Source organism: Gossypium raimondii, chromosome 9 (assembly GCF_025698545.1).
Source record: "Gossypium raimondii isolate GPD5lz chromosome 9, ASM2569854v1, whole genome shotgun sequence".
Classification (NCBI taxonomy): Eukaryota; Viridiplantae; Streptophyta; class Magnoliopsida; order Malvales; family Malvaceae; genus Gossypium; species Gossypium raimondii.
In genome coordinates, this window is record NC_068573.1 from 41190630 (window position 1) to 41262718 (window position 72089).

Here is a 72089-nt window from a genome sequence, read left to right on the forward strand (position 1 = left end):
AGTTGCCTCCGCTCCAAACGAGTTCACTTCGACTCCGTAACGGATGAGGGACGTCTTATTTCACCAGTCACTATAGAACCTTCCAGAATATAAAGACTTCGGATTCTTTTACCTTTTAACAAAATGAGAGCTCCACGAGATACTTTAATGTCGCTCGACTCGATGTTGATTCTGCATCCTTTCAAGTCTAAAATACTCAAGGAGATAAAATTCTTTCGTAAATCAAGTACATACTTGACATTTAAGAGTGTCCTAATTGTCCCATCGTGTATCTTAATTTTAACAGTACCAATACCAATTACCTTACTAGATGAATCGTTTCACATGCACACAACTCCACATTCAACCGAACTGTATGTGAAGAACCATTCTTTATTAGGACACATGTGGAAAGAACATCTTGAATCTAGGATCCACTTGGGCGTGAGCTTGGAGTTATCGCTCGTTGACACTAACAAGAAATAATCACAACTTTCATCGGCTAAATTAGCACCAGCTACATCTTCCTCGTTACTCTCAATAACTTTTTTATTTCGCAGTTTATAACAATTTGCTTTAACGTGACCTAACTTTTTACAATAGCAACACATTTTGTCTCGTTCCTTTGATGCTACCAAAATGGAAGCTTACCTATCTGCCTTGCTATCCAAACCAAACTCATTATCAAGTTTGTCTCTACTCAACAAATGACCCTTCACATCTTCGAACGAGAATTTGTCTCTGCCATAAATCAGGGTCTCCCTGAAAGACTTGTATAAAGGGGGCAAAGACCACAATAATAACATAGCCTGATCTTTATCATCAATATGAATCTCAACGTTTTAAATCATTTAAAAGAGTAATGAATTGACTGAGGTGATCTCTAGGAAGCTCACCTTCGTTCATGCGAAACGTACATAGACGTTGTTTCAACACTAAACGGTTAGCCAGAGACTTAGTCGTATAAAGAGTTTCTAACCTTTTCCACAATGCGGATAAGGTCTTTTCTGTCAGTACCTCCTGCAATACCGTATTCATGAGGCACAACTAGATTGTAGACAAGGTCTTTTCATCAAGCTCTTCCCATTCTGTTTTATTTAGATTCTCAGGCTTTTTCCTGGAAACAACTTTTTTCAAGCTAGTTTGAACTAGAATTGCCATTATCCGAACTTGCCACAGATTAAAATTTGTCTCACCATCAAACTTCTCAATTTCAAACCTTGCTGCAGCTATCTCTAAATGGACTAATCTATAAAAATTGAATTAGCTCTGATACTATTTGTTGGGATCGACCCGATTAAGCAACAAGAAAAAAATAGCGAAATAAATTGAGAAATTAAACACAAATTTAACGTAAAAAAACCTCTCCAAAGAGGATAAAAATCACGGGAAAAGATAATTTTACTATAATGGCAAAAGAGCGAAGAGTACAAAAGATGAAGATAAAACTAAACCCTGAAAAACCCGAAAACAAAGAACCCTCAAAATGTAAACATAAAATTCTCTAAATGTGTTATGAGTTCTAATATCTAATAGGCGTATTTTCTAAGGTTGTAAAATAGCCTATTTATGGGCTAAATTCATAGATTAAATAATAATAAAATAATCTAGACTAATTAGAGTTTGATTAAAATAAATAAACAGAGTTTAACTGAAAGATTATTTCTCAAATTTGACTGAAATAGGAGTCATACTCAACATGAACAAATACAACAAACCTATCACTGCCATAGACCGTTATGAATCCAAAAATTCTTCGAGCATAATGGTGGAAGCCCCACACCAAAATCTTCAATTTAGCTGCAAATCAACCGTTTATCACCCACTTGATTAGCAGACCAATTGCCATCCAGTTTTTTCCAGGGTGCTTTGTGAAGACGGCAGTATTTGGATCCAAGCTCTTATTAAAGGATATTGTTGTTGGCTTTGATCTTTACACTAAAGCCCAACATCCAAGAATCCTACCTGATGGGGTCAAATATAAAGAGATGTTCAAGCCATTTATACCAATTCTTAAGTTGTTTATCATACCGTCAGAGAGAATCCAGCAGATTATCCAGAACTTAAAGATGTGACATGCTCATATTCACATTCAATCACAGGGGAATGAACCCTAAACATCAAAATCCTGCAGAACAAGAATGTACAACAAAGGTTAATTGAACCTTCCAATTCTCAATGGGCATGTAAGGCCTTTTATGTCAACGAGAGAGTAGAACAAGCAAGAGGGAAGCTCATATTGGTAATAAACTACCAGTTACTTAATTAATTTCTTCAAGATGACAAGTTCCCTTCACCCAATAGAAACTTAAGGCCAAAGTTTTTTTTTCCGAAGTTGACCTTAAAGTTGGGTTTTGGCAATTGAGAATAGATCCAGTAGAAAGACCCAATATAGGGTTTTGTATACCTAACCAGCACTTTCAGTGAACAGTGATGTATTTTAGCTTGAAGACAACCGCATCATTGTTTCAAAAGGCCATGATCAAGGCTTATTATGGACAATGCACTAGTATATCTAAATGATATTCTCATATATAGCGAACTCATGTTGAAAATATAATTCAAAATTGATTTTGCTTTTTAATTTATTAACTAAATTTAGTTAGTCATGTCCTTGTTTTTCAGCATTGTTTCTCTTTAAATTTTTAAGCCTACTACATATTTAAAAAAATGGCTATTTGAAGTGGGAACTTGATTTTAAAAATATTAGTTAAGATTTTCATGTTCATTTAATTTGTATGCATGCCTACATAAGAGAAGATTTTTGTCTTGAATATCATACAACAGGGAATTATTTCATTCTTTTCTTGAGAATTATTTTTTACTTCCTTTGTTAATTGTTAGTTCTGATTACTGCAACTAACTTGTAACATCATATATCCGACCTAGTCGTCAGATTTGAAATGCGAGATGCCACATTTGTTGTCGAAGCAATTATGATTTCATTTAAATATCTAATTGATGATTCATTCAAACAAATAGATTTCCAAAACTTAATTAAAATACCTTATTTATTCAATTATGGGTTTAAATGAGTTTATGAAAGCTCTTATGAAACACTGAAGTTAATTGAAGGATTAAAACATAAAGTTTTTCAAAATGTAGGGGTAATGTTGCGATATTGAGGGATTCATGTCACAACACTAAGGATAGAAGCATAATGTCGCAACTTCAACCGATGTGAGTCGTGATCTTGAAGACAAAAAGCTAATGTCACAACTTCAACAGGGGTATGTCATCACCTTGAGGACAGGGGAATTCGAAGTCGCAACCTTAATAGGGGAGAATCACAACTGTGGAAACAGAAGCTTGATGTCGCGACACTGATAGAGGAGTGTCACAACCTTGAAAGCAAATTCCCTTATATTTTACATCATTCATCTCCAATTTGTCAAGTACAAGTATCAGATGATCTACGTAACCCAATAACTCAACAACAATGCAACTTAGGCATTAGTTCAAATGCCATTATACCATCCTTGTCAGGCACATAACACATTAATTTACTTGTCAAGCAAGAAACGGATCAATAACAAGTATAACATGGCCTATTGGCAAGTAAACGTTAATCTACTAGATATTCATACATATTTGTCATCCAACACATTTGGTCATCTTCAAAGTGTAACCCTTTGCCATCATTTCTAACTTAAAATTTAAAAATTGTATAAACTTATTGAGTCAAGAGGATTAAATTTGAATGATGCCGATCACTTTATGACTTTAAAATTTATGGTAATTGCACACGAAAATAAACAAACAGTACACTGAATAATAGTGCCTAATGATGCTAAAATGATTTGAATCAATAATTCAAATAGAAATAAGTTATCAAACACAATCAATATGGGACCTAATTATCATTTAGTATCAAGTTTTCATTTCATTTCTCATGTACATAATCTCATACCACATTTCATTTGGCATGTCATATTTGAACATATAATTACATTAATCATCATATAACACTACATATGTGTCATAATATATCATCAAGTACATTTCTTTTCTCATCTCTAACTCGAATCCATTGCTTTGTTTTATATCCATGTTGACCCTCAGGGCTCATTTTAATCAGTTTGCATGATCTTTCACATGGTATCTTTTGTCATTTTAACATTTATACACAAAATACACAATTTTCTATTAGCATTTAATATCGAATGTCATTTAGCAAGACATATGTTTATGATTCCTATTAACTGAACACGGACTCAAGGCAGATACACAGACACCAATATATCTAACACCCGATACCTTATCGGAACATCCGAAATATAATTTGCGTTCTACGCCTCATCGATATAAACCAAAGTAATGTTATATGAATCCTGTGCTTCAGAAATAAAACTTAGACAATGATACGAGTCATGTGAAGAATCTAAAGCAGTTTCTAGTTTTATTATTGTAACTAAAAGGCAATGCCTACTCAGTGGCCAAGAGGAGCTGTAATTTTGGCATAGCATAGCTGTTACAATAATCAAAACCTCTAATTTCTTTTGATTTTTCAACTATAACAATGAATAATTAATGAAATGAATTCTTGGCTATAACAGCAGCGTTTCGGCTTTGTTGCTTCCCAACACCTATTTCTTTGATGCGTAGGCTGAAATAAATAAGCCAATTATTAGAGATACCGCTTCTCCACCATGTTACTACTCACCCACCTTTGCTTCTGACTTGGGCTGCTTTATATTTTAGAGTTAGAAATCATTGGGAAGTTTTGGCATAGCATAGCTGTTACAATAATCAAAACCTCTAATTTCTTTTGATTTTCAACTATAACAATGAATAATTAATGAAATGAATTCTTGGCTATAACAGCAGCGTTTCGGCTTTGTTGCTTCCCAACACCTATTTCTTTGATGCGTAGGCTGAAATAAATAAGCCAATTATTAGAGATACCGCTTCTCCACCATGTTACTACTCACCCACCTTTGCTTCTGACTTGGGCTGCTTTATATTTTAGAGTTAGAAATCATTGGGAAGTTTTGGCATAGCATAGCTGTTACAATAATCAAAACCTCTAATTTCTTTTGATTTTCAACTATAACAATGAATAATTAATGAAATGAATTCTTGGCTATAACAGCAGCGTTTCGGCTTTGTTGCTTCCCAACACCTATTTCTTTGATGCGTAGGCTGAAATAAATAAGCCAATTATTAGAGATACCGCTTCTCCACCATGTTACTACTCACCCACCTTTGCTTCTGACTTGGGCTGCTTTATATTTTAGAGTTAGAAATCATTGGGAAGTTTTGGCATAGCATAGCTGTTACAATAATCAAAACCTCTAATTTCTTTTGATTTTTCAACTATAACAATGAATAATTAATGAAATGAATTCTTGGCTATAACAGCAGCGTTTCGGCTTTGTTGCTTCCCAACACCTATTTCTTTGATGCGTAGGCTGAAATAAATAAGCCAATTATTAGAGATACCGCTTCTCCACCATGTTACTACTCACCCACCTTTGCTTCTGACTTGGGCTGCTTTATATTTTAGAGTTAGAAATCATTGGGAAGTTTTGGCATAGCATAGCTGTTACAATAATCAAAACCTCTAATTTCTTTTGATTTTTCAACTATAACAATGAATAATTAATGAAATGAATTCTTGGCTATAACAGCAGCGTTTCGGCTTTGTTGCTTCCCAACACCTATTTCTTTGATGCGTAGGCTGAAATAAATAAGCCAATTATTAGAGATACCGCTTCTCCACCATGTTACTACTCACCCACCTTTGCTTCTGACTTGGGCTGCTTTATATTTTAGAGTTAGAAATCATTGGGAAGTTTTGGCATAGCATAGCTGTTACAATAATCAAAACCTCTAATTTCTTTTGATTTTTCAACTATAACAATGAATAATTAATGAAATGAATTCTTGGCTATAACAGCAGCGTTTCGGCTTTGTTGCTTCCCAACACCTATTTCTTTGATGCGTAGGCTGAAATAAATAAGCCAATTATTAGAGATACCGCTTCTCCACCATGTTACTACTCACCCACCTTTGCTTCTGACTTGGGCTGCTTTATATTTTAGAGTTAGAAATCATTGGGAAGTTTTGGCATAGCATAGCTGTTACAATAATCAAAACCTCTAATTTCTTTTGATTTTTCAACTATAACAATGAATAATTAATGAAATGAATTCTTGGCTATAACAGCAGCGTTTCGGCTTTGTTGCTTCCCAACACCTATTTCTTTGATGCGTAGGCTGAAATAAATAAGCCAATTATTAGAGATACCGCTTCTCCACCATGTTACTACTCACCCACCTTTGCTTCTGACTTGGGCTGCTTTATATTTTAGAGTTAGAAATCATTGGGAAGTTTTGGCATAGCATAGCTGTTACAATAATCAAAACCTCTAATTTCTTTTGATTTTCAACTATAACAATGAATAATTAATGAAATGAATTCTTGGCTATAACAGCAGCGTTTCGGCTTTGTTGCTTCCCAACACCTATTTCTTTGATGCGTAGGCTGAAATAAATAAGCCAATTATTAGAGATACCGCTTCTCCACCATGTTACTACTCACCCACCTTTGCTTCTGACTTGGGCTGCTTTATATTTTAGAGTTAGAAATCATTGGGAAGTTTTTAAAACACAAAACCAAACCGAAAATAAAAAATAAGAACTAAATTCTATTAGTTTTTAATTATTTTTAAAATTATAGTTCGTTCACTATTTTGAATATAAATTATTTAATTTTATATTATAAGAATTAAAAAGTACTCATTAATTAAATAAAAAAATAAAATTCACTTCGACTTGGTTAATTGCAATTTCTTTTTAGTATTTTTCATCTTCATTTTACCATTTATATTTAAGATTTATAACTACCTCTCCCAATAATGTCATCTCCAAGATTCAAACTTATATCTCCCCTGGAAAATGCAACACTTGGTGGTTAACTGCAGCTTTTTAATTAGTTAATTGAAAACCGAACTAAACCGAGTACTTACCAAACGAAGGATATGCCACTCCATTCCCTCATTGCAAGGCAAAATAATCCAACGTCAATCTTGGTCAACTACCAAGCTTAAAGTGAGTGAACCCACGTCCTCAACAAAGAAGGGAAATTGCATGTCATTAACTAGTAACAAGGCTTAAATCCAACTTCAGTTCGAATCCCAAAATTCAAAATAATTACATTTAACAGATTTTAAATTGAAATACTACTAGAATTCATGGACCAAATTGGCAAGTTCTGAATTTAGCATTTCAAGTTCACAACAAAATAATAGGGAAAAAAGAGATTTTAAAAACTAGTTCATTCTATATAATTCTTTATGCAGCAATACAAATAAAGCTAATTTCTACTACAGTGGGGGAAATAGAATAAAACAAATACATGAGCAAATTACGTTGATGTAAAAGCTGACGACTTGCCAGGAAATAGAAAGATACCCTCCAAAAGCCTCAGGCTTAATGTGGGGTAACATATTATGAGGTGAGGCTCATCTTAGAGGGCACGCTTCTGGCAATTTACTTTACACAATGTACAAATAGACTGTCTCTCGGCAATTGACATGAAACTCAACTATTAATGTTCATGCTTAACTCGAGCTTTCAATATTCCCGGAAGAGGCGGGGATGTAGGAGGCCTACCTGGTGTGCTTGTCCTTGGGGGAGCAAGGATCTGTTGCTTGTACATTGCAGACATGCTAGAACCTTCACCATCTGCAGAAAAATTGTGTGCCATTTCATCGGTCTGTGGTCTCTCGCAGAATTTCATGGCCTTCAAAACATAATTGTCATCGTGGAGCTCAAAGGGAGTGCTGTAAAACAGAAAACCAATAATATGAAAATGAAACAAAAACAAGGTAAGTGAAGAATCAAAAGATAATTTTAGCATTTGGTCACTCGTCACTTGCTTGTCAAGTGACGGCTGCCATCGACTGCAGAATTTACCCCTATACCTAGACTAGCCTCTAATTTCTCTCTTTTAGGCATTCCATGCTTTATCATCAAAACATGAGTCAAACACGTATCCTATTCTAGAAGAAATCACTCAAAATACCCACAAATCCTGCTGAATGTTGCTAAGTTATGATTATAGCGTAAAAACTTTACCTATTAAAGTCAAAATGCACCAGCTGCATATCTTCCGATATTTCTACCTCAACAGTTGCATGAGGGCGTGTCTACAATTTCAAAATGACAAGAGAGTAGAAATTAAGAAACCTCAGGATTTATGCAAAATTCCAAATAACTATAAAAACATACTTTGCATCTATTGAGCACATCATGCTCCATCGATCACCTATTAGCCACACCCCACTGTTACAAATATTATTTTTCATTCCTTAAGAAAATGAGAGGTTTGCGAAGATGATAAACCTGCACCAGGATGAAAGGTAAAGCCACTCCCCCACCGGAAGCATTGCCTGAGCTGTATAGTTGCTCATTTCGTTGTATCAAATTCTGAAGACCTACAAACTGAGAAGCAAAACAAATACATGACCAAATGCCAGCAAACAAAGGGGCCAAGTGAAACTTGGTGTCCTCAAACACCTCTCTGTCTAAATCCAACAACTTGATGAATAGGAAAAATAAGAAAACTCTCAATCAAATTGCTTGCAGAAAGCAATTCTTCAAACATGTTAAAATTGAAATGTGTTTTTCTTACCTGTTCCTCCAATTCATGCAAATAGGCAGCCTTTTTATCAATCCTATTTCTCAGCCCAAGCCGTTCAGTCTGTTTTTACATTTGAAGAGCTCAATATTAGATCCATAATAGTCATGGCAGAGCAAGCCTACTTGACATAAAAAGACAAAATTGGGAGCTGTATTGTCACCTTTAAATCTTCAATATCACTCAGACTAGTACGAGGAAGTCCCTTCCACTGTATTTCTTTTTTATCCTTAGATATAATATCCATTGCCATTAGAACATTCAGAGCATCATAAACCCTTCGGCGGATGTTTTTCTCGTCATACTGTTGCTGATAGTTTAAAAGAAAAAGGGGGATCAACATCGTTAATTTCACTCTTAGGATAAAAAATGAAACTTACACATCAAAGAATATAATATTGACATAAATAAAGTATTGCAAACCTGATCTGGTGATGCTACACTATTGCCAGGATCAGCAAATTCAGCTACAAGTTCATCTGCCACCTGGAGTAACTTTCACTCTCAGATAAAGACATGGGCTTATAAAATAAACCATCAATAGGTAAACGATAGAGCAACCAATGACTGTTGCCAAGCAAGGAGAGAAGCAAAGAAACTCCCAGCTCCCTTAAGCAAACAAAGTAGTAATTCTCCAAACCTTTGAAATGCTAGAAAAGGAAGGTAAAACTTCATACACAAGCAAGCAAGTGCTGGCTAGCATGAGAAGGATTACTTGAATTTATCAATCACATCACTATATGAAATCAATTTCAAAAGAAAATCAGTATCATACTGCTTGAAAGTTTGAAAGGGCACAAGAACTACGTATCCACAGTGGAACTTGGTTGATGCTTAGAATAACAAAACCACTTAATCATGAAATATACTTGCCACTGTAGATTAGTAAGCAATCAGAGTAGAAAAATGGGATGATGAAATGGAAATCACCATGATATCAATTTTTCAGGTCTACTCTGCAATGATATATCAATATTTACATTACATTATAGAGGGTAATTTTGGAGCAATTATAGCAAATATTCTATTCTTGCAATTAAAAGTTAAGGCATGCAAACACTGACCCACAAGAAGAAACAGTCAAACACACAACTAATTTGGATCAAGGTTACCCAACAATCCATATATCTAGTCCCTTAAAGCAGTAAAATATATATATCTTTTCAGCTTTTGCATGCATCATATAACACAGAAAGAATGAATTCAGGGAAAATTCAGATCATTTAGCCAAAATAGATAGATCATATACACACAGCAACAAGCACTAAGCAATGACCATTAATAAATTTAACAGAAACAAGAAACATAAATGAAAGAATAACTTTCTGAAACCACCTGACCTCATTGTATGTGGTTCTTCCCTTGCTTTCCACCTTTTCACAAACTGGATAAAAGCAAAGACAATTCAAACAAGAAATCGGTTAGTAAAGCCACAACTGCTAACTCATCTGCAATATCCATGGTAGTAGAACAAGCACATGTAGTAAATTTTTCATATGAAAAATATCTGACAGAGCTTTTAATGCAATCTGTTATAAACTATAAATCACAAACTTTTGAAGGCGAGGAAAATGGAAAAGAGGAAACAAAACCTTTCATGCTAAATTGGCGGAGCCCTCTGCCACTCTTATCACCTGCAACTGCACGTTGACCTCTCTTCTTCTTTTTACTACTTCAAATGAAATTGGCAATCGGTTAAATTCATATAATACCCTAGCATTACGATAACATGGTACAACCAGGCAACAACTGCATTATTTTGCTAGTAATCAAAGGAAAAGCGCCATAGACAAACTAAATGCCAGCATCTACCTAATAGGCTAATAATCAAAACATTCACCAATTCAAACTATCTTTGCTATTTAGCCCACAAAAAATGTTGAATTGTAGCATAATGCCATAATGTTTACCAAATTCAAGCATGAACAGTTACAAATTTATATCATGAAAGCACAATTCAAGAGATTTCTTCAATGTATGTAAACCCTCACCCTCTTCCTTCGAAAACCCACAAGTGAATCAAGCATTAAACAGGATTATCACAAATTCAAGCTAAAACGGTATTCTAAAAAAAAATACTCACCCAACGGCACCTTGAGATCCAGCATCATCTCCGTGAATATCGAGATGGTTCAATCTTAAGAAAGTATTCTCACTAGCTGGTGTAGCCATAGCTTGCTCGCTCCGGCTCGAGGGAGAGCCAACACTACCACTAGTCGAAACGGATTGACCGGAAACGGTCGTGCCCCACGACCTAGAAGCTCCTCCCAAAGTTGGGTTTTTCTCCCCATTTTCATGGTGGTTATGGTTTTGAATATGGTTACTACCACTTACCATACCTAAAAAACCAAACCCAGAAATTAAAAGCAAGAATTTAGTGAAAATTTGGGGGTATTGAGAGAAACCCAGAAGATAACTGACCTTAATGAAAAATGGGTGCTTGACATCAAGAAATGTTAATGAGGATAATCAGTAATAGTAGCTTCCAACCCAAAATAATATATTATTTCTATCTGTTTGTTTCTATGACTTCAAATAAAAAAAATAAAAAAGAAAATCACTTTGGAAGTGAGGAAAGAGGAGGTTTTTATTGTGGAAAATTGGAGCCAGAGGGGGTTTCAAGGCTTGGAGAGGTTTGAAGGAAGGTTGTGGAAAAGAGGGAAATTTTATTTGTGTAAGGGTTTAGTTTTTGTTGTTAGGCTTTTGAGAAGTGTAATATTGGGTATGGGGGAATGAAGGTGGAATTTTCAATCGACAGGTCCACATACCCATATTTTGAGTTTAGGGATTACATGTTAGGTTTTTTTTTTTTTTTTTTTTAACGAATGTTAGTTTACTTCTTCCAACTAAAACTGTTGTACTACGTCTACCGAAATCAAAGTAGTTATTAATAATTTTTAAATCATTTTTAGATTTTTTAGAAATAATTTTATCTAAATAATTTTTTTTAAAGAATATACAAATTACACCTTTACACATTCTCTTAATTGTTGCAATAACAACAAATTAGAACTCCGCATTACAATTTCTTTGTTATTAATATAAAATATTTTTTATCTTATTAATCTTTAGGGCAGATCTTCATGGGCCCTCCATAGTCAACTTTGGAAAATTAGGAAAGCCTTTTAAATTTTATAAAATTTTAATTAGTTCCTCAATTTTGTAAACTCTCCTTATATTTCTTAAATTTTTTAAAACTTTTAGGTCTTTAAATTTATTTTATAAATTCTTATTAAGTCCCTCAAATTTTTAGAACTTTTATTAGATCCTCAAAAATATTGGAAATTTTTATTAAACCCTCTAAAATTTTGAAAATTTTAGTTCAACCTTTAAATTTTTTAAAATATTTTACTTATACCCCTAACAACAAAATTGGCCACTATCAATCTTAATGGTAAAGTTTAAAATTCTCACTAATAGTAGATTAAATATTTTTATTTATACATAAGTTATATTAAATTGTACGTTAAACTACATTATTGTATGGCATTCTTTATTTGCACCATCTATACCAATTGAAAACTCTTCTTCCTCTTCTCTTTTACCAAATCGACTTAGAACTAAGGTATGTTCTTCTACTTGTCGATGTGTATTGATCCGTTGTATCAACTATTGCTTAGAGCTTGCTAGCCGAACTCTAAAAAAAACTTAACAGTTCAATGACTTCAATAGAAACTTTCAAATAGCTTAGTAACTATTTTATAATTTTATAAAATTAAATGATCAAAACATAAACTTACCAATAGTTTAGTAACCTTAGGTGTAATTTACCTTAAATTTAAATTAACTCAAACCGTGTTAATATTTTAGAATTATGTAGAAGTATCAGAAATGAAATAATAAAAGATTTTGACTACGTTTTTAATCTTGGGATTTCTAAACAACCTTTACCCGTATGAGTAGGGCGAATTTTGGGATGGAAAGTGTGGAGTTATTAAGGTAGATGAATGTTGTATGATTGTTAAGATCATAGCCTGCCCATTACTAGAAATCGATTGAATTTTATTTCATTTTAATCAACAACTTTGTTGGCAATGTGGTTGCATTTAAGGGGTTTTTTTTATAAATAAAAAAAAGAATTTAAGAATTTAAATAATGCTTGTTTATTATTGGAGAGAAATGTTTCAGTAAATTGAAATATCGCATAAAATAACAAAACTACTAGTCAATTTCTAAATCATCATAAAAGTACCAAACTCTTGAATTTTCAATTTGGATTATAAAATAGTATTTTTCAATTGCAAAAGTTAGATTGTTTTATCTATTTAATCGCTCATTTTTATCGTTTATAGAGATTAATCCTTATGAGAGTGTAATATACTTTATTTTTATATTTTTAAATTTAATATTAACATTATAATAAAATGTTTGTTTTGTAACTTATGTTTATGGTTCAAATTGTCTCTTAAAACAATATCATTTTCATTGTTTGAAACCTAATACCAACTTTGGTACAGTAAAACACAGCTTTTAACTAATAAAAAAGGATCTAAATTTTATTCTTCACCAAAAGTTGACCTAACCTTCCATGGAAAAGGAAAAAAAGATGACCTAACCAAAGCTGTTTGTGCATGTGCCCAGAGTGAGTAAAGGGATCCTAAGCCTAACCCTCTTCTTTGATTATTGAAAGGTGTTGAAAACAGACCAACCCGAGAGGCACAAAAACATGATGATTTTTATTACATTAATGAGTCATATTACTTGTTTGGATGTGCCGTCTTTGATTCAAAACAATATCATTTTCAGTATATGAAAATAACAATACGCGCGCAAGTGTTGGGAAATTGCTAATTGTTAGAGCTTTAGAGCTGAAGGACCTAAAGAAAACTAGTTTTGATTGAGGCAAAGTTGGAGTTTATAGGAAACTTCGACTTCACGAAAAGTGAAGGTGCTGAAAAAAGGGTTTGGAATTATTGAAACAGAAAATACTTTAGACTGTGGAGTGAGCATGATTGAAACATTAAAGTGGGGGCACCCAAATTTTCATTCACCATTTTTACAAGAAACCAATACAAGACAAAACAGAACTTACTGAAGCTTCTCCTTTTTCTTTTTTCTACATGAATGTTAGAAGTGACTCGGTGGGTCAGTCTTTTCTTTGTTTACCTTTATTCCCACTATTTTTTTTTCTTAATCTAAATTTTTTACTTATCTTTATGTATCATAGTAAACGATATGAACGCTTCATTGACTTTCAAGTCATATCGGAAAAAAAAACGTTTGACCCGCATCCAACGTTTCGTAGCAAGCAAGATGTCGGTAAGAACGCAAAAGTAACGAATACAATCCACCAAGTCCAACATCACAAACAGATGTCTTCAATTTGATACTGATGATCTTGTTCTTCTCAAAGGAACTATCGAAGCTTCATATATCGTTAAAACCTTCGAATAAAATGTAGACAAAAATGAATCATCTCAAATTCAAGAAAATCGAGTCACATGAACTCAAGAAAAACAGTTTTCATCAACTAAAAGAGTAATTATTATTATTTTGAAAAAGACCCCATGTCGAAAAATGATGGAGAACCGGCTAGAGGGGAAGAGGCGTAGGCACTAATGTTCGCACCAAACGATGGGCCAAAGGGAGGGGAAAGAGGGTCGTGAGGTGTTAGAGAAGAGGGAAGCAAGGAAGCAACGGGAGACGTAGAGGAGTGAATAAAGGAAACTAATTATAATACATGCACATATGGGTAAAATTTATTAAATTTCATTCATTGAAGTTGCCAATTTTCAATTTTGAAAAATCAGTAGACTTGCGACGACTTTTTGGATGGGATCCAAGCATTTCTGGATTGAGATATCTTTCATAGCATTCGAAGATTTTATCTCTTAGCTTCAAAATATACTTTGAATCACTTGATTTCAAGTTCGAGAGCTCAAGTTATAATCATTTTAGTAAATATTACACGAGCAAAATTTTTGAATGAAATTATTACGGCAATTACGGGTTTCGAGCTTTTAATTCGAGTTTAAGCCATATTAGATTCAATTTTTAGGCTTAATTGGTTTTATTATTTTATTAGTTATTTATTTCTAAATTTGGATATTTTTTTAAGTATTTTAAGTTATTTGTAAGTTTCAATATATTTGAGAGTTTTATAGCATTCTAAAATCCAAGCATTTCTAGGTTGAGGTGTTTTCATAGCATCCGAAGATCTATGTCTTAGCTTCGAGACACACTTTGAATTACTTGATTTCAAGTTCGGGAGCTCAAATTATGATCGTTTTATTATATATGAGCCCAATATTAAATTTATTAACTTTTATTATTTTATTAGTTATTTATTCTGCATTTTGAATATTTTAAAGTATTTTAAGTTATTTACAAGTTTTATATTTCTTAGTCAACAAAAAAATTTAATTTAAAACTACTTATAGATTAATCAGAGTTCCAGTATGCTTAAGAGTTTTATTTGGATATACTTTTCAACATTGGGAGTTAGTTTCTTTGTGCAAGATTTCTTTCTTGTGATTTTTAGAAGTAGTTTTCTTCTTAATTTTTTTCAAAGAGTTGTACGAATTCATTCTTTATCCTTCAATTTTCTAAAGAATTATTTCCTAAAGGTTTGATTATAGCCATTAATTGAGCTTGTTGGGGTTTATATCTCAAATGGTTTAATTGGACACATATCTATCGGTTTACTCGGTTCATCTATTCATCATATCCATCTATTTGTTGGAATAGTGAACTGAGATGGCATCGTTGAGCAAATTGTATTTGTTGATTTTTTCTATAGCACACATTCCTTCTTCTTTTTTTTGTTCGAAACTATAATATATATTTCTAGAATGCTAGAAAGCTTAACCTCATTATAGTTTTGGCAAAAAATACGCTGAAAGATTCAAGAAATGAAGAAAATGACGATGATGGTGATGGGTACTATTCTTCACAATCTAGCATGGCGAATGTTGCTTCTTCTATGGCAAATGTGGAAACGAGTGGGATAGGAAAAAAGGAGAGAAAAAAAAGGATTTTGCAGCTAGTATGGGAAACAGAGTAGACTGAAGGAAAGAGAAACGTGTTTGTTTTACGATGCGAGGTATAGGAAATGGAGTATAGTGATTCTTTTTAAGTTGAAGAATTTTGATAGGTTAAAATAATTAAATTCCTAACATACGAGTGTTTAATAGGACACCTTTTCATGTGTAAAAAGTAAAATATAATGGTAAAAATGAAAATTTGTCATGTTCTTATGTCATCCTCCACATAAAGCATAAAATATTAAAAATAAAAAAATTAAATGGATAAAATTCATAGATTAGAGGCTTATTTAACAATAAGATAAGTATCAGAGCTTGCTTAAACATTGTGTGGTAGTTTAAGTGTTTTTCTAGTGTATTATCCATTTAAAAATAGATAAAGTGCAAGAAAATAATTTTTAATCCTCCAAATTTTCTCTCAGAATTATCTATTAGAAATATCTGATACCTATTTTTTAAGAGAACATAAAAAAATTAAGTAAAATTATTGATTTTTTTATTTTTACCTCTTCTGTTTCTTGAGATGATTTTTCTTTATAAAGAAAAAGAAAAAAATCATAATATAATTTTTATTTACAATTTTGGTTTTGAAAAATAATTTAAATTAATTGAGTCTAATTTTTTATGGTATATTTTGTTTTTTGCACTAAAAAATGGCATCAAAGTCGATTTAACAAGTCTATGTAATATCAGTTCTGGATGTTTTTCAAAGGTATCAAACTTAGTTTGAGAAACATTGAGGAAGCATGTAATAATTTAAATTTTCTAGTTTTGTTTTGTTTTTAATTTGTCATTGGATTCTATTGAAAAATAATTTTTTTATTTCCTATACATATCAGTTCTTCAACAACAATATTTTTTACATTTTATTTTTCTAGAATTTTATATAGAAAATTATATTTTTAAATAATTTTGAGTTTTTTATATAATTTTAATATAGAATTAGTGTCAAATTGCACAAAATATAAAAGTTGGGGATTAAAATTGTTATTATACCAACTAAAAAAGTGCCACTTAATAGCCAAATGACAAAAAAAATAATTTCAAAAATTCTAGTGATCAAACTGTAATTTCAGTGACAAAAAAATAATTGTAATTTTAGTTAATCGATCAAAACAAAAAATTCACCTATAATTTAGTGACTAATGGTGTAATTCACCCTTTCTTAATTTGGGTTTGTATAATATTATTGCCTTCATTTGACCCAATATCAAACCCACAATATTGGGCTTTATTTGGGCCAAACTCATCATACGTTTCAATCGTGGCCTTTCGAAATTAGACGGGCTACACTATTCCTTTGCTCCGTCCCATGCAGCGGCCCTTTCTGGATAACAAAATTTTTTATATACAATATTAGGGGTAAGGGATTAGGTTAATACGGCTCAAATCCGTGCCAAACAGGTGTTTAACAAGAGTTTTAACCACTATTCTATTTAAGTCAAGATTTCTGGATAACAATTTTTAGTTAAATGCTTAAATTGGAGTCGCATTAATATTTTATGCTAATCATTTTTTTAAAAATATTTTATATTCACGTAATAATTCTATATAAAAATTAGCCAAATATTTTTTAACTAATAATTGTAAATTAAATTATAATATTTTTAAATGTGTAATAATTGTCACAACTTTTATTCTACTTCAATTTTTTTATTTTAAATATGAATTTAGTAATATGATAGAAAATAAAGGATATTCTCATCCGCTTAAAAGCTTTTTCAAAACGTGTTTTATATATATTATAGATTCAAATAAAAGTTTCTCATACACTTCACTAAAAATCAATTTTGTAGTATAAAATTAAGTGAGGGTTGACGTGTCTAAAATAGAACATATAACTATTGAGTTAGTTATTACTTGAAAAATAAATAAATAAATAAAATTTGAAATTTAGTTTACAATTGAAAAAATATTATGAAAAATTAAGAGTTTTATACTGCACAAGTAGAGGTGAAATGTTGCCATGTGTCTTGAAGGAATATTAAAAAAATTAAAATAGACACGTGTGATATACTAAACACTGCTTGTGGAGTTAAAAAACTTTACTAATAGTGAACAGAATACTAACCCAATCTTTATTTAAACACTTTCGAAAAATGTTAATCCTTTATTTAATCAGGTTTGGTCAAGTTTAAATCTTTATTTAACAATTTTAAAATATTCAAGTAGGATTTTATAGATGTAAACCAAATCAATCTAAATTAGAATTGGATGATAAAAATATGAAATTTGGAGGTGAATTCCATTGGAATTTTGAAATCCTCCTAACAAAATAAGAAGCATTGATTATTGGATGGTTTCAATTCCAAAAAGAAAGAAGTTAGATTTGCAATTAATAAGAGGAGATAATTCAAACTTGTGAAAAGTGTAATATGGTCAAGTGGGTGTTAATAAATGGGAGAAACAAACATTAAATTGAACGTGGGTGTTAGCAGGTTTTGGATTTGATTTTGGGTTTACAAATGGGTGGGTGGGCCGTCGATGCAAATGCAGGCATTTATGAAGGAAGGTGGTAACTCAACATCAAGTAGGAACACTTTTAATCTCCACTTGACATGGTGGAATCCTGAAGGTAAATAGATTTTCCCTTTTCATTTCGTCAACATACACTCAACTCAATGGTACATAACAAGCTTTAAAATGGTCTAGTGTTTTTAATTGAACACCCTAAAATAACAGCGAATGAAAATGTCTTTTTGTATTATGTTAGGGGTACCCTCAGGAAAATAATATAAAGAAAATATTTTAGCTAACAACTTGGGGCTATGCGCAGGTGTCGATTGAGGAAGTACTGCTGCGCCCACGTGATGCTCTTCCAACAGTACCACCACCACATCCACAAGTTAATTTTGGTTTTTTCCAAATAAACAAGTTGAGAATATTTTATACTGTCCATAAACAGTCTGTTCTGTACCAAATATAAATGATTTATTTGCAAGGACTAATGCTTTATATCAGAACTTAACCCACACATTTAATTTACTCTCTCTCTCTCTCTTTTGGTTTATCAAAATCATCGAAACAAATAGTCAAAATAAAAAAGCCTAGGCGACAAGATCTATGTTTAAAAATAATAATTTCATGCATTTAATGTTTTCAAAGAAGAAGAATAATAATAACCCTAATTTTGAAAGTGAAATGTAACCCTCAAAATTAAATAAGGCTGCATGAATATTAAATCTTTTTATTGATAATTAAAGAGTTACTCGCCAAGCATAAACACCAGACCAACTATAATAATTCAAATATTAAGCTTAATTACTGCTTTTTTTTATTCCAGTGTAACGAAGGAAACATGTTACGCAAAATTTGTTTTTTTTTTTCCCTTGTCGTTATTGTTTCGGAATTGCTTGCTGCAAAAGTAGAGAGGAATGTGTGGGATATTTCTAGGGAAGTTTCTTAGTTGGGTTGGCTATTGGTTAGATGACAAAATTCCAGCACCGGGGAAGGCTATGGCGATGGAGGACCCCTTTTTCTCGGCTTGTCTCGTACAACAAATGTCGGGGGCTTGTTGGCTGGCTGGCCCAGCCCCTCACCACCGTGACATACATGATTTTTGAGACGTGAATATCAATGTCAGTCGCGTTCAAAAATTTGGTCTCAAGTAACGTCTCCCATCTGTAATTGGCCTCCCCTCCCCCAGCTGAAGAACACCCTAGGATTCTGGCTTCCTCGATTTCTATCTCATCATTGCTTTTGTGGTTGGTTACATCGCTTATTTTTGTTTTGTACCTAAATCATCAACTCATTTGGCTTCACCCGTCTATAATCACATATCTTCTATCTCCCTATAAATTAAGATTTGTATGCATATACATATATGTGATGCGAAGCTTTGATATGTGTGATCAGATATGCACCAGGTATCCGCACTATGATGTTGATTTTCAGCAACAAAACAATCTGGTGTTACGCAAAAAACATCCACGACGGCTTTCAACCTTTTTAAACTTTCACAACCATTTACGGATATTTGTTAATAAAAGATTTTGAATTCGAGATTAGTATCTAATCTAGATTTTGTTTAATTCATTGGATTGAATTTAAAGTATTTTAACATTATGAAATTGAATGAATAAAATAATTTTGAAAAATTTCATGATTAACGACGACTCCCAGTATTAAACGTAATAGCTACCCTTTGGATTTTCCACCCTGCCCTGCCCTATCAAAGAAAATTCCAATATTAGACCACAAAATCCCTATCAAAGAAAGGGATTTCGCATCCTAAATTCAAACCATATTACTACTTCATTTACAAGAAAATATATACATTAATACACAAATTGCAACCTAATAGCATAAAGTCTTATGGTTATGTAAAAATTTTAAGCACTCTAAAACACAAATTTAATACACAAACAAAACAATATATATATATATATATATTACATGGTGAATGCATTAAAACATTTCACTTTAAAAAATAGTATCAAATGATTTAATTTAAATATCATTAAAATTAATTATTATATGTAATATAAAAATATTAACAGAAACAGTGTTTCTAAAAGCGAGGTCAAACGAATTACCATGCGGGTAGTTAATTAACCTTAAATGAATTAATTAAAAATTACCATGCACTAAAACCTACGCTTGCCGTTTGAATTTTTTTTTCAAATACTAAAACGTTCCCAACGAGACTTCCAAAATCACCCACCCACAGTCACTCCCGTTTCCAAAAGTACCCAACCACAATCAATTACATAAATATTATTTCATAATTTGTCTAAGTTAATATTATTGGTTCCGATTTAGTTAAATAATAAATCTTTTAATATTTTACATCTAAAAATATCTATACACATGAAATAATTTCAACACTACCACAATCTAATATAAACATTATTGGACACGAAGCGGTCGTTTCTCCGCCACCATCAGTCCAATACGGCGGCACAGCAAAAACAATAAATTTTATAAACATCAAAACCTAAACCATTTCCCTTTTTCCTTAACAAACCCAAACCATTTAGCCCACCCTTGCTGACTTCATCACTTATATAACCAAACGCCCATCATAAAAATCACATCATCCTATATTTCCTCCATCAACCATCATACATAACATACACTCATCATACATACATACATACCTTATCAACCGCCTCTCCTGATTATAAATGCGCTTCTTTGCCTTTGTTTCATCTCTTCAAACAGCTCTTCATTATTCTTTCTCAAATCCCTCAATAACCAAAACCTTTAGCAATTTAAAGTAAAATTTCAGTCAAGCAATGGGTGAGGTTAGTTACCAGCTCTTTCCTTCAACATTCTCTCCGATCTTTTCCTTCCGATTCTTCAATTATTTTAGGATTTTTTTTCTTCTCTTTGATCTCGTCTGAGTTATAGTTATGTTTCTTGTTTTCCAGCAAACAGGAGCTAAGCCTGAAGCCGAGAAGAAGCCCGCCGCCGATTCCGGCGCTAAGCAAGACGACGGCAAGGTTACCGCCGTTTACAAGATTGATATGCATTGTGAAGGTTGTGCCAAGAAGATTAAACGGTCGATTAAACATTATGAAGGTAATTATTTTAAGTTTATTGATTAAAATAATAACAATTTTGGAATTTGTCAAACTTGGATAGATACATCGTTTTAGTTAGTCTCCGTGAGTCGTTCGACAAGTTTCCCCGTAATAATCGGGGAACTGGATAAGGATCGGACTTCGTGGGTCGTGCTAATTTTTCAACCTTAACTAGAACTAGATAAATTATCGAATTGAAATTACCTAACACGGACGTTGTTGTTGGTTGAAGGTGTGGAAGATGTGAAAACGGATTGTGGAGCCAACAAGCTAACGGTGATTGGCAAAGTGGACCCGGCCAAAGTCAGAGATAGGTTGGCCGAGAAAACTAAGAAGAAAGTCGACTTGATTTCCCCTCAGCCTAAGAAAGATGCCGCCCCAGCCGCTGCTGCTGCTGGAGGTGGTGATAAGAAACCAGACGCTGAGAAGAAACCGGAGGAGAAGAAAGAAGAGAAGAAGGAAGAGAAAAAGCCACCCAAAGAGGTAAAAAAAAACAAACTTCGTTTTTCAAACATAATTTAACGACGAGTTTAGCCTAATTAATCCTAATTAAATTGTGTTTGATTTACAGAGTACGGTGGTTTTGAAGATTAGAACACATTGCGACGGTTGCATTCAAAAAATGCGAAAAATAATCAAGAAAACCGATGGTAAGTTTATTAATTATGATTTATTTGAAATAATACTATTTTGCCGTTGGGAGATGTCATCTTGTGTTAATTAATCTATTGGAGTAGGGGATAAGTAAAGGCGCATTTCATCAGACTAGAAATCTAAAAATACGGACAGTAACATAAAAGTTCTTTTAAATAAATAATGAAAATTGAAAATCATATCTTTAGAATATTTATGCCTAATAAATTAATTTAAGTAATTAAATGTGTATAAATAAATTAAAGTGTGGTTTTACTTGAATTATCATTACAGGCGTTCAATCAGTTGACATTGATGGAACTAAAGATTTAGTAACCGTCAAAGGCACAATGGACTTGAAAGACCTCGTTCCTTATCTCAAGGAGAAGTTGAAACGAAGTGTCGACGTGGTTCCGCCTAAGAAAGATGACGGCGGTGAGAAGAAAGACGGCGGTGAGAAGAAAGTCACCGACGCTGATAAGAATGGGAAAGAAAAAGAAGCTGCTGCCGCCGGAGGCGAGAAAAAAGAAGGCGGTGGTGAAACGAAGATGGAAGTGAGCAAGATGGAGTATCATGGATACGCGTATCCTGCACAGCCAATGTATTGGTCAGATAGACACGTGTATGGTGGTCCGAGTAACGCGGTGGAAGGGTATCAGAATCAGCAGCATCACGAGTACGGATACATGAACCAGGGGTACATGAATCAAGGCTATATGTCTCATCCTGGGTATGCGAATCAAGGGTATATGTCTCACCCTGGGTATGTGAATCAAGGGTACATGGTGGACCCGCGGCATCCCCTTCACGCGCCTCAGATGTTCAGCGATGAGAATCCAAACGCCTGTTCGATCATGTAAGAAAGGAAATCAACGGTGGTTAATAAGGAATTAATCATGATTAATATAGAGAGAAGAAAGAAAAGGACCAAATGTAAATAGCAGAACTTTCTAGGGAGAGAGAAGTAAATAACAGAACTTCGAAAAAAGAAAGGGACCGACGATGTAATAGGAAATAGTAGAATTTTGGAATTATCGCGATGGTTAGAACTTAGAACCTTTTTGTTTTTGTTTTTAATATATGGAACAACCGGCCAAAGCCGGCTTGGCTTGATCGGGTTAGTGTTGGGACGGTCGTGGGTTATTTTTTTTTTTTAATTTTTGTTCGTTGTATTTTTATAAATTTTATTCTTATGAAATATAAATTGTTATTTCATTTTAAACTTGATAAATTAATTTGTGATGGAGCCGCGAGCAGCGAGTGGCAATAGGGGATGCCACGTGGTACCGTCGTTGATGAATTTAATGTTCCATAAATTTTGAGATTACAGTGGTGACTGATGATTAGATTAGCATTTTATTCTATTTTTATCTTATTTTATTAAAAGGTTAATATTTACTATATCATAATGTTATCAATTTTATCTTTAATTTTATATAAAATCATTTTAATTTAACTAATTTTTATTATTATATGGGAATTCTTTACTAATTCTTTTGGTTTTGACGATAGTGATAGCGTGGTACAAAACTGTTGTCTGTAATACACAGTATTTGATTTCTTTTTTACTCCTTCCTGGGACAGTACGAAAAGTGTTGAATTAATTAAAATAAGTTTATAAAGGAAGGAAATCCATATAATGACAAAAGTAAAAGAGAGAATGCTTCCAGAAAGAGTTTTAATTACTTAATTTGAGTCATTGGTCAAATTGATTTGGTCATTGTGGTTTAACTACAATCATAACCTTTATAAACTACAAACAGCTACTCTATCATAATTCAGAAATCAACTTCCAGAAAACCCAAAATAAAAGCACGTTTAATTGCAGCGAAAAGGCCATGAAACAAAATCCATACACCTATGTACCTTTTCATGGCATTTAACAGGCTATTTAACCTGAAATTTGTAGCCTTTTACCCACTCACTCACTGTCGTTAAGGGTCACACGTTTATCATAATTTACGTGAAGGCTTGATGTTAATTGTGTGAAAAGCGAATAACTTCATTTGAAAGAATTACATAATTCCTAGTGGAGAGAGAAAGGGGGAAAAAAAAGAGAGTCCGAAAATATAAAAATTATTTATTTATCACGTTTGATTTCATATTTCCCTACATCATCTTCACAGTGAAAGCTAATCATAATGCATTAAAGCTTAATTGGAATAAAAAGTACGACTATCCTTATCTCCTTTGCCTTTTTTTTCTTTGGTGGTCCTTTAATGAAATAATGGATGATATATAGTTTTAGAATTATTAGTATTTTCAATAAAACAATTGATTGTTTGTGAAGATCGGACTCTTTTTTCTAATTTTTTAAAACAGGTGTTTGAACATAAGAAAACTAATCAAGGATTCTTTTCTTTTGGCAGATTAAAATCAAGAGTGTTTAACAAAGGGAAGCAACTGATTCTTTTCATAATTATCATTATAACTAGAAACTCATCCATACAACAATTCTAAAACTCTAGCAACAATATGCATACTTGGATGGTTACAAGCATACATAATAGTTTTCTTTAACGAGAGAAAAAAAACCCTAAAATAATATATCATGTACATGAGATGTATTGTGGTAGTGTATGTGTTATTAATGTATCACAATCACATACCGATATTTATTAGAATTGAATATATAATATATATATTAAGTCCTAATTTAATTAGTATTATTGTTATTGTAATAATAAAAAAGACATATGCTGGAACAGGTTGATGAGAAATCACTTCATTCACTCATTGATATGCATATATGGATCCATGAAATGTGAACAACCAATTGACTTTTATGATGGTTTTTTTAGCCAAGTCATTTGGAAAAGAAAGGAAAGGATAGAGGTGTGGGCATGCGGTTTCATATATATATATATATATATAACATTGCACTTTGGTGAAGGACAAAAGCTACGCCATTGAAAGAGGGCTTTCAAGGTGGATATATACATCGATGAGACTTGGACAAATAAATAATTTTATAATTCCTGGAGAAGAAGTAAAACTGTGTCCACGGCCACACCATTGAAAAGATGAAGAAGACAAAAGGTTGTGTGTATATAAACGCATGAAATGGTGAAATGAAAGGACGTGTAGAATTACGAAAGATGAGGGTGGAGTCTTTTGTTTGTATTCAGAAACGGTGACGTATTTGTTGTTTATTTATTAATTTCAACGAAAATGGGGCAGCCGAGGTTCGCCAATCATTTAGAAGATAAGAGAAGTCACGCCTTTGCTTGCATCATCCCCATTATGCTTTTGGTGTATTTTAAGATTCTAACCTTTGATTATGACTTTGTGGGGTTTCATCATCAATTTATTAATATTTAAACCCCCAAAAATAATATCTATTTTTATTTCGTAACAAGACAACGATTTAAGTATTATTTCAAATATATGACATTCAATTAATTTTGATTCTAATTAATAAAAATATTTTTATCTATATTTAATTAGTATTTTCTAATAATTATATTAAAAAAATATCAATTAATACATATTTTATTTAAAAAACTAAAATTTAACCTCTTTATGAATTCCAGTGGTTTTCCATTTATAAAAGAATTAATATTTGATGCAGGGTAAAGTGAATAATTGCTTTACAATGGTAACAAATGAATTATAAATGTTTGAATTTCACTATCATTTTAACTTATAATTTCACAAAATTTAAAGATTTCAAATTTATCATTTTTGAGTCAAAATCAGTGCTACCTGTTTATGCATGTGCCCTCAATTAACCAAATGATGGCAAATCATCATAATTTTTTTTAATTAAATTCATTCAACTTCATTTTTAATATCGTATCATATTTTTTTTTGTGAAAAGAATAAAATTATGACTAATTAAACTAAAACAGAAGGGCTTTCTGAAAATAACTGTAATTCATTCTCTCTACCAAAAGTTATTTTGGTCATTCGATCTGCTTCTTTGTTATCTTCTCTAAGGATGTATTCTAGTATCTAATTCTCTACATTCTTCAGGAGCTGATGTATATGTCTGATTAACGCCAAGTTAAAGGACCTCAAATTAGATTCATGGATAACTTCAATAATCTCCAAACTATCTATTTGCATCAACACTCTATCACATTGCTTTCCTTGCAATATTGACAGCCCATCTAAAATACCTCGTAATTCAGCATCAAAGATTGAGCATTTCCCCAACCGTCTGTTTAAACCAATAATACACTCCCCTTACTCATCTCTCAAGACTCCCCCTGCAGCAACATATCTTGATTCTATCTTAACCGAACCATCAGATCTTATTCGCACCCAACTACCTATCCAATTGTACTTGCCCCTCATAACTTGCCTCACAGTAGAGTTTACCTTGCGAAAAGAGACATGCTGCTTAGCCCAACTATACGAACCTTTGATAATTTCTTCTGTACTCCATGGCATTCTTTGAAAAAAAAGAAAATTCCTGTTCTTCCAAATACACCATGTAACTAGACCAAAGAAAACCAACCAATCGTTCCCCTCAAAGGCTAAATTTTGACAATTTTACAAATTAGACGCAAGCCACTCCTGCAAGTTCCCGAAAAAGAAGCAAACATGCTCCTCAATTGGAACAATCTGTGACAAAATACCTTTCGCTGCACTACAGTCTCTCATGGCATGAATTACATTCTCTGAAACTAACCTGTAGACTGTACACTAATCATCATTCACAATACTATGCCTTAGCCTCTCCACTTGCATAAGAAAACATTACTTGAGAGCCAGGCAAGTAAAGAGTCAAACCCTCTGAGGACTTTGGCATTTCCATGGCAGGTTCCACACTTCATCCCTCGAACCCTACGAATTCTCTTTAATCAGCCTATAAGCGCTCTTGATAGAAAAAGAACCTGTCGAGGTGTCCACCCAAACAATTCTATTTGAACCCGCAGAAGGATGTGGGAGTGAAATACTGACAATGCAATTAATAATCTCATCCGGTATCATCATTTTAATTCACTAAGATGATGTAAAATGTTATATCATCAATGCATTAAGTATGAACTTTTATCAAATACTTCAATTGTTTGCAAGTATAATACGCACATTTACAAAATACTAAAAATAAAACCTGATATTAAGGACAAATTTGACAGGAAAATTTGCATTCCTCTCGCAGCTCCTAACCAACGAAGCACCTTTTTCTCGCCAACCTCAAAAGCGTGCATCATGTTTTAAATTATGAAGTTTATATGCTCCCAACTTCGAGGTTAAAAAATACATATTTTTAAAGGTTTTATCCAAAAATCTAATTAAACACAAATTTAAAATAAGAATGAATGTTTAAAAATAATATACAATGAAACATAGGTTTGAAATTAATTAATTATAATAACACGTGAAATATGTACAATATATTAAAATTAAAAAATTAATTAAATTGTGAATAAAATGAACAACTAATGGGGATAATAACTTGTGCATATTAAAATGAAAATGTATTAAATACATAAAAATGAAGCTTTGGTTGAGTGATAATTTAAAGTTTTATAAATCCAATTAGCACGGGTGCAAATCCCACCATATACATGGAATGGCATTTCTATAATTTTCTAATCGAGTTAGTGACCCGAATGAGGGTGACACAAACTTAGTAAAGCACTTAATAACCCGGCCCGACGACTAGCCCGAAAATGGGAGGGTTCGGGTAAAAATATAGGCTCGAAATATGGATTTGGGCAAAAAAAATGAGGCCTGTTTAGAAAACGGGCCGAGCTTCAGGTAAAATTTTTTTGGCCCGGTCCAGCCCGGCCCGAATTATATATTAAATATATATTTTTTATTTTTAATCAAATATATATTTTTCATTTTTAATCAAATATATATTTTATATATATTAAATATATATTTAATATGGGTCGGGCTGGGCTGGGCTCGAGCCTAGAAAACGAGTCTAAAATTTTGTCTGGACCCGGCCCGGCCCATAATCACCTCTAATATATACAATTGATAGAAATAATAAAACATCTAAAAAGAATACAAAATATAGAAAATAAGAATCCACTTTGAATTCGAATGAAATATATATATATAAATATATATATATATATATATATATATATATATTATTGTTAGATTGATATTGTTATTGTTTCCAGATATCTCAATTGATCAAATATGAAGCAATTGGCCCTCTTTTGATAACTGCCCGAAAGAACCACTTCAAATAATAAAGATTGTTCTATTCAGATTTTGAGACGAAGGAGCGCCCTGTCTATATCAAGATCGCAATCAAATATGTCTAAAATTTTCGCAGGTTATGTAAACTATATAGAGTCTAGAGTCCAGCAATAATTGAAAAAAAATTAGGAAAAATGTTATGCTGATAAAAAATGAGTGACAGAAAAGACAAAAGATATCATTACATTTATCATTATGTTATAAAAAAGAAATCCACTTGTTTAGTTCTTTAGTTCTTAAGAAGTACAAGAGAAAAGATAAAAGGGAGGGACATAATTAAAATTAACATGTATTAAAATAAACCTTTAGTTGAGTGGTTTGGGTTCAAATCCGAGTATATATACTTTAATTTTCTTCAAATAAAAATATTAAAATACACTCAAATAATATAATTTATTTTAATTAGTGAAAGTGATTTCATCATTTAACAGTTAAAGGATATATTATTTAATTAATATTTTTAGGGCAAAGGAAAAGTTATTAAAATAGATGCTTTAAGCCATTTCTGTATCATTCTCTTTGTTAACATCATTCATTATAACAATTAATTTGCTATAGCATCGATTTTTCATCTATAACAACTATAAAATATACAATATATTTTTTATTAAATTAATTCTTTACACCAATTTTTATGTAGAATCGAAAAAAAATAGTTAAACTATTATTTCAATAAAATAATTAAATTTTATATAAATATATTTTATTAATTAAATAAGTATAATTTTTAATCGATGGAATTTCATCGGTACATTTTATTAAAGATTCTCATTAATTAATAATAATATTAATAAATTATAGTTTTAAATTTAAAATTAAAAAATCAAATAAAATATAGTAATTCGTTTTTATTAAATAAAAATTTTAATAAATGGAATTATATTAGTAAATTTTATTAAGATACTTTTAAAATTTCATTAATTAATAATATTATAATTTTTAAATTATATTTTAAAAAATATAATTTGAATCTTAAATGTTGTTATAAGTGTTTGGATGTTATTAACAAAGCACTTTTGTATAACATTCAAAATTTTATTAGATAAATAGAGTTGTAATAAAAAAGTTGTCTATACATATATAAGTTTATTTTTAATGAAATTGTATCATTTTATTGGCAAAGTTATAATATATATCAATTCATATTCATAAAATAAATAGGTTTGGTGAATATTTCATGTCTAATGTTTACGGTTCTTATGTAACTTGGAAATTTGCATGCAAAAAACTTGAAAATTATTCAAGTGATGTAGCGTCAAATGACGGAAGAAATGTCGATTGAGTCTTAGCCCGATGGCATAGATATTGTTATCAATATAGGAGGACGTGGGGTTCAAGTGTACTGAAGCAAATTATCCTCCTATCTACAAGTTAGGAGGGATTATGAATAATTTTAAGTATTGTCTCAAATGGAAAATTTGCTACTTTCCACCTTCCACGCAACTTCCCCTTATATGACAAACTTTCCAAATTTCTTGAACACCCATGAGACGACTGCTCCTACCAAAAACCTTACAGCGAATTCCTATTTTTGCAGAAAAGGGATTTCTCATTTTCCAACCACGCCAAAAGTCAAATTTCATTTCATGGAAAGACCCCCAATGTTTCCTTTCAACTATGTGTAAACACTACATGTTCTTTCCTTGAGTGCAATGCAACCCGAGTAAGAAATGAGATTTCCATGGAGAAAAACACACACCCACCCCCATTCCACAACATGTTTTCTTGGTGGCGATTCGATGATTACAAATGAACCCCTCCATTGAGAGACGACGATTAACCCAAACAATGGAGTCCCTGTTGTTAGTGGAATGGCACGTAAGCTTATATGTCATGTTTTATGAGTCTTCAGTCTTTACCTAACTACACCCACAATTTCATACCAATCAAATTATTTCACAAAATTTTAAACCCTTTCTCCAAAAACATATACTATATATTATATGATTAATATGATTTCATAGGATTGGGTTTAAATATGAATTTATTAAAGCATGGCTAAAATTTGTTTTCTACCAAACTCAACATTGTACTCATCATAATTGTTTTATATTAGTAGTGAAGAAGAAAACATGACATTAAGCAGGCCTGAGATCAGCTGATTTAATCATTTAGCCTTGTTGAACCTGACAAAAATGGAGGGGGTTACCTAGCAAATTATTTAATGAGTTATTTTTTAGAAGAATAAAAAAAATGATCAGCTGACATAAACCTCAATTGATATCATATAATATAATAATTACTAAGATAAATAATATTCCTTCTTCATACTCTAATTCTGAGATCATGATTCACGAGTGGGAAAGACTATTAAACAATAATAAGTCGGCTATGGCAATCATAATAATAATAAAATTAATTAAATTAAAGCTTTAATTTTGATGGCAAAACCCTTTAGTCCATAAACTGCAGAAAATTTGTTTATGTATTAAATAGATTACTTTTGTATTATAATTCCAATTACATTAACATGCAGCAGTAACTTTTTGAATATAAGTTGATTGGGAAGCTTCTAAAAGCAGATGGATTGGATGGATGGCAAGGCAAGCATGAAGCATGCCTGCCGAAAACAAAATGACAAATTCATTGTTGTTTAATTAATTGTATGTTGATGACAGATTAACGGTAGTTTCGAACTAATCACGGATTAAACTAAGCTAATTAACAATGCAAGTCAAAGGGAGGTTTTATAACGCACAAAAATTATCCTTAATTTAGTGGGGGAGGACGGATAAGGCACGCAGTTGGTGCATTCCATCATTCAATGATTTTTACACTCATTCATACACCAATTTGGGGAATGATATATCCAATTAATTGGGCAATTAAAATATTGGAAGAGAATGCCCCCATATGATTGAGTTTAATCAATGTTTTAACACTGTAATTCCATAAGGAGATCTTAATGAAACATTATCCAAATCAAGCCTACCCTTATAGGTTGATATCTTAGAAGGCATCTTCTTTTTATACGCTTTTTGGATACAACTAAATGGAGTACTGATGTATATATATATGTACCCAAAATAACAAATAAAATTTCTTATAAAACTTTCCAATAAATGTAGACTTTGATTCAATAAAATATTTTTTTTATGGGTGGCCTCCTCCTGGGTGACTCCAAAATTAAATTTATATTGAAGTAAAAATGATTTTTTATATTATAGTTAAATTAAATGAATATATGAATCAATAATTATAAAAGTTGAAATTAAGAGCAAGGGGAAGGTGAGGGTCCTAATTTTCTGACTCAGCTCTGACTATGAGCCTCACTTTTGTTTTTAATACAACAACAACGACATGATGATGAGCATCGTTAGCATAATGTCCCGCCATCCATGTATGTTTCACATACATACATGCATGACATGGATGATGGGTTTGAAAAGGGTTTGGATTTGGGGTATCCTGATGTGGGGGAGAAATGGGAAGATTCAAATGTTTTTTTATAAATATGTGAAAATAAATAATGATGGAACATAATTACATAAATATCGTAATCATGGATTTGACTATGATGGTGAAATGAAGAAATTAGCCACCAGACATGAATGGTCCCATTCCACGTCAGTTACACATGGCGCCTTGCTGGAGTTTGAAATTGCACGCCAATTTTTCATCTCCTTTTTCCTCCATTCAACTACCCCCTTCTCTTCTGTCCTTCCTAATCCCATTCTCTTTTTATTTATTTATTTATTTATTTATTTATTATTCAATTTTATTCAATTTTTAATAAACTTCAAACTAATTCCAAATTCCATTATTCAATTAAAACTTTATTTAATCGAGACAAGTTTGGGTTTCTATTGAATTAAAAAAAAGATTATTATGGGAAGATTAAGGGTGAGTTTGGATGGACGGTACGTTTACCTGCTGTTAGTGTAAAAACAGCAGTGGCGGTGAGATTAGATACTGTAGCGTGAGACAAAAAATAAGTTAAACGCACCGCACCGCACCCAATCGCCAATCCAAACCCACCCTGAGATATTGAAAATTTTAAAATCTTAAAATCTGGCTATCCCAGAGAATAAATTTTTAGATTCTAATTCAGGTTTATTATTCAATTGCTGTTGATGTAATAAATAGTTTTGTTACTTTTCTTCCTATAATTAATTAAGGCAAGATGTTGGTTTGAATATCTAGTCAAGATATTGTGGCTTGTTTACAATTCAAAAGTAACATTCAACTATTTTTATTTTTAGGTAAATTCAACTATTTTGATAAGAGAAGAAGAAAGAATGTAACCTTTTAATGTATATACATGCAGCCATGTTTTATGATTAAAGAAAACCAAAATGAGGATTGAGTTCATAATATATCTGTCTCTTTCTTAAAGTTTCTATAAATTAATGTCAAATGAAATATTAGCATTAAAGATTCTTTTGGTAAAAGAGTAAAGCTTTAGTTATTTTCAGATAAGATATCAATCCAAGAATATTTTCCATTAATTCAAACTATAAAATATAATATAAGACTGTATAAACTTATAAATTAAAGCAAAATCATGGAACTAGAGTGGCAGTCCAATGATATTGGCTTCGTTTAGGAAGGAAATAAAACCGATCCTCCATGTTAATAAATACATCAGTTAAAATAGATGATAGGTTCCTTTTTATATAGCTTTTACTTTTCTTTAATTAGAGTCTGTCACCGTGTGCTGGTGATGGCTGTGAACAACACGTGTCCTTCATGCAGTAACAATTTTATGGCAACCTAAAAAATAGGTGAATTATAAAAATATTCATTTATGTATAATTTATTTAAATCTATATATTTTAATTTCTAAATTTTAATTTATTATATTTTAATTACTGTATCGCTACTCAATGTTAGTGACCAAGTTGTAATTTAAATAAAATTTTTTAATTTATTTACCCTAAAAATATTCACATGAAGCAGCTGCAAGATGTAGATCACGTGTAAAAACAGTTATAAAATTCTCAACGTGTGTTTGTACTCTGGACCCACGTGCACCCCAATTCAAATTCTGTTTAGTCTAATATTCAACGGTTGATAAAAAAAGTGCATTGAATATAGAGTTTGACTGAGGGAAAAAACTTACTATGGTTGGTTGGTTTGATTATGGTTTTGACTTTCTCAAACATATATTAGATAAGCATTGCTTTGCTTAGCCACCATTACTGAAGGAGGAAAAGAAAACATTAAAAATATTTGATATATGAAAAAGTTGAAGCCGCTATCGGATTTGGGTTCACAAAAAGGAAAAGAGAAATCTGGAAGTCTTTATAGGCTTCAGGATTGTCTTCCATTAAGTCGGCCCATGGTTTTTAAAGTTGTCCTACTGGGCTTGGTTCACAAAAATATATGGGATAAGCTAGACTGTTATGAACTCTGCTAATTCTCAGTGTCAGGGAGACTAGAAGCCGACTTGAAGCGGTGCAGTTAGCTGTTCTGACTAATCCAGGCCTGATTCCAGTTGAGTTTCTACTCAGTTCGAAATAATGAACTTAAAGAGTTAAGAGGAAGCTGAGAAGAATTTCTATAAGCCAAAAGCTAAACTCAAATGGCTTTGTGATGGAGATCATGATACCAGTTTTTTCCATAGCTTGGTTAACGTGAAAAATAAAAGACAGCCAATTGATGTCCTTTTCGATGAAAATGGGATCAAGCTTGATAAGATCGCAAAGGAGATTACAGGGTTTTATTAGAAATTAATTGGCATTGAAGACACGAATGTTACGGGTGGTTCAGTTGAATGGTTTAGAAATTTTATGCAGAGGAGGAAGCTAAGTTGAATTTAGTAAGATCAATTACTTCTGACCAAGTTAGGGAAATGAAAATCACCAAGACCAAGTTAGGATCAATTTGGTACGATTTATTAAGGTTGATTTTATATGTGAATTTTTGAAATAAATTTTAATAATATTTATTTATTATTTTTGAATTTTTTATTTTCTTTGTTGGGGGTAGTGCCACAATAACATCATGACGATTGATTTAATAGATAGTAGCGACCACATAAACACAATAACAGTCAATGATGAAAATTATTGGTCAAAAAACTTAATTGATGATTTTTTTAATGTTCGACAACTTAATTGGATGAGTTTTTTTGGGAGTGGTTTAATTAATATTTTTAAAGAAGTTAAAAAAAAGAGTCTATATATCATAATTAGGTATAATATCACAAATGATAATAAACTTAACTGTAAAAATTCTAAAGAGTTCATTACATTTTGCTGTTTTACTAAAAAAAAGGGCATATTAGTCATTATACGCTAGATAAAAGAGTAAAATGGCCATTTTGCTAAAAGCTCTATTTATTCCCACTGTTAAAAACTGATCCATGTATGTCAGCATGATGTACACATAGTACACTATGTATAACCCTTCAATTATTCCATCAGTGACGTCAGCTTTTAATAGTAGGGATGAAATTTTTAATAGAAAGAATCAGGAACTAAATTATCTAGTTATTCTGTTAGTCACGTTAGATTTTAATAGTAGAAGTTGATAAAATTTTTAACAAAAAGAACCATAAACTAATTTGTTCATTTTATAAGTAAATAAAACAAAATACAACCTAACCTAACTTTTAATAAAAAAACTTTCATAATACTTTTACCAAGAAAATATTGGTTCAATTTAGCTTAAAAAGATTCCCAAGTGGAGTATATATTTTATTTAGCAAAAGAAGTCTTGAGAAGGTTCAAAGAGTTGATTCACTGGTCCATGTATACTATGGCGGGACCCTAGAAGCCTCATGAACTTCACCTAATCTTTCAGTCCTTTAAGCATTGAAAAAGCTTCAGATTCACCAAAAACCCAACAATGCTGATATCAGATTCACCAATCTTGTTCTTCTTCCAAACCATCGTAGCTTTGATCCTATTCATCCTTCTTTTTCGTGTAACCCTTGTCTTCTTCCTTCTCACCCTTCTCTTTGCCATTTGTTCCGACATTGTTTACATCCTTTTGGACCTTCTTTGCCCTCAACTCTAAAGCTGCCTCATCACATACACAATTTCCATCCTCTAAACCTACGGTAAGTCCCATTTTTTGTTCTTTTCTTTCCTTATTCAACATATATTTGTTCAATTAAAAAGGCCAAATTATATTCTTCTTAAGAAAGCCCATTTTATGTTATTTGTTATTAATATGCATGTTTTATTTGGTCAATTTATTCATTTAATTTTAATTGACAAATTTATATTTTGACTTATTAAAAATAAATAATGTTTGATGCTGTATGAGTTTATGTATAATAAAAATAGTAGAAGACTTATAAATAAAATTATAATTATTTTTAACTGTGTAAAATAAAATTTTCATATATTTATTTTTCAGTTTTTATTTTTCAGTTTATTTTGCTCATTGATGTAACTGAATGTATAAGATTCATCTCTTAAATACATCTAATTTTATCCCTTAAAAGATACCCATAACGCATAAGTACTTGTAAGAAAATTTTCAATGTATTTTTAGTCATATTTTTGAAGAAAGTTCAATAAAAATAGAACGAAATGAAATTTAGAATTCATTTTTCAGATTAAAATAACATTTACCATAATATTCATTATTTACCGATTAAAATAAATTATAGAATATCTGTTTGGATCTAAATGTAATAATGATGATAGAGAGATGAAAATGAAAAATAAACTTTAAAAACATAATTCTAAAATGTGTGTATACATAAAAAATTATTAAATATTCATGACTATATTAAATTATAAATTATAAATTAAAATTATATACAACTAAATGATAGATAAAAGTTATTATAATTATAATTATATTAAAAATTATTTAAATTATATACATATAGCTTATTAAGATATATTAAATAAGAGAAAAATGGAGCTTAAAAAGTTAATATACTTTCGATATTTAATTTGATATTTGAGTTTTTTGTCCCAATTAAGTATTTCGGTTGGCTTCAATAATTAATTTACTACTAAGTTTTTAATTTGATACTTGAGTATTTTTTATCTCAATGAAGTACCTGAGTTTAATTTTATTGTTCAATTTAGTACCGAGTTTCTTTTGTAATTAAGTACCTATTCTTTTTACTAGGGCACATGTGTCAAATATTCATTGGAAGGCATGATTTCATTTAGTTTAGATACCAAATTGAACATTGAAACCAAACTAAGTTACTAAATTGGAACAACAAACAGAAGTACCAAATTGAATATTAAAGCCAAACTCAAATACCAAATAATATATAAACCCAAAAAAAACACTGTTTTACAGGTCCGCTTCCCCTGCTTTATCAAACGGAATCAAAGAACTCTTCAAATTCTGTCCACCTATAAAATCCAAACATTTCAAAAATGCAAAAGCAAAAATGGGGTTATCAGTCCAAACAGTGGCACCATCTTTAACCTTTATCAGTCATCAAACAAGCATCAAATTCCTCATATCTCGGGAATCCAACAATCTTCATTTTCTTATTCCAAAAAGATGGACCCAGTATTCAAGTAGTTGTTTTGTTCTTAGATTCCCCTTTCGCTCTTATTCTAATTTTCCTTCTCCCCAGACTTCTTTTCCGCTTTGCCCTCGTTTTTCTCGGTCTCACCCTCCTCTTCCTTCTTTGTTCCCACTCAGTTTTCATTCTCTTCCATCTCTTTTAACTTCAATGGCCACTTCTCAAGCTGACAATTACTCCTCTCAGCCTTCCCAAACCCAAACGGTGAGTTTCTCTATCTCTCTTTTTATGAATTACTCTAATTGATTTGAATGTTGGGTTTTTTGAAGAAATAAAATTTCTTCGCTTAACAAACATTAGGTTTCAAGGTTGGATTTTTTAATTTAAATGTTAGTCTGATTATGTATTATCGATTGGTATAAATATTTGGTTTTGATTGTTTTGCTTGGAAATTCATTTTATAGGGAGGAATTATGTCTTTGATAAAAAAAAGGGATCTCTTTTTGCCAACCATAGTGATAGTTGTCAAGATTATCTATTTAGGTTTTAGTGATGGATTAATTGTTTCCTTTGAATTTTTTGTTAATTTTGAGTCATGCTTTTATAATTCTAGTCTGAATCAGTGATCACATAGCACAAGGGTTTATTTTCTGCTAATTTTTATGTATGTTCCTAGTTATGTTTTGGCTGTTTCTTCTATATTTATTTGTGCAATTTAGCTACCTGAAAATAATGAAATCTATATACGGGCGTTTGGTTGGCCGAATGTAAGATTAGGGCTCATAATTTTATATTCTGGAATAAGATTATGGTGTTTAGATTTCATCATTCCAATCATCCCGTAATCTCACATTACGGCCAACTTAAATTTTGGACCAATTCACCTTTAATTTTATTATTCTAATCATTTTAAATTTTTTTTCTTAAATAAAATTTAAAACTAATTAAAAATAAAATATTTTTTTCTTAATAGTGAACCTGTAGATTTCATACATTACAATTATAATCATCATATTTTATTTAATAATTTATTAATTATGGTTATAACTATAGTTATGATTGATATTGCAATAACTTTTCATGAATTATTATAATTATGATTTATAAATTTATTTCAACACAATATATTTACTTATTAATATATAGATTGTAATAAAAGTAAGAGCTGTAATAATTTATCATAATTTTATAGAAATTGAGACTAAGAAATATTAAAGGAACTAAACTTGTTAAAAAGACAAATTCTATAACAAGGAAAATTGAGTAAAATGCGCTTCAAGGTAACTTAAATTCAGTTAATCATAACTTACATTCCAGTCAAAAGAATTAAATAAAGTAATTTCATATTTCACCCGTGATGTTACATTCCCGTAACCTTATTACGGAATATAATCTAAGATTCGTTGAACCAAACTCCCCAATCTCTTTTGTATATATTTGATAATTCATCTTTTTATTCCTCTAGATTTTTTGGTGTAGTTAGGTATTAGAATTTCTGTACATGGTACTAATTGGTATAAAATGTGCTAATCAGAATTAAACATCTCTTCCTTGAGTTTCAATAATTGGTTTTGGTTGTTCCTTTAAGCAATTCAGATTTGGATTAAGAATGGGTAAGATGTGTTAATTTTGTTAGTACGAATTTCCAGTGAAGAAAATCTCGAACATATAAACGGAACTCGAACAGAAAAAGAAGAAATATGATAAGGCTCCAAGGCGTGTATCAAGTCACTATTTTTTAAGGTTATATTCGCCCCCACCTATTTTCGGTGTGCAAATGAGTTCCAAGTAAATTAAACTCAAGGAAAAAATGAAGCCAATGACTATTTGCGTTTTACACTGACGAGAATAGCCCGTTACACACTGAGCAATGTATGACAAGAAACTCAATTTCTATAAAGGATTTCTGTAGTAATACTTTATAAAATAATCTAATAATATTAGAAAATAAAGAAAGAAAAAAAATAATATTAGAATCATTGGTGTGATTTCTAAATGAAATCTCATTCCTATTTATAGAAATTTTCATTTCTCTTCATAGAGACATCTTTCAATAGGTGTCTTTCGAATAATAATGTCTTTAAAATAAACACATAATTATTTATTTAATATTATAACTATTCAAATAATATTATTTAAATATTTATAATTCTTTTTCAAAAATCAAATAATATAACTTTTGATTAATTACACAATTCATTTATAGTTATTGGAACACTATAAATATTTAAAAATGTTCCAACAAATTTAGTTCATCCCAAGTGGGTTCTATGACACTTGTTACCCCTTTTTTATTTATTTTATTTTTATGATGGCATTTGGATGTTCTCTTAGAACGTTTAACTTCGCATTGAATTGAGGTTTTTGATGATGCAGGTACGGGCTGTGATAAAGGGTAGGGTTCAGGGTGTGTTTTATAGGAACTGGACAATAGAGAATGCTACTCAATTAGGCTTGAAAGGTTGGGTTAGGAACAGGAAGGATGGTTCAGTGGAAGCTCTTTTCTCTGGTAGCCCAGACTCCGTTCAGGAGATGGAGCAGAGGTGCCGTCGTGGTCCACCGGCTGCCATGGTTACTGGGCTTGAAGTTTTCCCTTCCAATGATGATCCCGGCACTGGATTTGAGAAGAAGCCTACAATTTGATGATGCTATATATAAAGAGGTTAGCCCATTCTATATAATATATATGTTATGTATAATCAAGTTCTCTGAGGAATAAAATAGCCAAGTGTTTGTGAAATACTGATGGTTAATAAGTAGTATCGATGTTAATGAGTTTCAAAGTATGATATATAATGGTCCTTTTCCAGTTAACTGAATTTTGTTTGATGAGCCTTCTGTCTAATAATTCTTAAAACAACAATACAAGACTGTGAATAGAGAAACTAGTTATGAATAGCTTCATGTATGCTTGCTCAACTAATTGGCTACCTTCGATGTGTGTACTTCTATAAAAATTTTGACAGTTTCTTCATGCATACCTGAATTTCTGAATTGGGAATTGAGATATAATTTGTACTTGTTAAGTTGGGTGATTTGGATTGTTTACTCTTCACATGCAAATCAATGAATGCTAGTTAAAGAAGGATTGAATTAGTAATGTACAACGTCCTCGATTGTGAGGATTCAAATTATTTTTAAGCTTAAATGATACTAGATAGGAATCTTCAAACTGGTGTTTAGTATTGTTAATAGTGGACTCTTTGATAAACTCAAAATGATACATTGAGATACACCGATACTAATACATATGAATATCATAACAAAAGTTATGCCTATTAGTATTGTTACAGTAGTGATAGCCTTGCAAAGATTTCCTAACTAATGGGGAGATGTATCATGCAATACTAGATAAAACCATTGAACTCTATACTTCAGTCATTTCAAAATATTCATGGCTAATCAGAAAATGGCCCAGGCGTATGTTTGTTTGTCTACCGTCAGACAATGGTGGCGAAATTGTACAGAAATACAACATGGTGTTTTCTTTTTTCATTAATGTTCTCACGTTTGATTCAATGATTGATTACAAAGACATAAAACATGAAAAAAAAATGTTTATCAGGAGAAGAAATTGCAAGTGAAGAGATATGAACTCAGACCTGTCAATTTTCAACTTTAAGATGATTGCATGAATTAGCTGTAGACTAGATCTCGGATTCGAGATGAATTGTCTGCAGCTTAATATTAATAATGGCATAAAGTAAATACATCTTGCAGAATTTTACCATTTAATTGTACTTGTTGAATCGAAGTTCCATGAAAAGACGTTGCATGCAAAAAAATTAATGAGAAATCCATACAAAAATAGATAAATTTAAGAACTGGTTTCTGGTATGTTGAATCTAAGCTAACTCAGTCTTCCTGCCTCAGCAATCATTTCACTCATCTGCAGTTGAAAATGGACAGTCTGCTCTGTACCATATGGCTTGCTAAAGCTTTTAAGTAGCTACTTCTCAAAGCCAAGTATAACTCGGAAAAAGAGCAGTTTTTGACATAAAAAAGACACTACAAATCATCAGTTAGTATAGTTATTAACTGCTTATTTTAACTTTTATGGCTTTCATCAACAAAACCAAAATCATTAAACTTGTTTCTTCTAGTGATTCCCATCATATGATGTTCGTATGTAGTCCATTGTTAACACCTCTCTATTCGTTTCCCGTGTTTGAAAGGACTATCGATGATTTGCCTACTTTACACTGAGATTCTGCACACATGGTTAGAGAAGGGTGACAAGGTGAGTGATGCATAAAGTTGGGAATATGATGATGTTAGATAAATCATGAAATTCAGAGCTCCTTTCATTTTAGAACCAAAACCAGACCCTATCTTATATGGTTCCATGTATTCAACATAATTCAATTATTTCTTTATTTCCCATCAGACAAGCGTAGGGACAACACGGTGCTTCATATTTTTTCATATTTCTAAGTAATAATGATATTATTAGCCACATATATATATATATATATGTATGTATGTATGTATTTCTTGATGATCAAGTTTGGCCGTAGAAAAACTTCTCTCGCTTGAAAATTTTCCTTGGGCTTGAAACTGACTGATAAAATTACTTATCAACAATTCAAGCTGGTTAACTTTTGAAGATGATCTGAAGTCATTGTTTGTACCTCATTGCCAACATTGTATAAACCACTCATATTTTCTCAATGCTCACTCAATAAATGCGAGGGCCTGTTTAAGATAGAGTAGGACCAAGTAGTGAAAGCAGAAAACGCAAAACATTGGTCTTTGTCTCTGATTAAAATGAAAAATGCCATGCATCTAGTACCGTGAAAGAGATGGTTCAACGGCGCAGGTCTCCAAGGCTGGCATTCTTGTCCAGTTACTCCCATTCATAGCAGTGCTTAAAATCTACATGACTGCGGATTCATTGTAGATGTACTGGAGGGCCTACTGTTTGAAGAAAACTATCAAACTGTACTGCTAATGACCTAATTCTACATCAATCAATTTATGTAACTTCCCCCCTCTGTTAAGCATCAATTTTCAATAGTGAAGGGTTTTATCATAAACAAACACTGAATTTAGTCCCACTTTACTGCAATATCCTGTGGTAAGATAAGGCGAAATCAAGAAAAAGATTAACGTGAATATTCGTGTTAAGAACAGTAGAATACCGTGTGGCTCCACAGCATTACTTGAAAATAGTTTCTAACTTTGATTCACAAACCAATATAAATACCTCCAAGTCTGGCAGAATGGCATGTAGATTTTCAAAGAAACTCATAAACTCACTGCGATAATTGTCAATCAAGAACATGGCAGAAAGCAAAAGAGGGTTAATGATGTTCAGGCCTTTCTTTCAGAAACTACGAAAGAGGTTCTCGAGTTCAGCATACAGCACATCTCCAGAACTCAACCATGACAAATTCGATGAAGACATGAGCGTCGGTAAAGCAGTGCCAGGCGATGTTAAGGAAGGATTTTTTGCTGTCTCTGCAGCGAATGGAAAAGAAACACAGAGGTTTGTTATTGAATTGGACCACTTAACAAACCCTGAATTCCTAAGCCTACTCGATGAAGCTCGGGAAGTATATGGATCCCATCAAACGGGGGTCCTTTCTCTCCCTTGTCAGCCTCATGAATTAGAGGAGATTCTTGAACACAGCAAAGAAAACAATGTCTGCATTGAAAGTCAGGATATGGTAATGCTACCTTAACGGGAAGCTACTAGGATGATAAATAAAATATTGGTTGTAATCTTTCAAGTTCTTGTACCAGTGAACATGTCTTGCTTGGATGTCAGATTTGTAAAATTTCACTATTGCTATCCCGCTGTGTGTAGTCGTGATATTTTTGCTGTCGAATCCATTTGCACCCTAATGTCTTGCTTGGTTGGCAAACTTTTAAGGCTTTAGCGTGCAATGTCAAGCTACGTTATCTTGTCTTATTAATGTAATCCTTGTGGTTTAGTGTGCAATGTCAAGCAATGTCAAACTTTTGTAAGTTGAATAAAAGGGTTTAGCTCATGCAAATCAATATGTGAGCTTTGTTCCTTTAACTTTGCCTTCTCCATGAATCGTATCTGGTTTTCTACAATCCCCTCGTGTCCCATTGCCTTAAAGTTTTTGGAAAAGCTGGTAATTACTGGTTACATGCATATTATATCATATGAAGCCCTCAATCTTTTGCTGTACCTTCAGGCTTGAACCAGAATTTGTGTTTTTTTTTCTAGACCTGAGCCAACTTGAACTCCAAGGAAGAACAACCACAAGTGTTTAAATCAGAGCTTAATCCTATTCGACTGTTTTAACAGTTGGGATGCCATGGATGATGCAAAACCAACAGGATTATCACTTATGTGAGAAACTCCACCTCACAACACCTGAAACCTCAACTACTTTAACACTACAAGAAATAAACTTTAGCTGATACTGAAAATCGTTGTTGTCTGAAATTTTAAGGAAACACGTCATTAGATTGTCTCCAGAATAGTTTGGAAAATCATTTGGAATGTTCGCAAACTGGGTGTTATACCAGAAAGACCAAAACTGTCTAGGTATGTTCGCAAAAACTATGGAATATATCATGTATGAAAAGACCATAGATACAAAGCTCTAGTCATTTCAAACCTACAAACCAGACGCTACTGTTCTCTCTTTTTTGGATGATTCAGACGCTACTGTTTTATGGTCCCATATCCTAACAAAATTCATTTATTTGTGTCCTAACCAGCAGACAACCGTAGCAAATTATACAAAGTATACAACACGGTGAAAATTTCCACTTTTATGTATTATTATTTTGTGTAATGAAATATTGGATTCTCTTGGAGAAGAAATCTTAGAGCTTGCATAAGCAGCAGAAACCACTCAGTTCCAACAAACTATAGATCCCATTTACTTGAAAATGGCAATTAACAAGGAAGGTTTATTGATTCATGCATTACTTCGTCTATAAATGTGAATAACTTTGTCTTGTAGCCTCAAAATTTGTTGGATTGATCTGCATCAAGCAGGAAAGTTGAATAACTAGGTGGCCATTCTGGGTTTTCTTTCACTTCGACTTATTTACATCATAGAAGAAAAAGTAGCGGCGACTGCTCATAGGTAACTATTACTTTAATTCATATTCTAGAAGCTACAAGACCAAGTTTTGGTATAATAAACACTACAAATAATCAGTTAGCATCTATAAGGTATACACGTGGCTGCATTCTTGCTGTTCTTGGCTTCATCAACAAAAGCGTGTAAATGTGTGTCACCTGTGAAAAGATATCTGGATTCCCTCATATTAGTTTGTATGTTCTCAATGGTTATCACATCTCATTACACGCTTGGCTGGAAAAACTGTCTGAAATTACGAGTCAAACACTAATACGAAACATTCAGCTAAGAAATCATGTACCTCCATTATTTTCCGTGTCTAAAAGGATTTTCAATGATTTCATTAAAAGATGCTTGGTAGCAAGTTGCAAACCATACGAAATCCCCCCCCCCCCACCTTACTCTCCCTTGGAAAGTTCATCTATTGTTTCCATCTTCTTAATCTTTAGCAGTCTTGTACAAATTCTTCAGTGGTCTGCAATTTTATCACATAACAAAAATCTAGTACTAAGAGTATACTTTAAACCATATTACATATTGTGAAATGTCTTTGGCAATTCATAAGTGGGAAAAGCGCCATGCAGGGCTTCTGATGCTTAGACTTTTAACCAAAAAGCTGTTAAGACTCATCCCAGTCTTACCATCTGATTACAATGTTTTTGAGTGTGATGAAGATGTTAAGCATGGACTGCAATGCAACAGCTAACTATAAAGCTCACCAGCAGCAGCAGACCAGCTTTAGAATCGAATAGGAGCTGCTTGTTTCATTTTGTTTATTTTGATTTTTTTGTAAAGCAATCAAGTTGACATGTAACTTGATTTCTAGAGTCAGTAAGATATGAAAATGATGGATGTAATAGCTGATTTATTTTCAGCTTTTGACTTGTATTATTTTAGTTGGCAACTTGCCAAATTTGGTGGGAGTAGTTACGTTTAGGTAACTGACTTGCTTTTGTAACCCTTATATATTTTGAAATGGAAATGAAAGTAGTAGGGGTGGACTTTCTCATTCGGTTACTTTTTTCTTTAGCCTATCAATTGTTTTGCTTGCTGTTTTCATGAGCTTATGCTCTTTGTTGTTCATTGTTGCTGCTGCTCTTTCAGGACCTCTGTTGTTTAAGTTTTTTTGTTTCAAAATAAACTCAAAAATCGTGTTTGTCAAACTAGTTTCAGTAACATGAGCTTTGCACCTCCTCCACCACCGTTTTTTTGGAGAAAACTACCACATTTGGGTAGTTAAAATGAAAACTTACCTCCAAGCACTTGATCCGTGGAGTGCAGCTTGAAAATGATGTCGAGCCACCACCATTGAGAGCAAATCCAACCATTGCTTAGATCAGCAACATGGTGAGGAGCGAGCCAAGAAGCATAAAGCCATGGCACGCCGCCTACGAATGGAGTGTCGATGTGATTTTACTCGCATCATGGCTGTGACTCACCCAAACAAGCTTGGGACAAGTGAAAGAGGAGTTCATGGGATCGACAAGACTAGGCAGCAACAAGTCATCAACCTTAGAAGGGAATTTGAAAATTTGAAGATAAGGAGTCAGAAACTATCAAGCAATATTCTGATAGGATTATGGCTACTGTCAATAATATTAGACTCCTTGGAGAAGATTTCAGTGACAGCAGGGTTGTTGAGAAGGTTATTACCACCTTACCTGAAAGGTTTGAGTCAAAAATCTCTTCATTGGAGGACTCGAGGGATCTCACAACCATTTCCTTGTCTGAGTTGGTTAACTCACTCTATGCACTTGAGCAGAGAAGAGCAAGTAGACAGGAGGAGAGTCCTGAAGGTGCTTTTCAAGCAAAGGTCAGAGAAGGCTCCAGCTCAAGTCAGAAAGCTAAGAAGCCTTGGTTTGAAAAGAGGGAAAGATCAAAGAAAGATGCCGGTAGAAGGAGGTTTCCACCATGCATTCACTGCAAGAAGACTAATCATTTGGAGAAGTATTGCTGGAACAGACCAAACATCCAATGCAAGAGTTGCAAGCAGTATGGTCACCATGAAAAGATTTGTAGAAATCAAGAAAATGCACAAACTCTACCAGTACAAGCCAAGACTGCTGAAGATCTTCAAGCTTAGGAGGAGCATGTCTTCACTGCCTCATGTTCTGCAACCACAAGCAAATCCAAATGCAGTTGGCTTGTGGATAGTAGCTGCTCACATCACATGGCATCAGATGAGAGTCTATTCAAGGACCTTGACAGGAGTTTTACTTCAAAGGTCAAGATAGGCAATGGGAATCTGATTGAAGCTAAAGGCAGAGGTGATGTTGTGATCAACACTGGTTTAGGTAACAAGGTTATTACAGATGTGCTCTATGTACCTGAAATAGATCAAAATCTACTTAGTGTAGGTCAGCTGGTTAAGAAAGGCTAATCTCTAGTTTTCAAGAATGATTCTTGTGTTATTAATGATGTTCTTGGTAGAGAAGTTGTTTCAGCACCCATGGCAGATAGGTGTTTCATGATGGATGTGAGCCAACTTGAGAGAAGAGCCTATACAAGTTCAGTTGACAATGCTGATCTGTGGCATAGAAGATTTGGCCATGTCAATTTCAGGTTACTCAATTTGCTGCACAAGATGAGTTTGACAGAGGACATGATTAAGGTTGATGCAAATGAGTCTGTTTGTGAAGTGTGCCAGCTTGGTAAGCAGGCCAGGTTGCCTTTTCCAGTAAACCAAGCATGGAGGGCTCGAGAAAGACTTGAGTTGGTGCACTCAGATGTCAGAGACCAATGAAGACCCTTCACCGAATGGTAGTAAGTATTTTATATGTTTATTGATGATCGACCAGATTTTTTTGGGTTTATTTCATGAAATGAAGTCGAAGTGTTTGAAGTTTTGGAAAGTTTAAGGCATTGGCGTAAAATCAAACAGTTTGCAGGATTAAGGCCTTGAGGACAGACAATGGTTCTGAATACTTGTCTGAAAGATTTTAGAAGCTATGTGAGCAGGCTGGGATTCATCATCGATTAACCACATGTACACTCCTCAAAGAAATGGAGTGTGTGAGAGGAAGAACGAGTAATGTTGATGAACATGACCAGGTGTTTGTTGTTTCAAAGCAAGCTTCCAAGCATTTTTTGGGCTGAAGGTGTTAACACCTCAGTGTACCTGCTCAATAGGCTGCCAACACATGTTGTGAAGGATAAAACTCCTTTTGAAGCATGGTATGATCTTAAACCAACTGTTTCCCATTTAAAAGTGTTTGGTTGCATGTGTTTTGTACTTGTCCCTACAGAAAGAAGAACCAAGCTCGAGAAGAGGTCAGTTCCTGGTATATTTGTTGGCTACAATAGCTGCAAGAAGGGCTACAGAGTATTTGATCCCTCAACCAAGAAGATTTTGGTAAGCAGGGATGTCAAATTTGATGAAGGAAGGTTTTGGAGTCTAGATGGCTCTAACACAAGTCAGTTTGAAGAAGAGCAGATTGACAGCAATCTGGAATTGGCAGAAAATGAAGTCAGTAATGCCAATGTAGATGATGCTCCTATGAGAAGGACCAGGTCTATTGCTGATATCTACCAAAGATGCAATGTGGCCATCGTTGAGCCTTCAAGCTATGAAGAAGCTGCAAGAAGCAAGAGCTGGAAGAAGGCAATGGAAGTTGAAATTGATATGATCCACAAAAATGACACTTGGGATCTGGTAGACAGACCTGATCAGAAGAAGGTCATAGGTGTCAAGTGGGTTTTCAGGGCCAAATTCAATGCTGATGGCTCTTTGAACAAACACAAGGCAAGACTTGTGGTAAAAGGGTACAATCAACAGTTTGGCATTGATTTTGAGGAGACATTTGCTCCAGTAGCAAGGCTGGACACCATAAAGCTCCTGTTTGCTTTGGTTGCACAGAAACAGTGGAAGGTCCATCAGCTTGATGTCAAGTCAGCTTTCCTGAATGGCTTCCTTAAAGAGGAAATTTATGTTGAACAGCCTGATGAATTTAAAGTCCAAGGAAAGGAGGACAAGGTTTACAAGCTGAAGAAGGCACTCTATGGACTAAAACAGGCTCCTCAAGCCTGGTATGACAAGATAGATGCTTACCTGTCTAGGCTCAATTTCGAGAAAAGTTTGAGTGAGCCAACTTTGTTTATAAAGAAGTCCAAAGATGAGACTTTGCTGATTGTCTCAATATATGTGGATGATCTATTAGTGACTGGAAGCAGGGTCGATTTGATTCAGAAGTTCAAGAAGAATATGCAAGACATGTTTGACATGACGAACTTGGGAATCATGACTTACTTCCTTGGTATGGAAGTAGACCAGTCTGATCAAGGCATTTTTATCAGCCAGCATGCATTTGCTTTGAAAATCCTCACTAAGTTTCATATGGAAAACAGCAAACCAGTGAGCACACCATTAGCTGTGGGAGAGAAGCTAAGCAGCTTTGGAAATGAAGAAAAGGTAGATGAAAAGGAGTATAAAAGCCTGATTGGTTGTTTACTTTACTTGACAGCAACCAGACCTGACCTTATACATTTAGTTAGTCTACTATCTAGATTCATGCACAGCTGCAATACAACTCATTTGAAAGCAGCAAAGTGAATACTCAGGTATGTCAAAGGTACTTTGAAGTTTGGTGTAATGTTCAAGAAAGGAAGTGAGCTGAAATTAACTGGCTACTCAGATAGTGACTGGGGTGGATCTGTTGATGATATGAGAAGTACTTCAGGCTACTTCTTTACACTTGGTTCGGGAGTTTTCAGTTGGAGCTCAAAGAAGCAACAAACTGTTGCTCGATCTCATCAAGTGAATACATAGCAAAGAAATTGCAGCAGTGAATCAAGCTATTTGGCTTAGGAAGTTGCTATGTGATATGAATGAAGAACAGCTTGAGCAACAGTTGTTGCTCAGTCTACTGCTGAAGCTGAATACATAGCAGCAGCTGCAGCAGTGAATCAAGCTATTTGGCTTAGGAAGTTGCTATGTGATATGAATGAAGAACAGCTTGAGCCTACTGAAATTATGGTGGATAACCAGTCAGCAGTTGCCATCTCCAAAAATCCTGTTTTTCATGGCAAAACCAAACATTTTAAACTCAAGTTTTACTTTGTTCGAGAATTTGTTCAATCCAAAGAAGTGTGTCTTATACATTGCAGCTCACAAGATCAATTGGCTGACATTTTGACAAAGCCCCTTGGTACAATCAGATTTGAATTTCTAAGGGATTCAATTGGTGTTTGTTGCCTACAGTCCAAGGAGGAGTGTTAAGCATGGACTGCAATGCAACAGGTAACTATAAAGCTCACCAGCAGCAACAGACCAGCTTTAGAATCGAATAGGAGCTGCTTGTTTCATTTTGTTTATTTTGATTTTTTTTGTAAAGCAATCAAGTTGACATGTAACTTGATTTCTAGAGTTAGTAAGATATGAAAATGATGGATGTAATAGTTGATTTATTTTTAGCTTTTGACTTGTATTATTTTAGTTGGCAACTTGCCAAATTTGGTGGGAGTAGTTACGTTTAGGTAACTGACTTGCTTTTGTAACCCTTATATATTTTGAAATGAAAATGAAAGTAGTAGGTGTGGACTTTCTCATTCGGTTACTTTTTTCTTTAGCCTATCAATTGTTTTGCTTGCTGTTTTCATGAGCTTATGCTCTTTGTTGTTCATTGTTGCTGCTGCCTTTTTCTAACAGAAGATTTAGAAGAACCAAATATGGTCCCAAGAAGGAAGGGCATTTTACAGTAGTTACAGTCAAAGGTGGAGAAAAGAAGAGGTTTATCCTGGAGTTAAAGTATCTGAGAAAACCAGAATTCTTGAGGCTGTTAGAGCAGGCTAAAGAAGAATATGAATTCCAACAGGAAGGAGTCCTTATCCTCCCTAGTCAACCAAAGAGTTGTAGAATATTTTAGCATTATCTGATAGCTTTTAGGGTAATGATTCTTCTTCTTAGTATTATCTTATTACTTTAGCATTATCATTTAGAATTCGTCATTATTCAAATACTAAAGAAACTTGATATTGATGTAACATTCTTAATCTATGTATGAGAAAGTCAAAAGAAAAAAAAAAGCATCAAATTGGATAGCTGTGAATAGACTGTATGCTGTCTTTATACTTGGAGGAGTCTCATACTGTTATAACTTTTGCAGAAGCATAAGCCATTAAAAACATGGGTTCCGTGTATTTGATAATATAATTTGGGTTTTAATTCATTATTGATGTTGTAAGATGAAAAGGCTTGAAAGTGGTAGCTTTCTTATCCACTTAGCATCTCTCATCCATATCAATGCACCGTTTCTTTAAGTCGACAACAATGTGCGGCTATTTTACCAAACTAGTCCAAAAAATATTATATTTACAAAAATAATTCAGGTTTAAAAATAATCACCAAAATAACTTGAAAGGAACAATAAAATTGGGTTGTGGTCTGTCAATAGCCGGAACCAACTCGTTTTTTATACCCATGATTGCCTAATAATTATGTCAGACTTAAAAAAAATAATTTTTTGGGTTTTAGCTTGTCAATGGCCGGAACCCATGTATTTTTTTTAAAATTGTATAACACTGATATACGAAAAAGGAAAAAAAAAATTTTTGGGTGCTGGTCTGTCAATGGTCGGCACCCAGTACAATTAAAATTTTTTTTCTTTTTTTTTCGTGTCAGAATTAGATATTAATATACGAAAAAAATAAAAAATGTTGGTACTGGCCTATCAATGGCCGACACCGAGTACAATTTAAAATTTTTTTTCATGCCATTTCTGTGTCAAGACCCAAATTTTTTTATTTTTTCAGATATCGATATCCGATTCGACACAAATTTTTTAAATTGTCTTGGTGCCACCATTGACAAAGCCAAAGACTGAATTTTTTATTTTTTCAGATATCGATATCGATTCGACACAAAAAAAGAAAAAAATATTTTTAATTGTATCTTGGTGCCTACCATTGACAGCCAACACCAAAATTTTTTATTTTTTCAGATACCGATATCCGACTCGACACAAAGAAAAAGAATTTTTTAAAAATTGTCTTGGTTCCTACCATTGATGCACAAAGACCCAAAATTTTTTTTTCTTTTTCTTTTTTTCCCTTTTCATATATCAGTATTATACAATTTAAAAAAAATACATGGGTTCCGGCCATTGACAGGCCAAAACCAAAAAAATTAATTTTTTTAAGTCTGACACAATTATTAGGCAATCATGGGTGCAAAATACGAGTGAGTTCCGGCCATTGACAGGCCAGAACTCAATTTTACTGTTCGTTTTAGGTTATTTTGGTGATTGTTTTTAAACCTAGATTATTTTTATAAATATAATATTTTTTTGGACTAATTTGATAAAATAGCCACAATGTGCAGGGTCTACGAAACAGTAAATTGAAAATGAAATCTTTAGAACTTAATAAATCCAATTACTTATACATGGATTTATCAAGCATCACGATAGAGCTGTGTGAAGAAGAAGAAAAAACAAAATGACATTATCGTGACAAAGTTCACTTCGATTCTTGTAAAAGAACTTGCTGCTAAAGAAGACTTTATAACATTATTTATGTTAATAAAATGTAAGTTTCTTGACAGTTTTTGGTTGGAGAAGTTAATATTGAAATGAAAAGCACTTCAAAACCGTCCTCAAGCCGTCAACACAGATAGCATGTAGCATATCTGCTTCAAACTGTTCATATGCAACATCAACTCAGTCTCTAGTTAGTCACTTCGCCAGCAGTTTCTCTTCTGTAAAGTACCAATGTCCCATATTAGGGGGGAGCTTTATTGCTTTATGCACAATGTCATCAAAAAGGGAGAAAGAAGGAAAAAGTCAACAGCGTACAATTCAATAAGTAAATTTTAATCCCATCAGCTCCAACTATTTAGTGAAAATATACGCGAAAGCGAGATTAACACACCAGCAGATCAGTATTCTGTGTGACTGAATCAAGTTGACCAATTGGACAAAATACCAGTCTTACGCAGTCAATCTGAATTCCTTTTCTTTCACAAAACAAGCTAAATGGACTTCTTTCTCAAAACAACCATAAGAATTTTGTATAATTAGCTGTTTTAGGGGTCCTGGAACACATTAACATTTGCAGAAATAACCTTGCTAAGTGCAAAGACCTGAACTCGACCAGACCCCAAAGTTTTATGCTTTTGTCTGCATATACATCATAATGGATCCTTTGTATGTTGAGCACAATGGATGATCTAATCATAATAAGGTAGCCTTATTAGCTATTACTCAAATATAAGGGAATACAAAGGGAAGGAGCTCATTTAAATTTCTGGTACAGTCCATAATTTGCTTATGAACAGAAATACAGTATATATAGGGTTAGGGTATCTCTGAAAATGGTTTTAAAAATCATTTGGCAATGGAAGTAAGCCTTCTTCTAAGTGTCATATTCTCAAATTTTGAAGTTATCATTTGGCAATGGAAATAAGTCACACCGGAATTTTGCGAAGTAAACAAGGGCAAAGGGGACAAGGTGAATGATGCAAAAAATTAGGAATATAATGACGTAGATAAATCAAGAAATACTGAGCTCCTGTCACTTTAGAAGCCGAACAAGACCCTATTTTCAATGGTCCCAAGTATTCGACATATAATTCAATTGTTGTTGTTGTTTCTCAGCTATCAGACTACCGATGGGACATTTTGAACAGTAGTACAACATGGCAATTCTTCATATTTTTGTATAGTTCTAAGCAATAACAAAACTATTAGGCAATACAAGTAGAGGAATAGAAAACTAGAAATGGAAAATCAGTTTTTCTCTAAGATGCCATGTATCAGAAAGTTTTATGATGTGAGTTTAGATTTGTAGAATCACAAGTATGTTGAAACTCAGCTTCTTGATGATCAAGTTTGGCCCTTAACAGCCTACTCTAGCAGCAGCAATAGATAAGAACTCTGATTTATCATAGTCGCACTTCTCTCGAACCTGAAAAGTTCCATTGGGATTGATTCTCACAGATACAACTCATCAGAAATTTGAGTTCACCTATTATCTCTTAGTCTTCTTCTGTTTACCACCGAGATGTGGAGTTTCTCTTCGATGCAACATGTATGCGGCTATCATAAGTTCAACTTCTGACGATGATCATTAAGTTCTGCCTCTTGCCTGTACCATATATAAACTATAGCCTTTCAACCTACAACATAGTTGACAGTCACCAATATTCTCTCCATGCACATTCATCGAGGTGGGGTCTCTCTTTTTTAGCTCTGCCATCGATGGTAGGTCCTGTTTCAGACATAGCATAAATTTAGAAGCAAAAATGCTAAACATCACTCTTACAACACAAACGTTGGGTGGTTTGCTGTTGGGTTCACCCTGTAGGGTGCGGAGAACATTGATATGAGTTGATTCACACTATTGAAGGTGCGGAGAACCCTTGAGTTGGTGGTTGGAAGGGGTTGAGGTTGCGCATCTACGAGGTTTTTGCATGGTGTAAATAGTATATCTTTATTTATAAAGGAAAAAAAGTTGGGCCTGAGTCATAGCCATTGAATCCCTTACCCTATGAGTGTCGTGATAGGGTGACGGATGTCAACTTATGACATTGTTAGGAGTTGACCATACTCCTTCTATCATCAACATTACTTACCTAGTCGACATCACTATAACCAACCAAGCTCATGTTATAGTCCTTTGACAGCTAAATTACCTGCTCTAATGTGCCATTCACATACTTGATGATTCTCTTTACTGTCTTTAGAATATATTCTTTTAGATTGCATTGGTATCTTGCACATACACTCACACTAAATTGTAATTAATGGGGTCAATTGCAAATCCCTGACATGAGTTACATCTAGGTATTAGAATTTTTGTATATGGTACTAATTGATATAGATTATGCTAATCATTATTATACATCTCTTAGGTTTCAATACTTGGTTTTATTTCTCCTTTCCAAAAATTAAGATTTGGATTAAGAATGGGTTATCTCTATAAGATGTATCAATTTAATTTATTCCAAGTAGGGTTTATTCTATGTCATTTATTACCTTTTTTTTTGTGTAATGACATTTGGATGTTCTCTTACAAAGTTTAACTTTGTGCAAGTAAAGAACCTCTTGGTTTTTATAATTTGGGGTTTCAACCTCTCTATATTCATTGTAATGTATTGTCGATTGTGACGATGCAAGCAGGGGTTGTCATAAAGGGTAGGGTTTAGAATGTGATTTATAAGAAATGGATGGTAGAGAATGCTATTCAATTAGGCTTGAAAGGTTCGGTAGAAGGATGGTTTAGTGGAAGTTCTTTTCTCCCAGATGGAGCATAGGTGCCATCGTGGTCCATCAACTGCCATGGTTATTGGTTTTGAAGTTTTTCCCTTCCGATGATGATCCAGACCCTGGATTTGAGAAGAAGCAAACGTTTGATGATGCTATATGAATAGGTTAGTTAGTCCATTCTATATAATATATATCATGCATAATAAAGTTCTTTCAAGAATAAAATAGCCAAGTGGTTGTGAAATACTGATAGTGTAACAGCCTAATTTTCAGTGGAGCAAAAAAGACGATTTTGGAACCCCATTTCCATAATCGAATCCATAAATATTAAATATAAATATTTATGAAGTTGATATTGAATTTTTTTCCTTTAGTTATGTCTATTAATTGTTTAATTTAGGTTTAGAGACTAAATTGTAAAAGTTTTATCACTGTTGATTTCTAATTAGCTAAAAGTTCAAAATGGTAATTAAACCATTTTGCTTCATCAAATAGTTGTTAGCATCCACTAAATTTAGTTAATTGTGATTAAGATTTAATTAACTAAGGTTTAACTAATTAAGGTTAATTAAGGTTTAATCTAACTATATAAGTTAAAATAAAAAAATGGTCATCTTCTCCACTCTTCTCCTTCACCGTACAAAGAAAGAAAGAAAACTCTTACGGAAGCTTCAAACATTCAGTCCCTTATGGGAGCTTGATTTAGCTAACCCATGTACTAATTTGTAAAACTTTTAAAGTTTTTAAAAGTTTCCATTGTTAATTTCTTGACAAAATTGGTGTTAAATTGATAGATGTTAAGCTTATATGTGAAAAAGAACTAGATTGTAATAATTAATTGTTAGTTTTGATCATAAGAACTAAAGTGAATAAATTGTATAATCAATGTGAAATTTCAGTAATAATAGATAATAGGAATCCCGAGAGATGTAATTGAAAATGATTTTAAAATCGAGGCTTAAAATTGAAATATATAGTTATTTCGGTTTCAGGGGTTAAATTGAATAAAATGTAAAAGTTTAGGGGTATAAAAAATAAAGTTTCATAGGTTCATTTATATCATGAAATAGTGTATAAATGTTTGGTGTTGATGAATTGAATGGAATAATTGTATAGATTATGTAACAGCCCGATTTAGACCCTAGGAACAGTAGTTTTGGAACCACAAATCCGAGGTTGTAAAATTATTATTTTTATATTATTTTTGGTAATTACAGCATGTTATTTGATATGTGTGAAAATTTCGTGATTTAATTTTACCGACTGGTTGTCTAATTTGATAAAAAGACTTAATAGCGAAAAATGTAAAAGTGGCATTCTAATTGTTAAAGTGCTTAATTGCTTTGATTAATTAAAGATAGGGTCCTTATGTTGTAATTTGGCCATTAAACCATGGGATGGACGATTATGAGCTTATGTTATATGGTTTTCTAATTAAATTACAAAGGTTAAAATAGTAAATGATATATTAATAAGAAATAAATAAAACAAAGTCACAATAGTGTTCATCTTTTTCATTCTCTTCAACCGAAAATAAGAATGAAGGAAAGTATGGAAGCTAGAGAGGAGGCCGGCTGCATGTAGTGGAAAACCATGAAGTTGATTGCTTAGAAGTTAAAAATTTTGAAGGGGATGGGTAACTCTTCTAAACTCTCCTTTGCCTATATCTTTCCATTGATGAATTTTGGTTACATTATGTATTTAAGTTTGACGGAATGTGTGAGGGAATGAACAAAATTGGATTGATAGAAACGGTGTTGGGAAATTTTAGCAAACATTCCTTGAACTTTTATTCTTTTGTGTTTGCGAATTGGGGAAAACTGTTAGATTGCTGTTCAAATTGTACACCTATTAGTATTGTTAATTGCTGCTCTGTTATTACTGTTCGATCATGGTTGATGCTGTGGAATATTACAGTGATAAGGATGCTTAGAAAAGGGTGTATGCATGTTGTTTTAGGGACTACTATTTGATGTATTAATGCAGCAGTAAATTGTTGTTTAGACGCTAATAAATGTGGTCTGAGTGACTTTAAATTATGTTAATAATGGTTGAAGTTGCCAATGAATATATAATAATGTATTTATTATGTCTGGAACTTGAGAAAATGAGTGTTTGATACTGTCATTAATGTAGCTAGGAAGATATTAAAAGATCAGTTTAATGCGGCATAAATATGACCAAATGCCTTTTAAAGTGTTAAATTAATGATATTTATTAGTTGCAGCTTAGGTGTAAAAATCTGAATGTTAAAGGGGTTAATGCAACCATTATTAAAGTTATTAAATGAGAATAAAAGCAGAGTAAATGCTACAGAAATTTTGTCTTAAGTGTTAGTTAATCAGTTGATTAAGTAGTGATAAATAGCCGTATGTTTATATTGTTTGGACGGTTCATGGACTATTTATTGCAACAGGGGAAAAAGGTGTTAATAATGTTAATTAATGTTGTCTAAATTGATGTCAGATTAAGCTATTGAAGAGTGTAATTAGTAATTAGTATGTACTGCATCATTAAGTTAAGTGTTAATTGTTATCAAAGTTGGTTTTAGTGGATTAATTAGGCTGCTGTAATGCAGGATTTGAATACTGTTTGAATTGATATTAAGTACGTAATTATACTGCCATATTTTTGTATATTAATGTTGTTTATTAAAGAGTATCTTAATGCCATCCATATATATATGTTTTAGACTTTAAGTTTAATGAACTAATATAAATTCCTACCGTATTCATGTTGTCCAAATTGGAATGAATTGGATAATGATTGTATTTGTGTTGACCATTTGTGAGGAATAAATATGTTTTTACTAATTGTAATTAAATGATAGAATGGTTTGAGTTTGAATTTGATTTGATATTTGAGTTAGTTAATGTATTGATTTATTATTATGCTTTGATCGTGAAACAAATAGATTAATTATAAATCGGGGAAAAGATACGGTCGGGCAATAATCATCTATGACTTGAGGTAAGTCTATAAGCATTTAAATGTCGTTAAATTTGATAATATATAAATGTTATATGATGAATGGAATTTTTTTGTGAATATATTTGTGTACGGCCGAATGTGTATTGAACAAAGGAGCTATATTTCGAGTTCGATCCGATCGAGATTCAATGTCCGAAAGTCCTGTATGAACCCTAGGAATAGATAGGATACATATGTCATAACATATAATTTTCGATATGTGTTTTCGTGTAAGACCACGTCTAGGACGTTGGCATCGATTTGTGTTTACGTGTAAGACCATGTCTGGGACATCGGCATCGTATTTGATTCGTGTAAGACCCTGCCTGGGACAGTGGCATTGATATATGATTACATGTAAGACCACGTCTGGGACGTTGGCATCGTACGAGTTTTCTGATTATCTGCGTTTTCCGAACGGTTCAACGGGCAATGTGAAGTAAAGATCGAATGTGAAATCGAATTAAAAGGTTCAGGTATGTATTCATACTATGATATGAAATTAAGGTAAATTGTATACTTGAATTGATGTACTTGTGATATTTTAAGTGATTCGGCATATTGTGATATTTAAGAGTGATAATTATATATGTTTATGTGTATTGGTGTATTTAGCTATATGATGTTAAATTCTAAATTATATTTGAAAACATATAAACTTGTGAGTGTGATATGTGTATATTTCATTAAGGTTTGGACTGACTAGGTTAATTGACTTAGTGTTTAATGATTATTGTTTGCTTATGACTTACTAGGCTGCGAAAGCTTATTGTGTGTATGTTTGCTCTTCGTTTTATAGATTTTGGAAGTTGGTTCGAGCTCGAAAATCGTCAGGAAAGATTATCACATATCGACTCCCTTCGGTATTTTGCTAAGTTTGAGTTCGATCTTATGGCATGTATAGCATAACTGAAATGCTTGATTTTGGGTTATGTAATATTGAGCCATGCGAAAATGGCTTAATTCTTTTGGTTAAGCTTAGTTTCTATCCCTTTGAATATAATAGTTTTATTTGATGATTGAGTAATTAGATTCGGTCATGGTATAATTATGTGTGACTTGTTTAATATGTTTTGTTTATGGTTAATTGAATTAAGTCATGGTTTAAGCTTGTATCGAAAGTAATATGTATTTCATATGTAGGTGATATATATATTGGTGTATGCTTAGTGATAAGGTCTTGATATGTGGATTGAGTAAATGGGTAAAATTAAGTATATTATAAATGAAATGATAGTTAAGTTCAATTATAAGATATGGAAAATATGTGTAATTTCAGGTCATGATTTAAGCCTGTTTTAGAAGTATGTTTTATGTTATAAATGTATGTATGAATTTGAGATTGGTAAATGAGAAATGATATGTATAAATTTAATATTTGAGTTAAGTATTATGCACGTAATATAAGTGTGACGTGTTTCGGCAACAAGATATGTAATGAATATGATTCGGTTGTGGTTTATTATGGACTCATTTATAATGTACAATTTGATTTATGGATAGGCTTGAAAGTGGTAAGTGATGTGTAGTTATATTCGGCTAGTGATGGGTAAAACAAATGCATGATATGTTTAATTGTGGTTCGTTATTTAAATGTTGAATGATTGATTTCAAAATGTGTTAAGTAAGTGGTAGCAAATTCAGCCTTAGTAAATGGTTTATTTTGATAAGTATGTGAGATGGGTGAAATATTATTTACCTATTTATGATCGAATATGATAAATTTTATTATTGAAAAATGCATATGAATTGGTAAGGAACAAAATACTATTCGATTATTTGTAATGTTTGCTAATGTTTCATACATGGTTTTAAATAGGATAAAGGATATGTTTTGTTTTGACTTAATGAGTGAATTTGCAAAAGTACAAAGATCGTTATGTTTGATAATTAACTAATGAAACGGATGTTTAAAAACAGATGGATATATGTATGCGGTATATGTCAAATAAATTAGGTTTGATGATTAATTAGAAGTCTGAAAGCCATGAACTTTGGTTATAAGGTTCGGTTATTGAGATTATATGATATATGTATTATGATCTGTTGTAAATTAGTTTGGGTCAAATAAGTGATTAAATTATTAATATTGATATGTTTAAAATTTTAAAGCATGACTTGTTTATATACCTTAAGTAGTAAGCATGGTTGGGTTTTAGTTGGTTGAGTGAACTATATGTATAAAAATTTTATTTGAATGTATATTGAATTATAAGTTGTGTGATATTGATATTAAATATAAAATGCACGAGTATTGATGTGATTGAATTACGAAACAAGAAATGTAGTAAATGTCTGTTCTGATCTGTGCTATGTCTGGTAATGCCTTGTAACCCTAATCCAGTGTTAGATATGGGTTAAGGGTGTTACAGATTAAGAATTGAATCAAACAAGTGATAATTGAAGAAAAACCTAAATTGTCGATTAGTCCTTGAAGATTTGGTTGTTTGTTGTTTTGATCAAGTTCATATGAAACTTTTTACTTTATATTTTATGTTATGTTGATTTGTATTCTATTTTATTTGTGTGTTAGATTGAAATGAATTAGTGAATTTGACACTTACAACTAAAAAAGGATTGAATTGTAAATTCATGAGAATGTTGACTGAGTATATGTCTTATATAAGAAATGAAATGGTGTATAGGAAATGATAATATTATTTATATGAAATTCATGCTCAAGAGAACTTAGTAAAAGGTTGGGATACATATAACATGTCATTAGGGTTATATGCTTGGTTAATTAATGATTTTATAGCTTATTACGAGATCTAACATTTGTTGCATATCCTCGAATTATATGTATTGTAGGTTTTGCCCGGATGGGTAACCTCGATATAATGTCAGCTTGTGTGAGCAACCCTGAAATATTATTAGTTTGTGTGAGCATTACATTCCTGTGTATCTAATTTTGTTTTACTATAGTCCCATCGGATGATATTCATTTGATTGAAAATGGAATTTAGGTCATGAATTGAAAATGAAATGATATTGATGATACTTGACATACATATTATTATGTGATTATGTTCTAATGTTAAAGGTATTATGATTCGAGAACGTAACTAACATATTCAATTTGTGGTGATGTTACATAGTTAGATATGTATTCAAGTTCCAAGGAAAGTTAATTTGGCAGCTAGTAGAATAATTGTTTATACTTAAATGATCAATGTAAGCTTTAGTTTCCATATAATAAACATTTTATATTCTTAGTTGTTTTCTTTTTCTTTTTAAATCGTCACTCTACAGAACATGTCAAGCTGGATCGTCTCGGAACTTACACTGTCCTCAATTCGGTAGTTATTTGATTATTTTGAATCAATGGTTGTGGAATGTATATAGGTGACATGGTATATAAATTATCATGTGAATGTGCTTTCTTGTGGCAAGTTGTTTTGACAATGATAAATTGGTGTTTTAGTATTGCCTATGGTGTTGGACATATATGTGCTTATATGCTAAAGATGTAATGTTTTATAATTATATGAATAGCATATGGAGTAGTAGGAAATGAGTTACAAATGATAACTTGATTGGTTAGTGAATGAAATGATAATGCATTTGAATATTGACAACTTGAAATATGCTTGTAAAATGTGGCCTAGTTTGGATGGTTGATAGATATGCTTGAGGATTTTATGCCATATTTATGTCTAAGGTTCACAAGTGTAGGTAAATGAAATGAAATGGATTATTTCAAAATGGTATGGCATAGGTAATGATAGATGTTTGAATGATTCGAGGTTGGTATACTCTAATGACATTGATATGTTAGATTCAATTGATGATTATGAGTTGATTGTTTTGTTAAGATGATGGACTTGAATGTTTGAACTTGATTTTTATGTTTTAGGCATGTTTTGAGCCATTTGAAATTGGTACTTGATGTATACATGGTAAGGTTTGTTGGAAGTATTGAAATAGCTACCAAATGGTTCATTTTAATCGAAAACAGAGTTCATGTCTCGACGAGTAACCTCCCCAGCCGCAATGTCGACCGACAGTAAGTCATGTTGCAACATTGAGTGGCCTAAGGTCACAACGTGGCATACTGTTTTGGCGACGTCATGACATGGAGGAAATAACATCACGACGTCGGCCCTGAACTTTTAAAACCTTGTAATTTTGGTCTTATTTTGTGCTCGGGTTGATAAAAGAGCTTTAGTAAGCTTGATTAAGACTCGATTTTGATTGTTTATCCATAAATGAATGTGTTTAGCATTAAATTACATGTACGTATGTATATTATTGTAATTTGACTGTAGTTGCTCCGGTAACAAATGTAGCATCCTGTAGCTCGGACCCGACAATCGAGTCAGGCGAGGGGTGTTACAGGTGGTTAATAAGGAGTATGATATATATACAATGCTCATTTTCCATTTTATTGAATTTTATTTGTGTGTTTTGTCTAATAATTATCAATTAGAACGAGAAAGTGAGAATGTGGACAAAGAAATGAGTTATGAATAACTTTTATGTATGCTTGCTGAGCTAATTGGTTGCATTTGATATGTAATCAATTTTGACATTTTCTTCTTGAATGCTTGATTTCATTAAATATTGAAACATCATAAGAGATCACAATAATATAGGTATACATTGGAACAATGATTGGATTGATTGAATTACCACTATAGAGGGTTCTTTTGATGGAGATAGTGAGGGTTGCAAATAAGTGAACAAGATGTACTAGAAAAAGGCAGAAAGGAAGTCTAGAGCAGATTCGGTAACACTGAGCATAACGATAGATGGTGATTGGTAAGGTGAAGAAAGAGAAACATGGTTGATGATAAGGCTAAGCAAAGAAAATAAGTTGAGAGAACTTTGAGAGTCCGAATTCTAAAGTGCCAAAAGTCCTTTCACCAGTTGTGAAAGTCTCCTATTTATAGTATCTCAAAAAAATATAGGAGTTACAAAGTTGACAATTAATAGGAATAATGGAATAAATTTTACAATTACATTAATGTTTATAGGAAAATGTTAAGAAGAAAACTCTTAACTACCTCCCTATCTGATCCACCAAGCCAAATTCTACGGAACAACCCAAAAGTGAAGATATCCAAGAACCTTGTCATATTTCGAGGTTACTTCCACTTCTTATACTTTTGGTGAAGCGGTACCATGTGAAACATCTTCCACGGAACATCTCTTGAAATGCAAAACGATTGTTGTTTCTGTATGAGAGTTGCTCTTGTATAATAGTTATTTGGACTTGTTTAAACGTGAGTTGTTCTCAATGTAAAGATTGTTCCGAATAAGAGTTCTTCCTGAATAATGACCTTTCTGGAAAAACACAATTATTTTAAATACAAGTTGTTTCAAACAATGGTTATTCTAAACATAACTATTCCTAAAATGCCATTATTCTAAATAAGAGTTGTTTCAAACTTTAGTTGTTTACAACATGAGTTGCTCTAAAATAACAACTACACTAGATGACAACTCATCTAACTAAAACCTTGTTCTGAACATAGTTATTCTCGAACAACAGTTGTTCTGAACAACTATTCTAAACAAGAATCATTGCTTCGAAAGAGATATGCTTGGTAACACAGTTTCCTGAAATATAATATTCTTTGTCCTAAGGGAGAGATAAAATTAAATATCTACAACCACCAACTTGAGTGAACAAAGCTGGTGTAGAAAACCAAAGATTGCTTGGTTTATGGTTTTTGCATTCACACTTTGGGAGGTATGGCTTGCAAGAAACGATAAAGCCTTCGTCAATCCTTACAGATTCAATCAAATACAAGACTAGGCAATGGCCAAAGCAGTTGAATATTTTGCCTTAACCTTTCCACTCAAACTTCCAAGTGAAACTAAGGCAACCCTTGTTAAATGGTTAAAATCGAAACCAGGTTAGGCCAAAATCAATTCAGACGGTTCTGCACTAAGCAACCTTGGCACGACAGGATCAAGACTAATTATTAGAGATCAAAATGGCAACTGGATTAAAGGAAATTATAGTCACATCCCACAAACCTAGAGTGTTGTGATCGAGCTGTGAGCAGAGATGGCATCAATCTTGCCTTTGCTGTAATTCAGAAAAGTAAAAGTAGATGCTATTGCTGTAATAAATCTCATTATGAATACTATGCATTCTAATCCCCTTCTACAAACATTGGATAATGATTACAAGACTACTACATCGATTCCAGGCTTGTTGAGCCATGCTTTTAGGAAGCCAACTAATGTGCGGATGAATTGGTGAGAATTTCAAACTCAAACTCCATCAATTTGATTTTCTACTTTGGATGCTTATATTATTTGTAATGAAGCACTTGTTGAACTTATTTCTATTTTGTTAGCCGATGCTAATGATTATCTGATATACTGTTTTAAGATTTAAGCTTATGCAATAAAAAAAAAAACTTTTGACACTTTCTACATATATAGCTGAATTCCAAAATTGAGAATTGAGATACAATTTGTACTTATTAAGTTTGTTGTCATTTGCTTCTAGAAAATAATAACTTTTTTTTGTTTTTTAATTATATAATAATGATCTTTATATTTTTCTCAAATTTGAGATTTAATTTCTATATTTTAATTTTTTACATAATTTGAGATTTACAATATCATATTTTTTATTACATAGTTATCATGCGAGTAATTTTTAATTTTAAAATATCACACTAACATATTTAACAAAAGAATTCTAACAACATTAACAATTAAATTTGAATTTTAAATTTAAAATAGTAAAAAGATTAAATTACTAAAAAATATGAAAACTAAATTAAAATGTATAAAAATATAAAAACTTGAAGCATATTTTAGTTTTCAATTTTGTCTACTTTATAATTTAGCTCAAAATAATTAACACAAGTGGAACGTGTTTGTGAACAATTCAGATAGTAAATTAAAATAAAGTTTCAACATTTCTTTCATGAGTTTGCACTAAATTTAAATATAAAAAGGAAGTTGCTAGTTAATTAAAGATTGAAAATTAATGTACAAGGTTATTAATTATGAGTAGATTTGACTATGGGTCGGGTCGATGTAAATTTTAGGTTTATTTTTTAGGTCAGGTCGAAAAATGGGCCTATAATTTTGCCTAAGTCCGACCCAAATTAAAAATGTTAAACTCGAGCCCGACTTGACCCGCCCGTATTAATTTTTTAGATTATTTTTTTATATAAAAAAATTTAAAAAAATATAATATATCAAATACACTAAAAACATTAAAATAAATGTTTCTCAACAAAATAAAAATACATTAAAAAATCTTTATACTTAAATAACATAGTTGCAACTTAGCAAACAAATGTAGGGGTGAGCAAAATTCGATTCGACTCGAAAAAATCGAAAAAAAAATTCGAATTTCGAGTTAAACGAATCGAGTTATTCGAGTTAATCGAGTTATTCGAATCAATTCAAATTTTTTTTTCGAATTTCGAGTTCGAATCGAGTTGAGTTTTCGAATTCAAATAACTCGAATAATTCGAATAATTCGAATATCAAACTATAATATTTTACATTTTTACCCCAAACTCTCAAACCTTTTTACTTTTCCCTCAAAACTTTAACTCTTTCCCACTTTCCCCCCAAAACTTGTACTCCCCTCCCCTCCCAACCCCCCAATCTACCCAAAATCCATTTCCCACCAAAATTTTACTCTCCCATTTATTTTTTCTCAAAATTTTACTCCCAAAAACCCTCAAAACTTTTTATTTTCCCCTAAAGTTTTTACTCCCTCCCACTTTTCCCCTAAAACTTTTATTCCCTTCCCATCCCACCTTCCATCTATCCCAAACCCTCCCCCCTCCAATTTTTTTTTAATATTTTCCCTCCAAAATTTTACTCCACCCTATTTACTTTCCCTCAAACTTTTATTCCCCAAAACTTTTATTTTTCCCTAAACTTTTACTTCTCACCCTTTACTCTCAAATAAAAATCAAAATTATCCAAAAAAATCAATAAACATAAATAGTAATAATTTTATTTATATCTACTATTTATATTATTAAATTAAATTTCACATTTTATATTATTTATATTATTGAATTGTTTATTCATATTAAATATTTATATTAAAATTGAATTATTAATTATATCATAAAATATTCGTGTTAAAATTTTATATTGGTATCAATTTCACATTTTATTTTTAAAATAACTTTTATTAAAAATCATATTTTTACATTTAATATATTTTTTAATTCTAAAATACATAGTGACAAGAATCAAGATAATTGAAACAACTAAGCAAGCAAAAAGCTAACCAAGATATAAAAATTTAATAAATAAATTATGAAGTGATGAAAGTTAATAAAAAATTTGATTAAGGTAGACAAATTTTATTACGATGGGTGACAATGGTTACAAGGACCCAAAATGATTTTTTAAAATTTAACTCGAACAAATATATTCGATTCGATTCAAATTCCATCTCACTCGACTCGATTCAAGAAAACTTCAAATAAAGTTAGGATGATAAAATGAGATTCGAAAACTCGACTAACTCGAAAATTTTTGATTCGATTCGATTCGATTCGATCGAATGCTCACCCCTAAACAAATGTCTCTAAAATAATAGAAAAATTAACAATAAAACAAGAGTTATACAATATTTAAATAATAATAAAATAGTAGTAATATAATAGCGAAATAGCAACAAAACAACAACCAAATAGTTGATTTGGGCCGGACCAGACCCGGGCAAAAGAATCTTATCTGAGACCTGACCCGTTTAGAAAAAAAAATCTTTTTTATTCAAACTTATTTTTTGAGCCTATATTTTTACTTAAACTCTCTTACTTTTCGAACAAGCCTTTGAGTTTAGACGGGTGGCCCACCCATGATCATTACAAAGTTTCAAATTATTTTAAGGTTAAACAAACTAGATATAATATCTTCAAACTGGTGGTTTTGAGGGACGATGCTAAAAAACATAAGCTGAAACGTCATTCTCAAAAATTTAAGGGAAGTTGTGAACATATTGTTCTTTTCGTTAATAGTGGACTTGTTTACTTCCTTATCGTGTCGTTTTCTCACAGTTAGATCTCCTAACTAACAGGGAGATGTATCATGCAATAATAATAATAATAATAATAATAATAATAATAATAATAATAATAATAATAATAATAATAATAATAATAATAAAGGAAATGAACAACTATCACTAAAATATTCATGCTTACAAATCATAAAATGGCCCCAGGTATTTGATATATATATGTATGTTCGTCTACCATCAGGCAATGGTGACAATATTGTACAGATAAGAAATTGCATATAAACTCAGACTTATCGAATTTTTATCGCATGAATTAGGTAGGAATTACTTTAATTTTAATAGTGGTATTAAAAGAAATGAAAGAACTTCATTTGACATTTTCTAGCCAATGAAAAGATACCGTAAGTTAATGATGGTTAGTTGTTGCCAATGATTTCATCAAATATGGAAGTTAGTGATACGGTGTTTTGGAGAATCATATCCCAAAAGTTAGCTATTGAGTTGGAAAACCTAGATTCATAGGAACCTCACTAAGAAATTTCTTACTTCCCTGTATAACAATCCACTAAGTTATGCAGCTCCGATGCCCACGTGGGCTGGCTTTGCGCTAGGCCCCGGCTGACTTTGCACTAACTTAATCTAGTCCCAGGTAAACACTGCAAAATGCCAATTTTACCACCTGCGCCGTAAGATTGCAACTGAGAAACATAATGACTTACTCTGATACCAATTGATACGAACCTTTGGATAATCATATCTCAAAAGCTAGTTATTGAAATTGGAGAGTCTAGAAGGATAAACCCCACTAGTAAATCTCTTACTTCCCTATGTGGGATCCAAGTCCCATACCTTGGAATTGGAAGGCTTCCTCAGGTTTGTTACAACCACTTCCGATTCCAGATAAGGCATGGGCTGAGATATCCATGAACTTCATTGACGACTTGCCTCGGTCTCAAGGCAAGGAAACCATCATGGTCATTGTGGATAGGCTGACAAAGTACGGCATTTTATTGCTCATCCTTATACCACACTTACAGTCACTCAAGCATTTTATTCCTCAATAACATTTTCAAGCTCCATGGCCTGCCTGAGTCAATAATATCTGATAGAGATAAGGTTTTTGTAAGTTCTTTCTGGCAGGAATTGTTTCATAAGTTGGGTACTCAGCTTAAACTTTTTACGGCTTATCATCCTCAAACGGATGGCCAAACAGAGGTGGTTAATCGATGTTTGGAGGGATACTTGCGATGCATGATCGGTGAGCGTCCAGGAGATTGGTGTAATTGGTTACCCTTGGCTGAGTGGTGGTACAACACCACTTATGTTGGAGGTTGGTCAGCATGTAGCAAAGAAGCAGACAACAAGATGGCCATGAAGATCGAGCCATGCAGAAGCTGCTGCAGCAACCAAAACTGTTCCTATTTTGTAATCTTAAGTTGATGTAATGCTTTTTAGTTCATTTTGAACTATGTTAGGTTGATGATTGATGTAATTTGTTGATGACTGAGCTGTTAACTCAGCTTTGTTTAAGTGTACAATCTTGTTTTTACAAGTTTCAATGTATTAGTGTTAGTAGGTAGCAATTAGGTGACCACATACTGATTTTGACAAGCAAATTGCTTGGTTTATGTTTTGGCATTATGCCATTGTCCAAATTGGATAAAATCTACCAGTTTTTGTTCCAATACTCTTACTTATCTTTGCTTTCCTTTCTTTTCTTTTTCATTTTTTCTCGAGTTCTATTGTTTATTCAGCAAGCATCGTGTCTTGTAACTCAAGCTACAAGCTGAACTTGTTTGCTCTTTGTTTCTAACACCAACAACTTATCACTCTTCCATTTGGATTTCCTCCTATTGCGCATTATATGGTCAGGACCCTCTTCTCCACTCTCCTTATTTGACTGGTGATTCAAGGGTGGCACTAGTCGATAGAAGCTTACAGCAACGGGAAGCTGCCATGAACATGCTGAAATTTTATCTTCAACGGGTGCAAGATCGAATGAAAGTGATGGTGGATCGAAAGCGGAGTGAGCACGAATTTAAGGCGCGGTATCTTGTATATTTAAAACTGCAGCATTATAGGCAACAAAATGTAGGAGGGTCAATCGCAAGTTAGCTCCCAAGTTTTTTGGTCCGTTCCTTATGCTGGCCAAGATTGCCAAGGTTGCATACACGCTCCAGCTGCCTGTGGGTTCCGCATCCATCCCACCTTTCATGTGTCATAATTGAACCAATGCAGGCAGAGCTTCCAGTGGTTGGGTCTGATGGGACTATTGTCAAGGAATCGGTGCGAATTCTAGAGCGCTGCATGACTAAGCGAGGGAACCGGGTAGTGACTGAAGTGCTGGTTCAATGGTCCAATGCCTTTCCCGAAGATGCTACGTGGGAGCTGCTCTACGACCTGCAACAACAGTTTCCTTCCTTTGATCCTTGAGGACAAGGATCGAGTGTGGGAGGTAGTAATTGTTGAAAATAAAAAGATTGACGGGTTATATTTTGTCATTTAGTTTTCAATTTTGTGAATTGTTGAACCGGTGCGTCTTGTTTTGATTGTGGGTTAAAGCGGTTAATAAAGGAGGGAATGAGGGTGTGGATTTCAGTCACCCAAATTCAAGAAAATTCCCTTCTTCCTCTCTGTTCCTCTATTCCCTTCTCGTTCTTCCTGTTATTACAAAACTTCGGTAAGGAAAATCTCGAACACACGATCGGAACTCGAAAAGAAAAAGAAGAAATAGGACAAGGCTCCAAGGCGTGTATCAAGCCACTATCTTTAAGGTTATATTCGCCCCCACTTATCTTCAGTGTGCAAATGAGTTCCAAGCAAATTAACCTCGAGGATACAATGAAGCCAATGACTATTTACGTTTTGCACTGACGAGAATAATCCACTATGCACTGAGTAATGTGTAACAAAAACTCAATTTCTACAAAGGATTTCTACAGTAATACTTTATAGAATAATCTAATAATATTAGAAAATGAAGAAAGAGAAGAAATAATATTAGAATTTGTTGATATATTTCCAAATGAAAACCCATTCCTATTTATAGGAATTTTCTTGTCTCTTCATAGAGACATCTTTCAATAGGTGTCTTTATGAATAAATATATAATAATAATTATTCATTTAATTTTGTAACTATTCAAATAATATTTTTGAATAATTATAATTATTTTTAAAAAAATCAAATGATATAACTTTTGACCAATGACCAAAAGATTTATCTTTTGATTAATTACGACCATTCATTTATAGTTATTGGGATACTATAAATATTTGAAAATGTTCCAACAATCTCCCCATTTTCAAAATATTTAGATTTTGATATTCTTGGAAATCAATTTGCATAAATAAAGGTGTCTTACGATTGAACCTTCACTTAGTGAAAAACATGTTAAAGTTAATCGAAATTGCATGGTAGACTAAGCTTTGAACCAACTATTCCATTTGATTAACTGAACACATCTCACACAATGATTTCAACATCAGTCAATGCTTAGTATCTAGGGACACTGTTATGGCCATGTGTCTATGTCATCTTTTCGTGAGTGCTGTCAGAGCCAAGCCCTTAAGCTCCTAGAAGCGGCCACACTTCCACTCACATAGGTAGATCCCATCAAAAGTGTTCTCGTAATTATAACACTCTAACATATTTATGTTATGGGTCCATTAAGAGTATATTACTCATCCGTCCCTTATCATTACGGGTATTTAGCACTTTAATCTTAGGATGAATTTATTTATAGTGCTAACAGTCACATACGAATGATGTACTTTGTCTCATTGAACTCAAGACTTGATGTTATACCAAGCGTTGAGTCGAGTTTCCATCATGGGTGGCTCTAATTAATAGGCTTGAGTCCCATCCCTTTTGAGGTCCTTTTTACTGCATCTCTAGCAAGACTTTTTGTCAAAGGATCTGCCAGATTTTCACTTGACCTCACATAATTAATAATGATCACTCCATCAGAGATTAATTGTCGGACATAACTATGTCTTAATCCAATGTGTCTAGACTTTCCATTATATACTTGGCTATATGCCTTTGCTAGAGTAGCCTCACTATCACAACGGATAGAAATAGGTGAAATTGGCTTAGGCCATAAAGGTACATCATAAAGCAAATTTCTTAACCATTCGCTTCTTTAGATGCAATGGCTAATGCAATAAATTTCTGCTATGGTGGAATCGTAATACATGTTTGTTTCTTGGAACCCCAAGAAATGACTCCTCCACCAAGAATGAAGATCCATCCACTAGTAGATGCATGATCTTCCAAACTTGTAATCCAACTAGCATCCGAATACCCTTCTAAAACTGGAGCATATCCATTATAACACAATCCATAGTTAATAGTTTTCTTTAAGTACCTAAGTACTCTATTCAAAGCTTGCCAATGCAAACTACTTGGATTACTTGTGTACCTACTCAATTTTCCAACAGCATATGCAATATCTGGTCTTGTACAGGTCATTGTATACATAAGACAACCAATTAGACTTGCATATTTCAATTGATCAATTTTCCTACCAGCATTAGATACTAATTTTAATTGAGGATCCATGGGTGTAGATCTTTGGTATACTGATTGAAGAGATCAAACTTTTAAGCACATTTTCAATGTAATGTGATTGTAATAAAGCTATAGTGCTTTCATCTCGAGTTATTTTAATCCCAAGAATAACATCTGCTACACCCATATCCTTCATAGCAAAGTTGTTTGACAAGAATTTCTTTGTGTTTTCTATTTGTTCCAAATCCGTGCCAAAAATGAACATGTCATCTACATATAAGCAAATTATGACACCCTTTCCATTATCAAATTTGCTATATATGCACTTATCGGATTCATTTATTTTATAGCCATTAGCTAAAACAACCTTGTCAAACTTTTGGTGCCATTGTTTTGGTGCTTGTTTAAGCCCATATAAAGATTTAACAAGCTTACATACCTTATGCTCTTGTCCTGGAACAACAAATCCTTCCGGTTGCTCCATGTACACTTCCTCTTCCAATTCACCATTTAAAAATGCAGTTTTAACATCCATTTGGTGAACAACCAAATTATATATAGAGGTAAGTGATATTAATAGTCTAATTGTAGCAATTCTTGCTACTGGAGCATAGGTATCAAAGTAATCAATACCTTGTCTTTGTGTAAAACCTTTTGCTACCAACCTTGCTTTAAATTTATCAATGGTTCCATCGACCTTCATTTTCTTTTTGAAGATCCATTTACAACCTATTGGTTTGGAACCTGGTGGAAGATCAACTAAGATCCAAGTTTGATTTCTCATTATTGAATCCATCTCATCATTTATTGCTTCTTTCCAAAAAGTAGAGTCTTGAGATTTCACTGCCTCTTCAAATGTAATAGGATCAGATTCAGTATTATAACAATAAGGTATCTTATTGCATATACTTTCACATTTTCCTTCTACAAGAAACATAATGAAATCTGGTCCAAAATCTTTTACCTTTTTAATCATCTTACTTCTTCTTAATTCTTGACAAGATTCATCATTATTATCAATTTGTTTCAATGGAATCTCATTCTCATTTGAAGAATGAATCAATTGTTGTGGTTGTAATTGTCTTGATATAGAATTAAATCTATTTTCATCAAAAATAGCATCTCTTGATTCAATAATAGTATTAATTGAAATTGAATCATTTGGTTCAATTACCATGAACCTATATGCCTTGCTATTATGTGCATAACCTATAAATATGCATTCAATTCCTCTTTCACCTAACTTTTTACGTTTAGGTGTTGGAACTTTTACAATAGCTCTACAACCTCAAACCTTCAAATAATTAAAGTTTGGTTTCCTTTTCTTCCATTGTTCATAGGGGGTTATTTTAGTTTCCTTATTAGGAACTCTATTCAACATGTGACAAGCTGTTAGAACAGCTTCTCCCCAAAAACCTTGTCCAAGACCTGAATATGATAACATTGAATTTACCATTTCAGTCAAGACTCTATTTTTTCTTTCAACTACACCATTTTGTTGTGGTGTGTAAGGGGCTGAAACTTGATGGACAATTCCAGTGAGTTCAAAATAACTTGGATTATAGTATTCTCCACCTTTATCCGATCTTAAGCACTTGATAAATGATTCACATTGAAGTTCAACTTCAGATTTATAAACTTTAAATTTATCAAGTGCTTCATCTTTTGAATGCAATAAATATACATAACAATATCTAGAACAATCATCAATAAAAGTAACAAAATATTTCTTTCCACCTAATGTAGGAGTATTATGCAAGTCACATAAATCACTATGTATCAAATCAAGCAATTTTGTTTTCCTTTTAACCTTAGGGAAAGGATTTCTTGTAATTTTAGTCAACATACAGGTATTGCATTTTCAATATTATTATTAAAAACAGAATTAAATCTAATTTATACATGTCATTCAATTTTCTATAATTCAAATGACCTAATCTATAATGCCACAAACAAAATGATTCAACCATATAAGCGAAATAGTATTTTATTCTTATTAATAATATTAAGTTTGAACATGCTTTCATACATATACCCTTTTCCCACA

General features: G+C 32.5%; 4 protein-coding genes across 34 annotated transcripts; 3 read left to right on the forward strand and 1 right to left on the reverse strand.

The window, feature by feature from the left end:
• Window positions 1-4450: 4450 nt before the first annotated feature.
• On the reverse strand, window positions 4451-11456 carry LOC105799753 (transcription factor-like protein DPB). Of its 30 annotated transcripts, none has more exons than XR_008188828.1 (13): window positions 11044-11346; window positions 10706-10961; window positions 10215-10294; window positions 9963-10006; window positions 9046-9108; window positions 8786-8932; window positions 8617-8685; window positions 8328-8426; window positions 8061-8131; window positions 7596-7765; window positions 6950-7048; window positions 6828-6871; window positions 4451-4585 (listed from the first exon to the last, which is right to left on the reverse strand). XR_008188828.1 is itself a non-coding variant. In XM_012630461.1 (10 exons), the coding sequence occupies exons 2-10, from the start codon at window positions 10957-10959 to the stop codon at window positions 7531-7533; spliced, it is 1059 nt and encodes a 352-aa protein (XP_012485915.1). In that variant the 5' UTR covers window positions 10960-10961; window positions 11044-11456; the 3' UTR covers window positions 7244-7530. The 30 variants fall into 30 exon arrangements, 2 of the variants coding, with proteins under 2 accessions (XP_012485915.1, XP_012485914.1); XR_008188833.1 differs by having other exon boundaries at window positions 4451-4664; XR_008188827.1 differs by lacking the exon at window positions 4451-4585 and adding an exon at window positions 5034-5121.
• Window positions 11457-20683: 9227 nt separating this feature from the next.
• Window positions 20684-22985, forward strand: LOC105799754 (heavy metal-associated isoprenylated plant protein 6). Its single transcript, XM_012630462.2, has 5 exons — window positions 20684-20851; window positions 20978-21128; window positions 21363-21613; window positions 21702-21780; window positions 22058-22985. The coding sequence occupies exons 1-5, from the start codon at window positions 20843-20845 to the stop codon at window positions 22621-22623; spliced, it is 1056 nt and encodes a 351-aa protein (XP_012485916.1). The 5' UTR covers window positions 20684-20842; the 3' UTR covers window positions 22624-22985.
• An 11672-nt stretch (window positions 22986-34657) lies between these two features.
• On the forward strand, window positions 34658-42307 carry LOC105799756 (uncharacterized). 2 transcript variants are annotated; one of them, XM_052620546.1, is made up of 4 exons: window positions 34658-34940; window positions 36152-36590; window positions 38703-38988; window positions 40502-42307. In XM_052620546.1, exons 2-3 carry the CDS (start codon window positions 36246-36248, stop codon window positions 38967-38969), a joined length of 612 nt encoding a protein of 203 aa, XP_052476506.1. In that variant the 5' UTR covers window positions 34658-34940; window positions 36152-36245; the 3' UTR covers window positions 38970-38988; window positions 40502-42307. The 2 variants fall into 2 exon arrangements, with proteins under 2 accessions (XP_052476506.1, XP_012485919.1); XM_012630465.2 differs by lacking the exon at window positions 40502-42307 and having other exon boundaries at window positions 34663-34940; window positions 38703-39140.
• Window positions 41609-44148, forward strand: LOC105799755 (auxin-responsive protein SAUR71). Its single transcript, XM_012630464.2, has 2 exons — window positions 41609-41995; window positions 44071-44148. Exons 1-2 carry the CDS (start codon window positions 41609-41611, stop codon window positions 44146-44148), a joined length of 465 nt encoding a protein of 154 aa, XP_012485918.2.
• Window positions 44149-72089: the final 27941 nt, after the last annotated feature.

Coding starts and splice junctions, on each gene's coding strand:
- LOC105799753 (XM_012630460.2), bottom strand. CDS start 10,959: ATGGTAAGTGGTAGTAACCATATTCAAAACCATAACCACCATGAAAAT. Junction 9,109..9,962: donor GAAGAACCACATACAATGAG/GTCAGGTGGTTT, acceptor AAGTTACTCCAG/GTGGCAGATGAACTTGTAGC. Junction 8,132..8,327: donor TACCTTTCATCCTGGTGCAG/GTTTATCATCTT, acceptor TTGAAATTGTAG/ACACGCCCTCATGCAACTGT.
- LOC105799754 (XM_012630462.2), top strand. Junction 21,129..21,362: donor GTCGATTAAACATTATGAAG/GTAATTATTTTA, acceptor TGTTGGTTGAAG/GTGTGGAAGATGTGAAAACG. Junction 21,614..21,701: donor AGAAAAAGCCACCCAAAGAG/GTAAAAAAAAAC, acceptor TTTGATTTACAG/AGTACGGTGGTTTTGAAGAT.
- LOC105799756 (XM_052620546.1), top strand. CDS start 36,246: ATGGGGTTATCAGTCCAAACAGTGGCACCATCTTTAACCTTTATCAGT. Junction 36,591..38,702: donor AGCCTTCCCAAACCCAAACG/GTGAGTTTCTCT, acceptor TTGATGATGCAG/GTACGGGCTGTGATAAAGGG.
- LOC105799755 (XM_012630464.2), top strand. CDS start 41,609: ATGGCAGAAAGCAAAAGAGGGTTAATGATGTTCAGGCCTTTCTTTCAG. Junction 41,996..44,070: donor GCATTGAAAGTCAGGATATG/GTAATGCTACCT, acceptor AGTGTGATGAAG/ATGTTAAGCATGGACTGCAA.